This window comes from Ovis canadensis, chromosome 4, assembly GCF_042477335.2.
Source record: "Ovis canadensis isolate MfBH-ARS-UI-01 breed Bighorn chromosome 4, ARS-UI_OviCan_v2, whole genome shotgun sequence".
NCBI classification, from domain to species: domain Eukaryota; kingdom Metazoa; phylum Chordata; class Mammalia; order Artiodactyla; family Bovidae; genus Ovis; species Ovis canadensis.
Genome location: NC_091248.1, coordinates 32,661,162 through 32,733,250, shown reverse-complemented (window position 1 = coordinate 32,733,250; position 72,089 = coordinate 32,661,162).

Here is a 72,089-nt window from a genome sequence, read left to right as displayed (position 1 = left end):
ATCAGAATGCAGAGTTCCAAAGAATAGCAAGAAGAGATAAGAAAGCCTTCTTCAGCAATCAATGCAAAGAAATAGAGGAAACCAACAGAATGGGAAAGACTAGAGATCTCTTCAAGAAAATTAGAGATACCAAGGGAATATTTCATGCAAAGATGGGCTCGATAAAGGACAGAAATGGTATGGACCTAACAGAAGCAGAAGATATTAAGTAGAGTTGGCAAGAAAACACGGAAGAACTGTGCAAAAAAGATCTTCACGACCCAGATAATCGTGATGATGTGAACACTAATCTAGAGCCAGACATCTTGGAATGTGAAGTCAAGTGGGCGTTAGAAAGTGGGCGTTATGCCCACTATGTGCCACTATGAACAAAGCTAGCTGAGGTGATAGAATTCCAGTTCAGCTTTTCAAATTTTGGAGATGATGCTGTGAAAGTGCTGCCCTCAACATGCCAGCAAATTTGGAAAACTCAGCAGTGGCCGCAGGACTGGAAAAGGTCAGTTTTCATTCCAATCCCAAAGAAAAGCAATGCCAAAGAATGCTCAAACTACTGCACAATTGCACTCATCTCACATGCTAGTAAAGAAATGCTCAAAATTCTCCAAGCCAGGCTTCAGCAATACGTGAACCGTGAACATGTGTATTACCATATGGGAAATAGATCACCAGTCCAAGTTCAATTCATGAAACAGGGCACTCAGCACCAGTGCATTGGAATGACCCTGAAGAATGGGATGGGAAGAGTGGTGGGAGGGGGGTTCAAGATGGGGGACACATGTACACCCATGACTGATTCATGTCAGTGTATGGAAAAAAACCACCACAATACTATAAAGTAATTAGCCTCCAATTAAAATCAATGTTAATTTAAAAATAAATAAATAAAAACAGGGAGAGTAGTAAAATTGTTACTTACCTGAAACTAATTTTTAAGCAAATAAAAAAGCAAGTAGCAGAAAAAAAATGCTTAGTTATAAAAATAGAAAGTTAGGATAGAAATATGCTTCCCTCATATCTTCCTTCATAGCTCAATTGGTAAGGAATCCACCTGCAATTTTGGAGACACCAGCAAAGGGATAGGCTATCCACTACAGTATTCTTGGGCGTCCCTGTGGCTCAGCTGGTAAAGAATCCACCCACAATGTGGGAGATTGGGTTCTATCCCTAGGTTGGGAAGATCTCTTGGAGGAGGGAAAGGCTACCCGCTCCAGTAATCTGGCCTGGGTCACAAAGATTCAGACACAACTGAGTGACTTTCACTTTGAAGCATAGAAATACTTTGTTACAAAAAACATGGGTTCACTAAAGACTGAGTTTTGATAGAGAAATGAAGAGATATGAAGAGTAGTCTTGACGCTCTGCAATATTTGGAGAGAAAGAATTCAACGCAGCACACTAAAAAGTAGCACACTGTAAGATATAAGTAAAAGGGTATGGCGTTCCAGAGAGCAAGTGACATCAGTTTCCCAGATGAGACTGCAGCTGCAACAAATGGCAATGCTGAAAAGTCGTTATATTTTCCTATCTCAAACATTTTTAAAACATAATTCTTAATGTTAATAACAGTGTCTCATCATTTATCTGCACCACAATATATTTAACCAATTCCCTAAAGCTGAGATTCCATTTATTAACATGTCAATAGTCTACATGTTTCAGTAAATAAAATATAATGTAAAATTTGCTAGAAACACAAGCAATAGAGGGGAGATAAAAGATAGAAAAAGAATGATGATTAAAACAAAACAAAACAAAAGCAAAAAACTCTCTATTTCTCTCCAGCACATATCTAAGAGAAAAATTCTGTATATCAGGATAGATATAGGCTTAAATTTACATATAAGAAACTGGCAAAAATTTTCCCCCATGGTTGTACTGTTTTTCATACTCCCACAGGACTAACTTCCTGCTAAGCTTCTCCACATGCCTGCCAACACTTGATATTAATATTTTAAAATTCTAGTCATACTAGTGGCCCTGTAGTGACATTTAATTATTGTTTTAATTTGCCTCTAAAACCAGTAATCCTTAATAATTTCTCAAATGTCTGTTGGTCATTTTTAAGTCTTTTTAGGCAAATTGTTTTTTCTTATTCTTTGACCCAATTTCAATCAGAAATTTGTCTTTTTTCTTTTTCATTTTTTTTTGGCCTTGTCACATGGCATGTAGGATTCTAATTCCCTGAGCAGTTATTGAACCACACCCCCTTTGTTGGAACTGGGAAGTTTTAACCACTTGATCACCAGTAAATCCCAGAAATTTATCTTTTAATTGATGTATTTATATACTCTGGAAATAAGTTCTGTCAGACACAGGTATTGCAAATATATTTTCCCAAGCTTTATTTTGGTATTGATTCTATCATCAGTGTTTCTTGTTTGCATAAGTTTATTTTAATGAAGCATAATTTATCAGTTTTGATCTTCATAATTATATAACTGTTTGTATTCTAAGAAATATTTATCATCCATGGTCATAAAGACATTTTCCCTTCCTAGTTTTCTGAGAATTTTTAAAGTTTATTTTGAATGGATACCAGATTTTATAATTATTTACAAAATTTTCGTGGGAGATTTTAATTTAAAAATCTGTGTCCATTGAAATTATTATATCATTCCCCTTTATTTTGTTAATTTTAATTGCAATGATGTTTCTATGTACAATCTTGCATTTCTGGATTTGCTTTGTTAATATTTTCTTAAAGATTTTTGCTTTCCTGTAAATAACTATTCAGTTCAGTTCAGTTCAGTCACTCAGTCGTGTCCGACTCCTTGCAATCCCATGAATCGCAGCACGCCAGGCCTCCCTTTACACCACCAACTCCCAGAGTTCACTCAGACTCACGTTCTTCGAGTCCATGATGCCATCCAGCCATCTCATCCTCTGTCGTCCCCTTCTCCTCCTGCCCCCAATCCTTCCCAGCATCAGAGTCTTTTCCAATGAGTCAAGTCTTCACATGAGGTGGATGATGTGGAATTGTCTCCTGTTGTAGTGCTCTTGCCTGTGTTTAGATTTGAGATTTTGTTGACTTCATAACATGATTTGGGAAGTGTTTCTTCTACTTTCTGAAATAATTTGTCTAATATTAGTATAGTTTATTCCTTAATTATTTGAGATAATTTATGAGAGAGGCCATCTATGCATAAAGGTTTTGTTGTGAAAAGATGTTAACGGTTAATTCAATTTTTTGAACAGCTTTTTTCCTTTCTTCCTTATTTAAAAGTTTTCCTTTTAAATGTAGATTTAAATATTGCCGGTTTTAATTTGCTAATTTTCCTTTATCTATAAATAGGTCCATTTCATCTCAGGTTGTTGAATTTACTGACAAAAATAGTTTATGTGTCTAGAAACTATTGGGAAATCTTTTATTTGACATCTGTTTTTAGCAATGCTTTTTCTATTTAGTCAAGTCAGTAGTTGATCAACTATATTGATTATTTGAAAACACTAAATGCTTAATTTTGTTAATTTCTCTGATGCTGGTATGCTTTTACTTCAATTATTTCAACCATTATCATTGCTCTTTCCTTCTTCCTGCATACTTTTCTAATGATTTGGTCTTCTTTTGTAATTTCTCCAAGTGAAAGTTTAGATCATTGATTTAATTATTTTAACAAACATTCCCTGAAGAAGGAAATGGCAAGTCACTCCAGTATTCTTGCCTGGAAAATTCCATGGACAGAGGAGCCTGGCAGGCTACATACAGTTCATGGGGTCACAAAAGAGTCAGACATGACTTAGCAACTAAAAAACAACAATAAACATGCAAAGCTATTCTATTTCTCTAAGCACTTGTTTTAGATGCATCACACAAATTTTGGTAATGTGTTTTTAGTTTCATTGACTTTGAAATAATATATAATTTCCTGTGTAAAGTCTTAGACGTAAGGATTATATAGTAAATATTGGCTAATTTCTGAATATTTGGAGATTTTCCCACAAAATTTTAAATTCAGTTCTAATTTAGTTGTATTTATTGTTGTCCCAGAAAACTAATCTAGTCACATGGACCATAGCCTTGTCTAACTCAATGAAAAAGTGACTGTTGTCACAGCACCTACTCTGAATGATATGAATTATTTGAAATTTATTGAGACTTGTTTTATGCACATAAAATAATCTATATTTTGAAGTACTTGGGTGTAGTATTATTTACATGCTAATTGCTTATTTATTAAGTCAAATATATTTCACTATTTGACGAATTGCTCTTGTCTATTGTTCCATCAATTAAGAGGAAGAGTTATTAACATTTTCCATAATTATTGCTGAATTTTTATATGGCTTTGTTAGTTTTATTTCATCTTTTTTTTGAGTCTCCAAGGTTGCTAAGTGGTAAAGAGTCCCTCTGCCAATATAGGAGACATAGGAGATGTGGATTCCATGCTTGGGTCAGGAAGATCCCCTAAAAGAAGAAATGGCACCCACTTCAGTGGCTCAGAGGGTAAAGTGTCTGCCTACAATGCAGGAGACGCAGGTTCAATCCCTGGGTCGGGAAGATCCCCGGGAGAAGGGAATGGCAACCCACTCCAGTACTCTTGCCTGGAAAATCCCATGGACTGAGAAATCTGGTAGGCTACAGTCCATGGGGTCGCAGAGAGTCGGACACGACTGAGCAACTTCACTTCACTTCAGTATTCTTGACTGGAAAATACCATGGACAGAGGGTCTGGCAAGCTATACTCCATGGGGTTGCAAAGAGTCAAACATGACTTAGTGACTAAACAGCATTTGTCATTATGAAATATCCTTAGTAATACTACTTCTCTTTAAATATTTTTCTTTAAAATCACTTTAAACCATTATTTTTAATTTTCACTTTTTAAATATAGTAGAAAATTTCTGTCTTTCAATTGAAGTATTTGGTTTATTTACATTGAATGTAATTATTAACATGTTTGGACCTATTTTCCTATTTGTTATTTGTTTGCTCTTTGTCCCATTTTTCTCCCTTCCTGATTTTTGTGTTATGTGAAAGCTTTTGGTATTTATTTTCTGTAACAACTTTTTAGTTGAGTATGTTAATTAATTCATTTTTATTTTATTATTTTATCTAGAGATTACACTATATCATCATTACTTTCAATAATACATCATTATTTACTTTGAAATGAAATCAAACAAATATATATTATAATAAACTTACAAAAGTATAGTTTTATTTTACTTTCCATTCTTTTTCCTCTTTCGTTGTGTAGTTGACTGTTCATATATTATAAACTCCACAGTACATCATCATTATTCTTATATATTCAGTTATCCTTTAACGAGATTAATGTTAAAAAAAAGCCCAGATCATTAATAATCATGTATTAGCTCTTTCCAGTGATCTCTGTTTTTCTATAGATTCAAGTTTTCTATAAGGCATTTTGCTTGCTCAAGCCTAAAGAACTTCTTTTAAAATATCTCCTGTTGTAATGACTTACATGGGGAAAGAATCTAAAAAAGAGTAGATATATGTATATATGTATATATATATAACAGATACACTTTGTTGTACAGCTGAAACTAACACAACATTGTAGATCAACTATACCCCAGTAAAAATTAAAAAAATAAAATATCTCCTAGTATAGTTCTAATAATGACAAAAATTTTCTTAGCTTATGTTCCCAGAATAATTTCTAAGTAAGTAGTATCCTTATATTCTTTGAGATAAGAGTTCACAGGGGTCGCTTTTTGAGAATAGTGCCCTTGTATAAAAGCAGTTTAAACCATTCTCTTTTTTATAGTGGCACCAGGAAAGACAATGACTCTGCTAAGTTCTATTACAAATAATACTGTGTTTGTTAAAGATCATTATGTGTCCTCTTTCTCTTTCACTGAATAATAGTAATTTGAAAAGAAGCATATGAAGCATGGAAAGTGAAAAAATGGTTATATTTTATATGTAGGAAGTATTTTAGACATTTAAGAATTACAATTCTATTGACTTTTAATCTTTCATTACATATAACCTTTTTTCTAGTGTTTTTCATTGTTATCTCATAATTTATTAAATATTCATTTTGTAGGTTTTTGTTTTCCAGCTATGAATAGAGGGAAATATCATTCCTATTCTTTCAAGCTGTTGATAGTTCTAAAAATTAATTTTTATATACTATTCATTTTTACAAGAGTATTTTTATTTGAGGAAATAAAAGGATTAAAATTTCTTGCAGTTGCCATATGTTAAAAAAAATACTCTGCAAAAGTACATTTATTTAAAAAAATCTACATATCTGGTTCCTATAGTGTATTTTCTACTGCATTTACCACATATTTCTTAAACCTGTCAGACCAGGAATGCTATTCAAAGATATAGAATTAGCTGACTCACTAAAGCTAGTGGTTAAATTTCCTTAGCTCTTGTTAAGTCATTATGTTACAAAATGTAGAACCACAAAAAATAAACATTTATTTGTAGTCATAATAACTGCCGGCTCTACCGTGACTTCTAATCGAGTATATAATTAACTAAAATAACAAGCTCACAAATATGTATTTGCACTACAATTTTTGCTAGGTGCAAGCTGTTAAAGTGCAAATTTTCATGCTGTTGCAAATCGTGTTAATATTAAATATATCTGGCACTTTTCACCCCTATTAAGAAAAATAAGTAAACATTCAAAAATATTGAGGCATTCATAAAATTTTCCTTGTCAAGAGATTCCTGTATCTTCTACTGAAAGGCTAGACATTTATTCTCAATAATTCTTCCCCTTTTAATCCCAAGGAATTTCCTTTGTAAGTGATTAGATTGAAGTAATGTGTTTTGTCAGTTCATATATTTGTTCACTTACTTTAAAATTCCTATTTATGAAAACAGTTTATGAATTTAGTTAACCACAATAGTTACTGCCACTCTAGCAATGAGTGTTCTCCAAAATGAAGATTAAAAGCCTTTAATAAGTAATGTGGGAATAAAATTTTTTTCAAAGGATCTGAAGAATTAAGAGTATTGGCCATATCTTAGCCTTTGCCTGACACACAATTTTTGAAAAACAATGGCCACCAATTTTTCAAAATAATTATTATATTACTTTTTATTATAGTAGACAAGTTTTTGCAGTGGCTTCCCACTCTAATACTGAAAGTAAGATGATACCTCACTTATTATTTGTTGTCAGTACTTTATATGTGCAGTTAAATGCTGTAAGGATTTAGTTAATGCCAATCTTTTTGCTATTGTTTCACCTACAGCAAGTTTATAATGACTGTTAGCTTCCTTCTCCTTTCCTTTTCCTTTATCCACTCCCTCCTTCTCCTCTCATCTTATTATCTCACGTCTCATTTACAATACTTTGACTTTATTATTGTGTACTATCCAAGAATTAATATAGTAAGACTAACATCCATTATTTAATCAGATGATATTGTGCCTTTATATATCTGATAAATGATTTATATAATCCTTTGTATTAACATCTGTTCAGTGGATGAGGTTGGTGAGTAATTAATTAGCATACTTAGGGTCACATGGGAAATTAACAATGAGCATCAAATTTGAATCTGATTTTATTTGATATCAAAATTATACTATTGTATTAAATTTTCTTTTAAATAACAGATTTATACATACTCAATGTAGGAAGTGAAAAAATATTCTAAATAAATAAATGAAAAGATTAAAAATTTGCTACCCCCAGACAACAAAAAAGACACAGATGTATATAACAGACTTTTTTTTTTTCTTCTTCTTCTTCTTTTTTTTTTTAATCTTTAATTCTTACATGCGTTCCCAAACATGAACCCCCCTCCCACCTCCCTCCCCATAACATATCTCTGGGTCATCCCCATGCACCAGCCCCAAACATGCTGTATCCTGCATCAGACATAGACTGGCGGTGAACATTGGGGTACATGTGTCTCTTTCAATTCTGGTTTCCTCAGTGTGTATGCCCAGCTGTGGGATTGCTGGGTCATAAGGTAGTTCTATTTGCAATTTTTAAAGGAATCTCCACACTGTTCTCCATAGTGGCTGTACTAGTTTGCATTCCCACCAACAGTGTAGGAGGGTTCCCTTTTCTCCACACCCTCTCCAGCCTTTATTTGTTGCAGATTTTTGGATCACAGCCATTCTGACTGGTGTGAAGTGGTACCTCATTGTGGTTTTGATTTGCATTTCTCTAATAATGAGTGATGTTGAACATCTTCTCATGTGTTTGTTAGCCATCCGTATGTCTTCTTTGGAGAAATGTCTATTTAGTTCTTTGGCCCATTTTTTGATTGGGTCGTTTATTTCTCTGGAATTGAGCTGCAGAAGTTGCTTGTATATTTTTGAGATTAGTTGTTTGTCAGTTGCTTCATTTGCTATTATTTTCTCCCATTCAGAAGGCTGTCTTTTCACCTTGCTTATAGTTTCCTTTGTTGTGCAGAAGCTTTTAATTTTAATTAGATCCCATTTGTTTATTTTTGCTTTTATTTCCAGAATTCTGGGAGGTGGATCATAGAGGATCCTGCTGTGATTTATGTCTGAGAGTGTTTTGCCTATGTTCTCCTCTAGGAGTTTTATAGTTTCTGGTCTTAAAGATCTTTAATCCAATTTGAGTTTATTTTTGTGTGCGGTGTTAGAAAGTGATCTAGTTTCATTCTTTTACAAGTGGTTAACCAGTTTTCCCAGCATCACTTGTTAAAGAGATTGTCTTTACTCCATTGTGTTTTTTTGCCTCCTTTGTCGAAGATAAGGTGTCCATATGTGTGTGGATTTATCTCTGGGCTTTCTATTTTGTTCCATTGATCTATATGTCTGTCTTTGTGCCAGTACCATACTGTTTTGATGACTGTGGCTTTGTAGTAGAGCCTGAAGTCAGGCAAGTTGATTCCTCCAGTTGCATTCTTATTTCTCAAGATTGCTTTGGCAATTAGAATGTATTTCCATACAAATCTTGAAATTATTTGTTCTAGTTCTGTGAAAAATATGGCTGGTAGCTTGATAGGGATTGCATTGAATTTGTAAATTGCTTTGGGTAGTATACTATTTTCACTATATTGATTCTTCTGACCCATGAACATGGTATATTCCTCCATCTATTAGTGTCCTCTTTGATTTTTTCATCAGTGTTTTATAGTTTTCTATATATAGGTCTTTAGTTTCTTTAGGTAGATATATTCCTAAGTATTTTATTCTTTTCGTTGCAATGGTGAATGGAATTGTTTCCTTAATTTCTTTTTCTACTTTCTCATTATTCGTGTATAGGAATGCAAGGGATTTCTGTGTGTTGATTTTATATCCTGAAACTTTACTATATTCATTGATTGGCTCTAGTAATTTTCTGGTGGAGTCTTTAGGGTTTTCCATGTAGAGGATCATGTCATCTGCAAACAGTGAAAGTTTTACTTCTTCTTTTCCAATTTGGATTCCTTTTCTTTCTTTTTCTGCTCTGATTGCTGTGGCCAAAACTTCCAGAACTATGTTGAATAGTAGCGGTGAAAGTGGACACCCTTGTCTTGTTCCTGACTTTAGGGGAAATGCTTTTAATTTTTCACCATTGAGGATAATGTTTGCTGTGGGTTTGTCATATATAGCTTTTATTATGTTGAGGTATGTTCCTTCTATTCCTGCTTTCTGGAGAGTTTTTATCATAAATGGATGTTGAATTTTGTCAAAGGCCTTCTCTGCATCTATTGAGATAATCATATGGTTTTTATTTTTCAATTTGTTAATGTGGTGAATTACATTAATTGATTTGCAGATATTGAAGAATCCTTGCATCCCTGGTATAAAGCCCACTTGGTCATGGTGTATGATCTTTTTAATGTGTTGTTGGATTCTGATTGCTAGGATTTTGTTAAGGATTTTTGCATCTATGTTCATCAGTGATATTGGCCTGTAGTTTTCTTTTTTGTGTGACATTTGTGTCAGGTTTTGGTATTAGGGTGATGGTGGCCTCACAGAATGAGTTTGGAAGTTTACCTTCCTCTGCAATTTTCTGGAAGAGTTTGAGTAGGATAGGTGTTAGCTCTTCTCGAAATTTTTGGTAGAATTCAGCTGTGAAGCTGTCTGGACCTGGGCTTTTGTTTGCTGGAAGATTTCTGATTACAGTTTTAATTTCCATGCTTGTGATGGGTCTGTTAAGATTTTCTATTTCTTCCTGGTTCAGTTTTGGAAAATTGTACTTTTCTAAGAATTTGTCCATTTCTTCGACGTTGTCCATTTTTATGGCATACAACTGCTGATAGTCTCTTATGATCCTTTGTATTTCTATGTTGTCCATTGTGATCTCTCCATTTTCATTTCTAATTTTATTGATTTGATTTTTCTCCCTTTGTTTCTCGATGAGTCTGGCTAATGGTCTGTCAATTTTATTTATCCTTTCAAAGAACCAGCTTTTGGCTTTGTTGATTTTTGCTATGGTCTCTTTTGTTTCTTTTGCATTTATTTCTGCCCTAATTTTTAAGATTTCTTTCCTTCTACTAACTCTGGGCTTCTCCAATTCTTCCTTTTCTAGTTGCTTTAGATGTAGAGTTAGGTTATTTATTTGACTTTTTTCTTGTTTCTTGAGGTAAGCCTGTATTGCTATGAACTTTCCTCTTAGCACTGCTTTTATAATGTCCCACAGGTTTTGGGTTGTTGTGTTTTCATTTTCATTCGTTTCTATGCATATTTTGATTTCTTTTTTGATTTCTTCTGTGATTTGTTGGTTATTCAGAAGTGTGTTGTTCAACCTCCATATGTTGGAATTTTTAATAGTTTTTCTCCTGTAATTGAGATCTAATCTTAATGCATTATGGTCAGAAAAGATGCTTGGAATGATTTCGATTTTTTTGAATTTATCAAGTTTAGATTTATGGCCCAGGATGTGATCTATCCTGGAGAAGGTTCCATGAGCACTTGAGAAAAAGGTGAAATTCATTGTTTTGGGGTGAAATGTCCTATAGATATCAATTAGGTCTAACTGATCTAATATATCATTTAAAGTTTGCGTTCTTTGTTAATTTTCTGTTTAGTTGATCTGTCCATAGGTGTGAGTGGGGTATTATTGTGTTATTGTTGATTTCCCCTTTCATACTTGTTAGCATTTGTCTTACATATTGCGGTGCTCCTATATTGGGTGCATATAAATTTATAATTGTTATATCTTCGTCTTGGATTGACCCTTTGATCATTATGTAGTGGCCTTCTTTGTCTCTTTTAACAGCCTTTATAACGGACTTTTGGACTCAGAGGGAGAGGGAGAGGGTGGGATGATTTGGGAGAATGGCATTGTAACAGGTATACTATCATGTAAGAATCGAATCGCCAGTCTATGTCCAACGCAGGATACAGCATGCTTGGTGCTGGTGCACGGTGACGACCCAGAGAGATCTTATGGGGAGGGAGGTGGAGGGGGGGGTTCAAGTTTGGGAATGCATGTACACCTGTGGTGGATTCATGTCAATGTATGGCAAAACCAATACAGTATTGTAAAGTAAAATAAAGTAAAAATAAAAATTAAAAATATATATATATATATAAATAACAAAATAAAAATAAAAATTTGCTACCCCCTTTCTCACCCCTAGTTCATTTTTGGCCTTTTACCTTTCCTGATGTTTATGTTAACTATTTCAGTATTTTTAATAATTGTTGTTCTTTGTGACATATTTGCCTAAATCATACCATATTTAGATATTACTCTACAAGTTACTTTGCTCATGTTAAACCAGAGTGAAAGTGAACATCGTGACTAACTCTTTGCGACCCCATGGACTATACAGTCCATGGAATTCTCCAGGCCAGAATACTGGAGTGGGTAAACTTTTCCTTCTCCAGGGGATCTTCCCAAACTAGTCATCAATCCCAGTTCTTCCTCATTGCAGGCTGATTCTTCACCAACTGAGCCACAAGGGAAGCCCAGCGTATTGGAGTGGGTAGTCTATCCCTTCTCCAGAGGATCTTCCTGATCCAGGAATTGAACCAGGGTCTCCTGCATCACAGGCAGATTCTTTACCAATTGAGCTATCAGGGAAGCCCTTGTTGAACCAAAGTATGTTCTAAACCTCCTTCTAGCTCAGCAGACAGGCCAGTCCCATTTGTTAGACTGATATATCATTGTTAATAGCTGTATAATTTTCCTCACTAAGATTACATATATATATATATATCTCACATTTTTAGTGCATTGTTTTCTTTATGGATATTTTTGTTATTTTTGGTTTTGTCACCATAAGCAATGCCTCAGTGTATTTATCTAGACATACATTTATATTTGCAACTTTACTCACATATTTCTAGACATTAGATTTCTAAAGGGGTATCATTTTATCAAACAATGTCTGTATTTTAATTTTTGGTTGGTATTTTCAAATTACTTTCCAAAAGGGCTAATGCTATCACACTTTGACTAACAATGTTCTGGTTCTGCATTCTTACTGTTATTCAAAATAATCACCATTTAATATTTTGTCAGTGTTATTGGAGAAGGAAATGGCAACCCACTCCAGTATTCTTGCCTGGAGAATCCCAGGGACGGGGCAGCCTGGTGGGCTGCCATCTATGGGGTCGCACAGAGTCAGACACGACTGAAGCGACTTAGCAGCAGCAGCAGCAGTATGGGAGAAACAGCATCTCATTATTGCTTCAATTTAAGGGTGAAAAAAACATTCAAGTACTTCATTGTTTTTTAGAATTTCTTGATCATATAATGCTATTTATATCTTTCACCTGGTTTTCTACTGGATTGTTTGTGTTTTCTTATCAATACATAGATAACTATCCAGAATAGATATTTTAACTTTGTTTATATTTTAATCTAGTAAATTTTTAATTTAAAAATGCCAGTTATATTTTTCTTTGTGATTTTTATGTTTCTAGTCCTCTTTTGAAGTCTATCTGTCCTAATTTAGATAAATATTCTCTAATTTTACTTTCTGAAATTGATATTCATTTCTTTATTCCCTTAATGTATTTAATTTATTCAAAAATATTTATTGATCATAAAATGTGTGTAAGGCCAAATCATGGGTTGTTGGGAACCTTGAGTGTTAAAACAAAACAATAAAAAAGTTGATAGAATTGTGATATGTGCCATAGAAAAATACAAGATGGAGAAGATGATGGGAATTAAAGTCTACAGATGTAGGTATCAGTGTCTGGGTATATTTATGAACGGAATGTTCAGGCAGTCCTCACTGAAAATAAAATTTTAACCAAGATCTGAAGTGTGTGATGTGAGATGAGCATATATTTGACAGAAGATGCTCCCAAGAAAAGCAAAGAGTTAATGCAAAACCCCTTAATCTTTTTTAAAATGTTATTGGGGTATAGTTGATTTACAATTTTGTATTAGTTTCAGGTGTACGACATATACAGTGAATCAGTTATATATACATACATATATCCACTCTTTTTTAAAGATTCTGTTCCCATATAGGCTGTTGCAGAGTATTAAATAGAGTTCCCTGTGCTATACAGTAGGTCCTTATTAGCTATTGTAGTTGTATATATGTCAGTTCAAATATTCCAGTTTATTCCCCTCCTCTGCTTACCCCTGGTAACCTTAAGTTTGTTTTCTATATCTGTAACTCTATTTTTGTTTTGTAGATAAGTTCATTTGTAACCTTTGCTTTTTAGATTCAACATACAAGCAATATCATATGATATTTGCCTTGTCTTTAAACAGGATGCTTGCTTTTTAAGGGAAAGTGGAAGGCCAGTATAGCTGAGATAGAATGAGAGAAAAATAGGAGATAAAATTAGAAAAGAGATGGGAGTTGGTGATAGCAACACTGAGGATAGAAGAGTAGGAGAAATTAAATCAATATGTACATGCCATCCTTAGAAGTTTGGCTTTAACTGTGAATGAAATGGGAAGCTATAGCACGAATTTGTGAAAAAGAAATAATTTTATTTGAGCTATAATTTTAGAGGATCATTCTCTGTGTTCTTCATGAGAATACATTTTAGAGGGACAAGAGTGAAGATAGGAAGACTGTTTAGGGGCTAGTATAATCTAAGTGAGAGATAATAGTGGCTTCTGGTAGCTCAGTTGGTAAAGAATCTGCCTGCAATGCAGGAGACCCAGGTTTGATTCCTGGGTTGGGAAGATCCCCTGGAGAAGGAAATGGCACCTCACTCCAGTATTCTTGCCTGGAGAATCCCATGGACAGAGGAGCCTGGCGGGCTACAGTCCATGGGGTCGCAAGAGTCGGGCACGACTTAGCGACTAAACCAACCAACCAACCAACAAAAAAGTAACAATGGGTGTGGCAAAAGTGGTCCTACTATGGATACATTTTAAAGATAGAACCAATAAAATTTCCTTATATTAGATTATGTGTGGCCAGGAAAACTTCTCAGCCAATACTGTAAAACCAAACCTGTTGATGAAATCTTAATAGAGACTAAAATTAGGAATGTTAAGAGTTAAAAGAGGTCTCATTTCATCGGCTACACTGATGACAGTATTCTTGATGTCCTTTGCCTATGGATTCTTCATCAATTCCTCTTTGCTCTTTGATTTTTAAGACTCCTTCAACTTGTTAACCTTTGGGCTAATTTGCTGGAGGTCAATATTAATGAAGTCTTCAACACTGTCAACTTGGTATGAATCCTTCTTTTCAAAGGCATAAACTTATCTATGATCTCAAAACCCAGATGAGCAGTTGGTCAGCAGTGGCAGGGAAGGGAAGTTAAGCACAATGCCAGGAACCCCCATCTTCTCAGAATCTGGCAAAAGAAATCCTCAATGCTACATAATGCATATATGCCATTATATTTGCATATAGCAATAGCATGTGTGTATATATATATATTTTCTGTAGCTTTTTCGTATTTTTTCTAACTCAACTGCATTGTGATCAGAGGATTATACTATATATCAATTCAAATTCTGAAATTTCGTATGTGGTTGCAAATTAAAAGGTTATTCTGCAGTTCTTGCTTAGAATGACGTAACAGCGAACACACACACACACACACACACACACAATACATTTAATATTAAGTCAAGTTTCCTAAACAGGCTGTTTAGGTCTTCTAATGACTTATTACTGATTTCATGGCTTCTGTTCTGTAGTTAAAAGAATTCTATTCAAGTTTTTTGATAGAATTATAGACTTGTCCAATTCAATATTTAATTCTTTAGACTTTTGCTTCATATGTGGTAAGCCTATGTTTGTATGTTGCAAACAAAATTAGAATTATTATGTGCCTGGCCAGTTGGTGTCTCTTTGCCACCCCATGGACTGTAGCCCAGCAGGTTCTTCTGTCTATGGGAGTATCTTGGCAGGATTATATTGGCAGCTCACTGGAGTGAATTTTCATTCCCTCCTCCAGGGGATCCTCCTACTCCAGGGTTCAAACCTGTGTCTCCTGGGGCTCCTGCATTGGCAAATGAATTCTTTACCACTGAGCCACCTGGGAATCCCAGAATTGTTATACATTCTACTAAATTGACTCTTTTATCACTGTGAAATACTCTTTTTCTCTAGAAATGCTTTTTGTCCTAATGTCTCATATTAATATTATATATGTTTTATTTTAATTGTCTTCATATGTCATCAGTTCAGTTCAGTTCAGTCGCTCAGTCATGTTTGACTCTTTGCGACCCCATGAATCTCAGAACGCCAGGCCTCCCTGTCCATCACCATCTCCCGGAGTTCACTCAGACTCATGTCCATCGAGTCCGTGATGCCATCCAGCCATCTCATCCTCGGTCGTCCCCTTCTCCTCCTGCCCCCAATCCCTCCCAGCATCAGAGTCTTTTCCAGTGAGTTAACTCATTGGCCAAAGCACTGGAGTTTCAGCTTTAGCATCATTCCTTCCAAAGAAATCCCAGGGCTGATCTCCTTCAGAATGGACTGGTTGGATCTCCGTGCAGTCCAAGGGACACTCAAGAGTCTTCTCCAACACCACAGTTCAAAAGCATCAATTCTTTTGCGCTCAGCCTTCTTCACAGTCCACCTCTTACATCCATACATGACCACAGGAAAAACCATAGCCTTGACTAGGTGGACCTTAGCTGGCAAAGTAATGTCTCTGCTTTTGAATATGCTATCTAGGTTGGTCATAACTTTTCTTCCAAGGAGTAAGCATCTTTTAATTTCATGGCTGCAGTCAGCATCTGCACTGATTTTGGAGCCCCCAAAATAAAGTCTGACACTGTTTCTACTGTTTCCCCATCTATTTCCCATGAAGTGATGGGACCAGATGCCATGATCTTTGTTGTCTGAATGTTGAGCTTTAAGCCAACTTTTTTGCTCTCCTCTTTTATTTTCATCAAGGGGCTTTTTAGCTCCTTTTCACTTTCTGCCATAAGAATGGTGTCATCTGCATATCTGAAGTGATTGATATTTCTCCCGACAATCTTGATTCCAGCTTGTGTTTCTTCCAGTCCAGCGTTTCTCATGATGTACTCTGCATAGAAGTTAAATAAGCAGGGTGACAATATACAGCCTTGATGTACTCCTTTTCCTATTTGGAACCAGTCTGTTGTTCCATGTTCAGTTCTAACTGTTGCTTCCTGACCTGCATACAGATTTCTCAAGAGGCAGGTCAGGTGCTCTGGTATTCCCATCTCTTTCAGAATTTTCCACAGTTTATTGTGATCCACACAGTCAAAGGCTTTGGCATAGTCAATAAAGCAGAAATAGATATTTTTCGGGAACTCTCTTGCTTTTTCGATGATCCAGCAGATGTTGGCAATTTGATCTCTGGTTCCTCTGACTTTTCTAAAACCAGCTTGAACTCAGGGAGTTCACGTTTCACAGCTTTCTGCATTCTTTAATTCCATCTTTTATGTATCTTACTGTTTTATAAAAAATAAACAGAACTCTGATTTTTAAAATCAAGTAAAGCAACCTTTGCATTTAGAGTTTTATCCATTTATCTGTAATGTAATCATAAATATTGAATTTTAATTTTAGTGAGGACTTTCTACTTTTATGCTTGTTATAGACTTTTTTGTTCACATATTTTCTACTTAAAATTTTTTTTTGTGTTTAACCTAGAAATTGCCACATGAATCTTGATTTATCAAAGTCTAATGACAATTAGACACTTTGCTTCTTTTAAGCACTTTTGATTACTATTTATTGCCTCTTTAGTTATATACTAGTTATGTTCGTTAATATATTTATTTGTAAGTACCGGCAATTGATTGTATATTTTCCCTTTTCTTGCTGTTTACATTTTCCTGCAAAATGCTATTTGTGTGTGTGTGTTTTTCTTCTTCTTACTGTGGAATTCCTGTATATTTTTCTTTATTGCAGATTTTCTGGAGACATTTTTTCACCTTTTTTTGTCTGGAAATTTATTTATTTCACTTTTATACTTAATGAATACTTTGTACTGGACATAGAATTCTAATTTAATAGCTGTCTTCCTTCAGCACTATAAAGGTATCATTTCGTTATCTCCTATTCTCTATTGAATTGGTTGATAAGCTCACAATGTTATTGTTTTCCTTTTGAAGGCAATCAGCTTCCGATTGTATAGCTGCCTGCAAGCTATCACTCTGCTTTAGCTTTTGGTTTTCAGAGGAATTACTATAATGTGATTTGAACTATATTTCTTGTTTCTTTTTAAAACTTGACATTTCAGCACTTCTTGAATTTGTGGCTGATATTAGTCGCTACTTCTGTATATTCTTAGCCACCATCTCTTCAATACTGAGCACGTTTCATCCTCTCTTGCCTTTCATCTGGGGGATTCAACATGTGCATTATATATTTTCACATTTTACCTTATATCAAATACTTCCTTTTTATTTTCCATTTTATTTTCATTTTATTTTCCATTGTCTTTTCTGTCCACATTTCAGTCTGCATATTTTATTTTTTGAGTTGTGTGTCAGATTACACTGAGTTCTTAATTTTAGTTATTGCTACCCTTCATTCTGGATTTTCTATTTGCTTTTCTCCAGCTATCCCACGTTTCTTCCAAAATTTCCAAAGAAATATTTTTTACCCTGAAAAGTTAAGCTTGCAAGTGTGCTAAATCGCTTTAGTCATGTCCAACTCTTTGTGATTCTATGGACTGTAGCCTACCAGTCTCCTCTGTCCAAGGGATTCTCCAGGTAAGAATACTGGAGTGGGGTGCCATGCCCTTCTCCAGGGGATCTTCCGATCCAGGGATCAAAACCACGTCTTATACATCTCCTTCATTGGAGACAGATTCTTTACCACTAGTGCCACCTGGGAGGCCTGAAAATTTAAGCTTAGTTATTTTGTATTGTTAGCCTGTGGCTTCATTTAATTTAGCATGTGGAGAACCTGTGGATCTCTCTCTTTTGTTTATTATTCTCATCTATGTAATTTTGTCTCTCCATTATTACTTCTTATTTATAATTTTGTGATATACATTACACGTTTAACATATGAAATAATTTATATCTTAGAATGTCAGTCATCTTCATATCTCAAAGTTTTATGCTTATTTCTCTCAGGTGTCTGTAGCACTCACAATCTGCACACATCCTCATCCAGTTTCAAGGATTCAAGCAGTTTGGAGTTAGGTCCTTGGAAGGGCCAGTTTACTTCTAGTTTGATTTAGCGTTTTGTTTTGTTTTTCAAAAGGTATTGTCCTCTTGGCTCCAAGCAAATTCAAGTACTTTTCAGGCCCTCCCACAATTAGGTGGCCATGTTTTCCCATATTGTTCTTTTAGCATAAAGTGAAACTGAAAGTGAAGGTCATTCAGTTCAGTTCAGTCGCTCAGTCATGTCCGATTTTTTGTGACCCCATGAATCGCAGCACGCCAGGCCTCCCTGTCCATCGTCAACTCCTGGAGTTTACTCAGACTCATGTCCATTGAGTTGGTGATGCCATCCAGCCATCTCACCTTCCGTCATCCCCTTCTCCTCCTGCCCCCAGTCCCTCCCAGCATCAGTCTTTTCCAATGAGTCAACTCTTCGCATGAGGTGGCCAAAGTACTGGAGTTTCAGCTTTAGCATCGTTCCTTCCAAAGAACATCCAGGGCTGATCCCCTTCAGAATGGACTGGTTGGATCTCCTTGCAGTCCAAGGGACTCTCAAGAGTCTTCTCCAACACTACAGTTCAAAAGCATCAAATCTTTGGCACTCAGCCTTCTTCACAGCCCAGCTCTCGCATCCGTGTCACTCAGTTATGTCCAATTTTTTGGAACCCCACATACTATGCGGTCTGTGGAATTCTCCAGGCCGGAATACTGAAGTGGGTAGCTTTTCCCTTCTCCAGGGGATCTTCCCAACCCAGGGATCGAACCCAGGTCTCCTGCATTGCAGGCAGATTCTTTACTAACTGAGCAACTATAAGGAGGCTATCAATTAATACACTCAAAATCTCTTAGAACCAGCAAATATCCAAAGATTGAAAAGTCCAGATATTGAGTTCTTATATCTGAATTTCTGTCTGCTCCTGAATTTGGTCTGGTAATTATTTATTTCTTAGCTGTTCTGTGCCTTCAAGCAAAATTTTCCCTCCAGTTTTCTGAATTTTTTCAGAAGGAAAGTCTATTATTTAACCTGCACTTACTAAAATCATAAATTTTTATGGATTTTTAATTAGCAAAGGAAATATTTACATAAAAAAGAAATAACATTTTCTAAACAATCTTAACATTTTGAGATTATTTTGAGCTAATCTGGGGTGCAAATGTATTAAGCCTTAACAATAACACTATTTTAAATTCATTCCACCATTAAGGGTCCAACATGGTCTCTCACTTTAAATAGACACAGATTGTCAGTACTTTTTGCTTTCCTTTCTTGATCATCAGCTAAATTAGCAATTTAATACATTCTATGTTTCAAATGTTCATGTCAATTATTACTTATGTTTCAATTGCACTCTCAGTTCTGATACCAAACTCTTAATGTAAATTTTCCATGTGCTAAATTTTGAAAAGAATTTAGACTTTATTATAAAAGGTAAGATGGTCTTTGTTGCTAAATCATGTCCGATTCTTTGCGACCCCAGGGACATTAGCTCACCAGGCTCCTCTGTCCATGGAGTTTTCCATGCAAGAATACTGGAATGGGTTGTCAGTTCCTTCTCCAGGGGAGTCTTCCCAATCCAGGGATTGAACCCAGGTCTCCTGCATTGCAGGTGTCTCTTCACTGAGTGAGCCACCAGATGAGATATGTGATATTAAATAAAATTCCATTAAATTCATTTGAATAAGCTAGGTTTAGGTTTTTTATTTGTATATATTCTTACTATTTCAATTCAGCTTAGTGGCAACTGATAGATAGTAGCATTTATTTATCATAATATACATAATATATATATATATCATTATATTACAGAGATTTTCTGTGTATTTTTCTTATTTTTCCTCTTAAAGTTAAGCCTTGTTACTAATTTGATTATGAAATCCTTTTAAAACATACATAGATTTAGCAGTTTAAAATCTTTTTAGTACTATCTATTTCAGAAATCTATTTCTCAGAGAAGTTTTAGTAGTTGCTCATCTAATTATCTTAATAACTTTCACCACAATATTTAATTATGGATCCTTAGGGAAAGGAGATGTCAATATCATTTATTAACTATCATACATGTTTTTTATTTATTTAATTTACAACCTCTAAGTTGCATAAATTGCTCTTCAGTTAAATTTCATCATTTTAATTTTATCAACACCAATAACATATGCTTTTAGCAGTCTGTTGCCTTAGAACTTGAAAATTATTCTTAGAATTTATGACTAGATTTTTTTCAGTTAACTGCACTTGAAATAAATATTGCTAAAATTTAGCTTAGATGTTAGGAGAAAATGTCTATATCTGTTTCTTTTTAGAATGTAAAAATCCTATGTCTCTAATGTGATTTTCGGTTCATTGATTAAATTTCCCTTTAAAGTAACAAGTGTGGATATAAAAGAAACATAACGAGTTTTATTTCCTAGGAATAACAAGTTTTTTACTCTTTATTTTTTATCTTAAAGCTAAGATTTTAACCTCATAGATACATTAATTTTCACTAGAAGATGATAGCAGCATTTTGGTAGCTATGTTTAGAGGTCGTTAATACTAAATGTGCTCTTTGTGTGAGGCATGATGCAGTTAACTGAGGGTAAGTGATCAATGTCACAGACTTCTCCCTCAAGGACATTTTCTCCAGGGAGATAGAGAAGTAAATAGTAATGATGAAATATAATAACTTCTATTCTGGAACTTTGTAAGATGACATCATAAGATAAGAGTAGAAGCAAGGATTGGTTTTTATTCCAGAAATATTATAATCGTAACTGAGTAAGAGATATTTGAGCTAAATTTTAGAGTTAATAAGAAGAAACTCATTTAATGCCTATTTATACTAGAGAGTTTTAAAAATTTTACATGTGTACACATATAGATATGATTTATTTTACTGCAAATATTATAGTAGACATTATAATTGTCTCACTTGTTTTAGCAATTTCTTGGAGAAATTAAGTAACTTGACACCAATCAAATATAATGTTGAACCTAGCACAGTCTAACTCAAGAGCTTGTGTATTTAACAGCTATGATAGACTCTTTCCTATTATGAACATTTTTAAATAATAGGAAGATGATTAAGTTGGTAAATGAATTTCTCAACACAAATTGTACTCTTGGGAAGGAGAAGATAAGATACAGTGTGAAAAATATTTTGGCAAACATACTGGCACCTTATGGTGATTATTGAGACGATGAGAGGAAGAGAAAGAAAGTATAGTTTTAGTTGGAAAAGCTGCTACTGTTGAAGAAAATGCCACTGACTTATAGAGGATAATGGCTTATCATCCCAGAGATATTCATATCGAGTTTTAGGATTATGTCTATTGGTTTGTTTCAATAAATAATTCTTTATAACATTAATTTATAAAAATTACCAAGATAATATCAAACTTGTTTTAAATATTAAATATTATAAGATTATAGCATGATTTTAAATATGATTTACTCTTAGGGCTTCCGAGGTGGCTGAGTGGTAAAGAATCTGCCTGCCAACGCAGAAGATGTAGGAGACACAGGTTAAATCCCTGAGTTGGGAAGATTCCCTGCAGTAGGAAATGGTAACCTACTCCAGTATTCTTGCCTGGAAAATTCCATGGATAGAGGAGACTGGTGGGTTGTAGACTATGGAGTTGCAAAGAGCTGGGGATGGCTGAGCAGCTGAGCACACACACACACACACACACATGTTATAAGCAATGAGCTTGGGTATATAGTTGGGGCACACTAGTACTTGTGTGCAGAGAAAACTGGATGAAAGAAGATAGGAGATGACTTGGGGTGACGTGGAGAAAAGTAAGTCCAGCACCAGATGGCTGCCTGTAATGACCTGAATGTCCTCACTCTTCATCAACCTATAATAGCAATCAAATCAGATTGCCAGATCTCATTTCTCATTGACTTTATCTGCCTATGTACCACTTTGTATGCTTAGTTGCTCAATTGTGTCCGACTCTTTGTGACCCCATGGACTATATTAAACCTCCACAAATATCCAGATCATTCACCTAACAATTTTCAAGGAGCACACCAAAGGTGCTCAGGAATAAGCCTATTTATACTCTTCAGTTTTAGTCTTCAGATTAGAAGATATCTTTGAGATAGCTATCTTTCAAATCATTAAAATTGCATTTGGAAGCCCATCTCTATATATGTGAAATTATTTTAAATATGGAATCTTAAATCCTTAATTTTCCTTCTATATTCTGAGATTCTATGTTACTATGATTCTATGTCATCAATAAAATTACATGGAAACTATTAGTCTCAAATCTACAAGTACAATTAATAACAGAGGCTGAAGAGTAAGACAGTTCTATATATATCCAAATCTTTAATTCCTTTAAATAATTCTACTAAGTAGTCTTCAGTTGCCTTCATAAATCTCAAAGTGTAAATGACCTATATCTTCTCTATGACTTTGATTAGTGTCTTGAATGACAATGTTATAAAATAAGATGCCTGTGTTCTCGAGTTGAATTTAATGTTCCAGTCAATTGGTTTTCAATCTGGTTGATGTTATTTAAGCAGGAGATGGATGAAAAATGTCCTGACCCAGAGAAAGATGTAACTCTGTTTCTAAGAAGAGGTAGCTAATTGAATTCTTCATTAATCTGCATTGCCCCTGAAACTTGCTCTTTTTTTTTCCCAAGAAAATATGTTAACCACAATATGACCTATGACTTCAGATTGTCTTTGACTGATTAGATGTCTAAAGCCTATGATAACTATGAGATATGACCTTGGTGTGTGTGCATGTGTGCTAAGTCGCTTCGTTTGTGTCTGACTCTGCAACCCCATGGACAGTAGCCTGCCAAGCTCCCTGTCCATGGGATTCTACAGACAAAACACTGGAGTGGATTGCCATGCCTTCCTCCAGGGGATCTTTGAGGGTTCTCCAGGATTGCAGTGCAGGCTGATTCTTTACCACTGAGCCAGGGGTAAACCTTGACCTCACTGTACCAATTGTCAAAGATCATCTATGTGCCTGATCAGAAGAAAAAAGAGAAAATACACCAAATGCCTGAATCTAAAATGAAAACAAATAACGTATGCATTTATTCTGTATTTCCAAGAGAATAATTAAATACTCAACGTTAATGTGATGGGATCCTGTAATATCATTGGAATCTTGTCTGTCTACACACATACCAAACACAGGTGCCAAGCAACTTTAAACAGAGAAACATAAGCAAGAAAGATAAATATGTAAGATTTAAAACAATTATAGCATAATTATAAACAATACAGTGTGTTGTCCGAGTAAGCGATAGTAGCACAGGGCCAATATGGTATAAGGACATCAGAGTTAGTAGAAAGAAAACTCCTAAGAAGATTAAATAAATCTGTATATCTCTTCTAAAGTGGAAATAGCTGTCCAATCTATGCAAACGTGTTACTTTTCTTTAGATATTCCAAGAGGATGCAGCTTCACTGCTCACTCATTGTCTAATAATTTTGGGGAGTAAAGTTAGAAATAACATTTCACCCATTCAATTCTGCCCTAGTTCCTTTAAACAAACACTATGAAGTAAAATATGACGTTTATGTGAACATGTAAAGTTTATACATATTTCTATAAAATATGTATTGGCAATGATACATTGAAATAAATGGAGAAGACAATGTTTAAGCAATGATGGATGCCTAAATAGAAAAGCAAGAGAGTTTCAGAAAAACACCTATTTCTGCTTTATTGACTATGCCAAATCCTTTGACTGTGTGGATTACAATAAGCTGTGGAAAATTCTGAAAGAGATGGGGATACCAGGCCCCCTAACTTGCCTCTTGAGAAATCTGTATGCAGGTCAGGAAGCAACAGTTAGAACTGGACATGGAAAAACAGACTGGTTCCAAGTAGGAAAAGGAGTACATCAAGGCTGTATATTGTCACCCTGCTTATTTAACTTCTATGCAGAGTACATCATGAGAAACGCTGGACTAGAAGAAACACAAGCCGGAATCAAGATTGCTGGGAGAAATATCAACAACCTCAGATATGCAGACGATACCACCCTTATGGCAGAAAGTGAAGGGGAGCTAAAAAGCCTCTTGATGAAAATAAAAGAGGAGAGCAAAAAAGTTGGCTTAAAGCTCAATATTCAGAAAAAGAAGATCATGGCATCTGGTCCCATCATTTCATGGGAAATAGATGGGGAAACAGTAGAAACAGTGTCAGACTTTATTTTTGGGGCTCCAAAATCACTGCAGATGGTGACTGCAGCCATGAAATTAAAAGACGCTTACTCCTTGGAAGAAAAGTTATGACCAACCTAGATAGCATATTCAAAAGCAGAGACATTACTTTGCTGACTAAGGTCTGGCTAGTCAAGGCTATGGTTTTTCCTGTGGTCACGTATGGATGTGAGAGTTGCACTGTGAAGAAGGCTGAGTGCTGAAGAATTGATGCTTTTGAACTGTGGTGTTGGAGAAGACTCTTGAGTGTCCCTTGGACTGCAAGGAGATCCAACCAGTCCATTCTGAAGGATATCAGCCCTGGGGTTTCTTTGGAAAGAATGATGCTAAAGCTGAAACTCCAGTCCTTTGGCCAATGAGTTGACTCATTGGAAAAGACTCTGATGCTGGGAGGGATTGGAGGCAGGAGGAGAAGGGGATGACAGAGGATGAGATGGCTGGATGGCATCACGGACTCGATGGACATGAGCCTGAGTGAACTCTGGGAGTTGGTGATGGACAGGGAGGCCTGGCGTGCTGTGATTCATGGGGTCACAGAGTCAGACACAACTGAGCGACTGAACTGAACTGAACTGATGCCTAAATAGATGCTTTCTGAAGGAAAGTCTTTTGAAAAGATGTAGCAGCTTTAAGAATAGGACTCAACTGAACACATACTGTATAAAACAATTTTATCTATACAGTATATTCAATTAAAGTGTTATATAATAACCTTATACCATATTGTGTTTATTTCTTCATGTCACAATGTCTGTGTATTTCTTTACTAAAGCTAACATCTTCCATGTGAAAGCATTAGTTGCTCAGTCATGTCCTACTCTTTGCCACCCTGTGGATTTTAGCTCCCCAGGCTCCTCTGTCCATGGAATTCTCCAGGCAAGAATACTAGACTGGGTAGCCATTTCCTTCTCCAGGGGATCTTCGCAACCCAGGGGTTAACCCTTGTCTCCTGCATTCCATGAAGACTCTACCACCTGAGCCACCAGAGAAGCCCCATACTACCAAATATAATACCGCAAGTTTGATTATTCTAGACAAGAAGATCTGTGTGTTAGCTGAAGATAGTAAAGCAAATCCATCATTATAATGATTCAATAGGCTGTGGCATTTAAGATTCACCAGCTCTACAGTTGTTGAATGGCCCTTTTGTGTAAACTTCTTTTCTTTTCTTTAAACATTCTGAGCAACAATTCATCTTTAACATACCCTGTCAGACAAACTACAGATATGTCTTTATATGTAATGTTATAGAAAAGTTACTATAAAAACCACGTTATAGTTAATTTTAATCTTATGATAAAATCTAACAACAGCTTTTAGCTCTAAAATTGAAATAAGGATTATTCTCAAATCATGATTTGATGAGTAGAATAAAAACAGTGTTGTACAAATGACAGCAACCATGCATACATAATGTGGGGTTCTATGATTTGATCAAGTTTTATCACTATGCAAGAAGGGTCTAATATCCTGGATATTTTACAAGATTGTTTCCTTTTTTATTTTAGCATTATTTCACCATGAATTCATATAAAACACAAAATACATGTTTCTAAATTGAGTTTCCTGTGAAAGTGCTGCACTCAATATGCCAACAAATTTTGAAAACTCAGCAGTGACCACAGGACTGGAAAAGGTCAGTTTTCATTCCCATACCAAAGAAAGGCAATGCCAAAGAATACTCAAACTACCGCACAATTGCACTCATCTCATGCGAGTAAAGTAATGCTCAAAATTCTCCAAGCCAGGCTTCAGCAATACGTGAACCATGAACTTCCAGATGTTCAAGCTGGCTTTAGAAAAGGCAGAGGAATCACAGATCAAATTACCAACATCTGTTGGATCATCAAAAAAGCAAGAGAGTTCCAGAAAAACATCTAATTCTGCTTTATTGGCTATGCCAAAGCCTTGAATGTGTGGATCACAATAAACTGTGGAAAATTCTCAAAGAGATGGGAATACCAGACCACCTGACCTGCCTCTTGAGAAACCTATGTGCAGGTCAGGAAGCAACAGTTAGAACTGGACATGGAACAACAGACTGGTTCCAAATAGGAAAAGGAGTATGTCAAGGCTGTATATTGTCACCCTGCTCATTTAACTTATATGCAGAGTACATCATGAGAAACACTGGGCTGGAAGAAGCACACACTGGAATCAAGATTGCTGGAAGAAATATTAATAACCTCAGATATGCAGATGATACCACTGTTATGGCAGAAAGTGAAGAGGAACTAAAGACCTTCTTGATGAAAGTGAAAGAGGAGAGTGAAAAAGTTGGCTTAAAGCTGAACATTCAGAAAACTAAGATCATGGCATCTGGTCCCATCACTTCATGGCAAATAAATGGGGAAACAGTGGAAACAGTGTCAGACTTTATTTTTGGGGGCTCCAAAATCGCTGCTGATGGTGAGTGCAGCCATGAAATTAAAAGATGCTTACTCCTTGGAAGGAAAGTTGTGACCAACCTAGATAGCATATTAAAAAGCATAGGCATTACTTTGCCAACACAGGTCCATTTAGTCAAGGCTATGGTTTTTCCAGGAGCCATGTATGAATGTGAGAATTGGACTGTGAAGAAAGCTGGGTGCCGAAGAATTAATGCTTTTGAATTGTGGTGTTGGAGAAGACTCTTGAAAGTCCCTTGGACTGCAAGGTTATCCAACCAGTCCATTCTAAAGGAGATCAGTCCTTAGTGTACATTGGAAGGACTGATGCTAGAGCTGAAACTCCAATATGTTGGCCACATTATGCAAAGAGTTGACTCGTTGGAAAAGACCGTGATACTGGGAGGGATTGGGGGCAGGAGAAGAAGGGGACGACGGAGGATGAGATGGCTGGATGGCATCACTGACTCGATGCACATGAGTTTGGTTAAACTCCAGGAGCTGGTGATGGACAGGGAGGCCTGGCATGCTGCAATTCATCGAGTTCCAAAGAGTCAGATACGACTGAGTGACTGAACTGAACTGAACTGAAGTGGAAATGCTTTTGACATTTTCACTGTTGGTATTATTTGTTTAACTTTTCAGGATCAGTTCAGTTCAGTTCAGTTCAGTTGCTCAGTCGTGTTCGACTCTTTGCAACCCCATGAACCGCAGCATGCTAGGCCTCCCTGTCCATCACCAACTCCTGGAGCCTACCCAAACTCATGTCCATTGAGTCAGTGATGCCATCCAATCATCTCATCCTCTATCATCCCCTTCTCTTCCTGCCCTCAATCTTTCCCAGCATCAGGATCTTTTCAAATGAGTCAGTTCTTTGCATCAGCTGGACAAAGTATTCGAGTTTCAACTTCAACATCAGTCCTTCCAATGAACACCCAGGACTGATCTCCTTTAGGATCAACTGGTTGGATCTCCTTGCAGGCCAGGACTCTCAAAAGTCTTCTCCAAAACCACACTTCAAAAGCATCCATTCTTTGGTGCTCTGCTTTCTTTATAGTCCAACTCTCACATTCATACATGACTACTGGAAAAACCATAGCCTTGACTAGACAGACCTTTGTTGGCAAAGTAATGCTTCTGCTTTTTAATATGCTCTCTAGGTTGGTCATAACTTTCTTTCCAAGGAGTAAGCATCTTTTAATTTCATGGCTGCATCAACCATCTGAAGTGATTTTGGAGCCCCCTAAAATAAAATCTACCACTGTTTCCACTGTTTCTCCATCTATTTGCCATGGAGTGATGGGACCAGATGCCATGATCTTCGTTTTCTGAATGTTCAGCTTTAAGCCAACTTTTTCACTCTCCTCTTTCACTTTCATCAAGAATGTCTTTAGTTCCTCTTCACTTTCTGCCATAACAGTGGTGTCATCTGCATATCTGAGGTTATTGATATTTCTTCCAGCAATCTTGATTCCAGCTTGTGCTTCATCCAGCCCAATGTTTTTCATGATGTACTCTGAAAGAAGTTAAATGAGCAGGGTGACAATGTACAGCCTTGATGTACTCCTTTCCTTATTTGGAACCAGTCTGTTGTTCCATGTCCAGTTCTAACTGTTGCTTCCTGACCTGCACATAGGTTTCTCAAGAGGCAGGTTAGGTGGTCTGGTATTCCCATCTCTTTGAGAATTTTCCACAGTTTATTGTGATCCACACATTCAAGGCTTTGGCATAGCCAATAAAGCAGAATTAGATGTTTTTCTGGAACTCTCTTGCTTTTTGATGATCCAACAGATGTTGGCAATTTGATCTGTGTTTCCTCTGCCTTTTCTAAAACCAGCTTGAACATCTGGATGTTCACAGTTCACGTATTGCTGAGCCTGACTTGGAAATTTTTGAGCATTACTTTATAGCGAGTGAAGTAAGTGCAATTATACTTAAATCTATAAGTCATAATACAATTTTGTGTAATAGTAGCACTGAAAACAATAAAATCACTCTTTCCTACCTGTTCCCCTCCCCACCTTCCTGCAGCATTACTGTCCCCTGTGTAATGAGAGGCAACCTTATGTGATATGGCCTATATGCCACATCGAACACTTCATATGATGATTTAGGTCTGATGGTGAAAACCAGGATTTTTTTCTATGAAAACTTAACCCTGGTAGAATTTCTTAAAAGGGATGCTTTGTATACTATTGATGGGAATGTAAGGTGTTATAGTTATTATGCAAATAGTAGGAGATTCTCAAAATATTAAAATAGAATAACCATATGATCCAGTAAGGCTTCCCTTGTGGCTCAGATGGTAAAGAATCTGCCGCAGTGCAGAGACCTGAGCTTTATCCCTGGGTTGGGAAGATTTCCCTGCAGGAGGGCATAGCAACCCACTCCAGTATTCCTGCCTAGAGAATCCCCATGGATAGAGGAGCCTGGTGGGTTACAACCCACGGGGTTTCAAAGAATCAGACATGACTGAGCAACTAATCACAGCACAGTGCATGATCCAGTAATCCTACTTCCGGAAATATATACAAAGGAAAAAATTTCATTATCCTGAATACATATGTACTTCCATCTTCATGGCAGTGTTATTCAAAATAATAAAAGTATGGAAACAACTTAAGTATCTGTCAACAAATTAATGGACAAAGAAAACATGATATATATATTATAACAGAATGTTATTCAGCATTATAAAAAAGGAGCTCGTCATTTGTGATGACATTGGTGAACCTGTAGAATATTATGCTGAGTGTAATAAGCTAGACAAATAAAGTATTGTATATTATCATTTATATATGCAATCTAAAATAAGTAGAGGGCTTCCTTGGTGGCTCAGCTGGTAAAGAATCCAGCTGCAATGCAGGAGACCTGGGTTTGATCACTGGGTTGGGAAGAACCCCTGGAGAAAAAAAAAGTAGAAATAATTAAAAACAGATAATGTAAAAAGAATTGCCATGGTCTGAATGAGGGTGATGTAAAATAAGGAATGGTTGGTAAAATGTTACAAACCTTCAGTTAAAAGATGAGTGAGGTCTGAGGTAACTACAGTTGGTAGTACTGTATTGCATAGTTGAAATATTGAATTTACTAAGAGAGTATAACTTAAATGGTCTCACCAAGAAAAAATAAAGATAAATACATAAGGTGATGGATGTGTTAATTAGCTAGATAGAATCCTTTCACAATGTATATGTATATCAAATCATCACATTATTTATTTAAAATATATTATAATTTTATTTGCCAATTATACTTCATTAAAGCTGAAAAAATAAAGTTTTAAAAAGGTGGGGCTGAATGTTTTATTCAATAACTGAATCCATGTCTAAAAGTAGTAGTTTATTCCTCTGTAGAACCCATTTTCCAAAACTAGATATTCTTTTATGGTTCAGATTCGGAATAAATTCAGATTCAGAAAAATGATTGAGAATAAATTCAAGAAAATTATTTGGGGGGGGGAGATAAAGATATCCATATGCACTAAAGTGAAATTAGTTTTCTATAAACATGATTTTATTTATATGTAAAAGAAAACATAGTTCAGAAACTGAAATAAGTGATTAAAGTGATGATACTCATGTGTATTACTGATCAATAAATTATTTAAAATCTAAATAAGTGCTTTTTATAATGTACATTTTTCATTCAGCTCGAACACATGCTATGGACAACAGTCAACATACATGATTGGGAATAAAACTGAGAGGTGTGGTTTTTGTCTCCATGCACTTGCAATCTTGTGAGAGATGTTTTTTCCAAAAGCATTCAAGCAGTAATTAACTCAATGCAATTTTTGTAAATGCCAGGAAATAAAATTATAGGATACTGTAATGTCTGTAACAGGGATTCTGATCTATTGCTTGAAGTTTTAAAGCAAAATATTTTATATTTTCTAATACTTTTCCTGCACTCAGTACACAGGCTGCACTCAATATGCTGGCAAATTTGGAAAACTCAGCAGTGACCACAGGACTGGAAAAGGTCAGTTTTTATTCCAATCCCAAAGAAAGGCAATGCCAAAGAATCCTCAAACTACTACACAATTGCACTCATCTCACATGCTAGCAAAGTAATGCTCAAAAATTCTCCAAGCCAGGTTTCAACAGTATGTGGACCATGAAATTCTAGATGTTCAAGCTGGATTTAGAAAAGGCAGAGGAACCAGAGATCAAACTGCCAACGTCTGCTGGATCATTGAAAAAGCAACAGAGTTCCATAAAAACTTCTACTTCTTCCTTATTGATGATGCCAAAGCCTTTGACTGTGCGGATCACAATGAACTGTGGAAAATTCTGAAAGAGATGGGAATACCAGACAGCCTGACCTGCCTCCTGAGAAATCTATATGCAGGCCAGGAAGGAACAGTTAGAACTGGACATGGAACAACAGACTGGTTCCAAATAGGAAAAGGAGTACGTCAAGGCTATATATTGTCACCCTGCTTATTTAACTTATATGCAGAGTATATCATGGGAAATACTGGACTGGATGAAGCACAAACTGGAATCAAGATTGCTGGGAGAAATATCAATAACCTCAGATATGAAAATAACACCACCCTCATGGCAGAAAGTGAAGAAGAACTAAAGAGCCTCTTGATGAAAGTTAAAGAGGAGTGAAAATTTGGCTTAAAACTCAACATTTAGAAAACTAAGATCATGGCATCTGTTCCCATCATTTCATGGCAAATAGATGGAGAAACAGTGGAAACAGTAACCTACTTTATTTTGGGGGGGGGGGGTCCAAAATCACTTCAGACAGTGACTGCAACCAGGAAATTAAAAGATGCTTGCTCCTTGGAAGGAAAGGTATGACTAACCTAGACAGCTTGTTAAAAACTAGAGACATTAATTTGCCAACAAAGGTCCATCTAGTCAAGGCTATGGTTTTTCCAATAGTCATTTTTGAATGTGAGAGTTGTTCTATAAAGAAAGCTGAGCACCGAAGAGTTTGTACTTTTGAACTGTGGTGTTGCAGAATTCTCTTGAGAATCCCCTGGACTGCAAAGAGATCAAAGCAGTCCATCCTAAAGGGAATCCGTCATGAATATTCATTGGAAGGACTTATGCTGAAGCTGAAACTCCAATACTTTGGCCATGTGATGCAAAGAACTGACTTTATGGAAAGACCCTGATGCTGGGAAAGATTGAAGGCAGGAGGAGAAGGGGATGGCAGAGGATGAGATAGTTGGATGGTATCGCCAACTCTATGGACATGAGCTTGAGTAAACTCTGGGAGTTGGTGATGGACAGGGAAGCCTGATGTGCTGCAGTCCATGGGGTCACAGAGTTGGACACAACTGAGCAAGGGAACTGAACTGAATACTTTTTCAGCTGCCTGTGAGTACTTTATATTTCTAAAAATTTCCGAATGTCTCAATGTTGCTTTTATTGTCCATCTACTTTTGCCAAGGGCCTTTCTGTCACACAGATTGATTGATGCATTTGCTACTTAATAACATGGACAACAGTGATTAGTCTTTAAAAATATTCTCAAGTTATTTTATTTTAAACACAAATGATTTTTTAAGATATAATTTTGGGAGGTTTACAGCTTTGCTATACACTTATCCAAAAGGGAATTTATAAGTAAAATGCTGACACAATCAATACTATAAAAGCATGAACAGCCTTTGGCTATAAAAATGCTTATGATTGCTTTCGCTTCCTTTGCAGAGTGTGTGTTCCACAGAACTGCTACATTAGAAACAGTTGTGATGGCAAATAATAGTGCCTTACATAGGATTCTTATCTGCTCATCATATGCTATTTTTATGTTATTGCTGAAACTTCTCCTATACTTAAAATGGCATTCACTTTATTTCCACTCAGGGAAGATAGTGTGTAATAAGCAATCTCAATTAAGCTGAACTTAAACATGTCCAACTTTTCAAGAGTAATAAATTGGATTTGACAGCAATTGACTTTGACATGTGCTGTCACACCTTATCAAACCAAAGGCATTTTGCCACATGTATAATCCATTTGGAATCTGAATGGAAAACTTACCAAGAGATTTTAAGGAAATTCAATAACCTGTCTGAAATAACGCAGTTAGGTAAATTTTCTACCGAAAAACATTCTACCGTCTTTGTTACATGATGAGAAAGTAACAAGAATGAGTTTAAGAGGCCTGGAGGGAAACAGATGGCTCCCTTATGGGCTTCCCTGATAGCTCAGTTGGTAAAGAATCCACCTGCAATGCAGGAGACCGCGGTTCAATTCTTGGGTCGAGAAGAGCCACTGGAGAAGTGATAGGCTACCCATTCCTATATTCTTGGGCTTCCCTCTGGCTCAGCTGGTAAAGAATCCACCTGCAATTCAGGAGACCTGGGTTTGACCCCTGGGTTAGGAAGATCCCCTGGAGAAGGGAAAGGCTACCTACTCCTGTATTCTGGCCTAGAGATTCCAAGGACTGTATAGTGCATGGGGTTGCAAGGAGTCGGACACGACTGAGTGGCTTTCACTTTCCTGTGAAAAGATAATGAAGACTAGCACCTGATGGTCCAGATTGCATTGATAAAAAGTAGCCTGGATTTCTAGAAGTCAAACAGTTTGCATCTACCAACAATCTTAGCAATACACAACTTGCTAACTAGGTCATTCAGTTGTAAAGTTTATCTTTAGAGATGGCAGTGCTTACTGATAAGATAAATTTTGTTTGTTTGTTTGTTTTTTTTTTTTGATACAAACTTCAGCCAATGTTTGGAGTTTTAGGATGCTTCCCTCCTCCCCCACCCCATGAAGAATGTATTGCCATTGTCACTAAGTTCCCTGCAAATCAAATCTGAGAATGATGTATACGTATGGAAGTAACATCGGGAAGATCACCTGGAGAAGGAAATGGCACCCCACTCCAGTGTTCTTGCCTGGAGAATCCCATGGATGGAGGAGCCTGGTGGGCTACAGTCCATGGGGTCGCAAAGAGTCGGACACGACTGAGCGACTTCACTTTCACTTTCAACATGATGTTATATATTCACTCTAAGGTATTTAGATTCAAAGACAGCTTGTATGACAGGGACACAGGAGACCAGAAAGTCTGAAAACAAGGGTGTTAATTGAAATTTTATGAATGGCAACTGTATATACATCAGCCATTTACACCAGGCAAGATACCAGAGAATTCTTTTAGAAAGAAGTGGAGAGGGAGGGCTCCTTATAAGAGATAGAATGGTTAGTTTTAACGCTACACTTTGAAGTAAAGTCTTCTAATTCTGCTCTTTAGAGGCCTCCAGCATCTCATCCAAACATGGAGCTGTCCATCCATTGACCTATAGCTCTCTATCAGTATTCCTGTCCTCTAAGTCCAAACTATGACTGGAAGGACAAATCACCAGATATTTGAAATGGATGAAAGAAAAATGTAACTTAGCCTGCCATACAGGAAAATGGATCTAGCCAAAACTGAAATAGTTTAGCAAAGAAAATTGTTTCATTTGTGAATACATATGTGCATGCACAGATCTGCTCACAGACCCGTGTGCTCTGGGATTGTCTGAGATATTTGATAACCTGGTGATACATATGATACAAAACTAGGTAAAATATTTGGAATTTAAAGCCAAAATAGCATCTTAGAATGCAAACAGAGTCATAAAGCTCAAGGAAAAATGATAATTTAGAGGGTATTGTTTTATGATACTGGCTTTCAGGCTAATTTGATAAATATCTACAAGGAGCTTTTAGTGAAAACAATCACACCTACTTCTTAACAGTCAACAGAGCAATAAAGGAGGAGCAAAAGCAATGCTTTTTCTTCATGCACATTTTCTTATTTATCAGTGAAGTCTCACACAGATATAGCTACATGAATGTTGATAAACTATTTATAAAAAACACTGCTAAAATGTATTTTTATCATTATATGCTCAGAAAGTTAGGCAAAGACTTTTTAAACTTTATTCATTAAGATAACATGAATAGGTTTCTTATCTTCCACTTAATAAGAGTTGGACACAACTGAAGCGACTTAGCACCCACGCACTTCTAAATGCTAAGTGAGAAAATGACATTCACAAACGAAATCCAGCCATTACCTGTTTTTGTAAACAAAGTTTTATTAGAACACTGCATCTCCATTCATTTATTTTATTGTCATTTGCTGCTTTTGGAATAGGAAATGGCCACTAATTCCAGTATTTCTTTCCTGGAAAATCCCACGGACAGAGGAGCCTGGTGGATGAGTTCATAGGGTCGCAAAGAGTTGGACATGACTGAATTTTGCTGCTTTTGTGCTACAGTGGCAGAGTTTAGTAGCAGTAACATATACCATATAGTTTGCCAAGCTGAAAATATTTATTATCTGGTCCTTTACAAAAAAAAAAAAATTGCTAACCCTTGAAACACAACTGTGGTTCTCAAAATGTGGTCCCTAGACCAACAACATTAGCATTACCTGGAAATTTCTTAGAGAGAAAATCTTGGGCCCTAGCCAAAACAACTGAATCAGGAATTTTGAAGATAAAGCCTAGCAGTCTGTTATAACTAGTTTTGTGAGTGATTCTAATGCACATGCAAGGTGAAGAATCACTGTTTAGAACAGGGGCTAGTGAACTATGACCTTTGGGTTAAATATGGCCCTCCTCCCTTTTTTTTTTTTATATGCTTCAAGCTAAGAATGGTTTTTACATTATCTTAATGATCAAAAAAAAAATCAAGAGTAGTATTTTATGACTCTTGCAATGAAAGTTTCAGTATATACAAATAAAGTTATATTAGAACACAGTCATATTCGATTTGCTTACATATTGTCTATGTGCTTTTGCATTACAATGACAGATGTGAGTAGCTGTAGCAGAGACCATATAACTTACAAAGACTAGTATATTTGCTATCTGGCACTTTATTCATAAATCTGCAAACTTCTGGCTTAAGCACTCATCAAAAAGCAATTTGTAGTATCATAATAGTAGGAAAATAAGGAACCTCAGGGATTAAAATTTTACCTGTTGAGGTGAACTCCCTCTGTCAAGACACTCTCAAGCACCAGTGTGAAATCAGAGGTGTGGAAACATCTGGAAAGCGCTGAGATGTCAGAAGCCAAGGTTCTCTATCCTTGTGGGCTTCTAGGCTCCTGAGAAGAACTGGGAAGAAACAAATCAGGTAGAGAAAAACAACAACTAAGCAAATAAGAAGTAAGAAAAAAAAAAGAGGGAAAAATAGCAATACCGGCATGAATTAAGATTTGTCACTTTTGATGCGTGATTCTGAAGAGTGGAGGTACCCTAGGTGTAAATTCTTGATTTTCATTCTCTTTTCCAAACTTTATTGCTTCCACCAAAAAGCCTGTTATGAGGCCAGTGGGACACATCTCAAAACTATCTGATCCTGTTTTGACTCTTAATGAGGATTATGCATTAAAAATTAATCATTTTTAAAGTATATGAAACTAAAAAAGAAACTAATGAACAAGTGACGTGAATTAATCCTACCCTGCCAGATCCAAACTAACAAAAACTTCTTGATAATAAATTTACAGCATTTGAACTTAAATTCCTAAGAATTTCACATGCATCCATTGCTTGTCTTGTACTTGCATATAATGGTTGCTATGGGTGACCTAGAAATGAAACCAATCACAGCACTGTAATTTAAAACTAAAACAGCTGGCAAAAATCTTTCCTCTCAGAGCATGTTGTCAGAGAAGTAAATGAAAAGGTCGGGAGACTTTTCATTTGCTTCTGTGATAACACAGACTACTTGAACTAAGGAACATATTAATGTTTCCTCTGAAGCTTTCTATTATGTGTCAGGGGCCCTATTCCAGAATATCACAGTGGAGGTGATAGAAAAAGACAGATGATAGAATGAAACAGTTGGTTCTAACACAAAATAATCAGGCATCTTTATATTTCCACTTTACATTATAACAGGAAAGCTGATTAGATTCTGTGGTTTTACCTAAAAATAAACCTAGCTCAGAGGGAAGGTTTTTGTCTATGTACACCGATTTTTACTATAAAAGAATTTCTTTTAAAGGCACAGGCACATCTTCACATAATATGGTTAGTGCTGCTTATATTAAAAGCCAAGGAGCTCCCAAAGAGAGCTCCCATATGTTACTTCATATGTTTCAACTATTATAGTAATGAAGTTTGTCTTAAAAGAAATCTGCATTTGAGGTTTTTGAATGTTGACCTATTACAAAACAAAAATGAAACCCATACAACTATGGAAAAATACGCTTACTATTAAAAAAATTATAAAACTGCATTTAAATCTAGAGTACTGATTCTACTAAACAGACTCTTCTCATAGAATTAAAAATTAATGTAATAAATATAAAGCAGTTTTAGACTATACCTTCCAGTGTCCACTCAAGCCATAGTCTTTTGGTTAATAGTATGTTTGCATGTATTGCAAGCACAGTCACTCAGTTGTGTCGAATTCTTTGCAACCCCGTGGACTGTAGCTCACCAGGCTCCTCTGTCCTTGGGATTCTCCAGGCAAGAATACTGGAGTGGGTTGTCATTTCCTTCTCCAGGGGATCTTCCCGACCCAGGGATCGAATGCACATCTCCTGAACTGGCAGGCAGATTCTTTATCACTGACCCAAATTGTATGTTTCTGGTAGTTAAAAGGAAAAAAGCAATAAAAGAATGTTGTAATTTTAAAATCACTATAAAGAAGTCTACATAAACATGGTTTATACATTGAATATTAGATAAATTTCAGGTATGATAAATATACATGAAAGATAAATCTGTAAATGCACTATACAAAAATATAGATGAACTCCTGGGAAAAGATAGAATAGGAATTATTTCTAATTATGACTCAATTCTCTAAATTTCCTTGTTTGTTCATACTACCGTAATACACATCAGTCATTGCATACTGTTGATATATCTTTTAAGTGCCTCTCAAATCCAGCCTCTCTTCCTCATATCTCTACTGACTCTATAGTTCAGGTTTTTTTTAATTTTTATTTTTACTTTATTTTACTTTACAATACTGTATTGGTTTTGCCATACATTGACATGAATCCACCACAGGTGTATATGCGTTCCCAAACATGAACCCCCCTCCCACCTCCCTCCTCATAACATCCCTCTGGGTCATCCCCGTGCACCAGCCATAAGCATGCTGTATCCTGCATCGGACATAGACTGGCGATTCGATTCTTACATGATAGTATATATGTTTCAATGCCATTCTCCCAAATCATCCCACCCTCTCTCTCTCCCTCTCCCTCTGAGTCCAAAAGCCCGCTATACACATCTGTGTCTTTTTTGCTGTCTTGCATACAGGGTCATCATTGCCATCTTTCTAAATTCCATATATATGTGTTAGTATACTGTATTAGTGTTTTTCTTTCTGGCTTACTTCACTCTGTATAATCGGCTACAGTTTCAAAAAAAATTATGACTCAAAATTCAGAAGTAATAAAAATAAAGATTGATAAGTGTAGCTTCAAAAACAATAAAAATCTATATCATCAAAGCACCATAACAAAAGACAAATAATAAATTCTCTATTAAAACATTTTATATTGCAAAGAAATAATCTCTCTAACATATAATGGTCATCTAGAAATTTAAACTGATAAAGTAAAAAGAGATGATCAAATATAAAGTATAAGGAAGAAAAACAGACAATTCAGAGAAAAGGCAAAAAATATACAACAGGATGCTCATCTTTTCATGATAAGATAAATATAAGTTGAAATGATACTGAGATTCCATTCCCATCCTCATCAATGTGTTGAAAATTCTGAAGCTTGATGTCACACCCTGTTGGTAAAGCAAACAGTCTTACCCAACTGGTAATTCTGTAAATGATATAACTGCCTAGAACAGTGGCTCTTAATAGGAGTGATTTTATTCTCTCATTTGGGCTTCCCAGGCGGCACAGTGTAAAGAATTTGCCTGCCAATGCAGGAGACATGGGTTCAATTCCTGGTTCAGGAAGATCCCCTAGAGAAGGAAATGGCAGCCCACTCCACTATTCTTGACTAGAAAATTCTATGGACAGAGGAGCCTGGCAGGCTACAGTTCATGGGATCACAAAAGTCAAATATGACTGACTGCATACACACACACATACACACAGGGAACATTTGGCAATATCAGGAAATATTTTTGGTATCACGAACGTAACCGAGCAAAGTAGTGGAGAGGGGGAAGTGGTTATTGTGGGGAGGAGGGGAGGTGCTACCAACATCTAATGTGGCCACGGATCATGTAAGAATGTACAGGACAGTCTTCCACAACAAAGAACGATCTAACCCAAACGATCAATAGAATTGGTGTTGAGAAACCTTGTCACAGATTGCAATGTCATAATATTGTTCAAATATTATATAGTATAGCCTTCATATATAGAAATTTATCCTCCAGTTTCAGACAAATGTAATAAAAGAATAAACACAGAGTTATTCAGTAAAGTGTGGCATGGAATAGAAAAAAAAAGTTAACAATCATGACATTCATCATTCAGAACCAGTTAAATACATGACTATAAGTGAATGGAGATGCTGTCTATGTTTCCCTAAAAAATTGTCTCCAAGATACCTTACAAAGCAAAAAAAAAAAAAAAACACACACACAAAATACTGATCCATGGTTTATAATATGCTAACCTGGATATTGGAAAAAAAAGAGAGAAGCATATATATTCATATCATTTCTGTTTTTATGACATGATCATTTAGATCAAGGCAAGCAGGATATTTGTTTCAGTTTAATCAAATGTTTTAGAAGTGAAAATCAATGATATGTCTTTATGAATGAGAGTGATGATCAGTTATTTGATGAAATTTGTCCCTTTAGTGGGAGAAGGCAATGGCACCCCACTCCAGTACACTTGCCTGGAAAATCCCATGGACGGAGGAGCCTGGTGGGCTGCAGTCCATGGGATTGCGAAGAGTCGGACACGACTGAGTAACTTCACTTTCACTTTTCACTTTCGTGCATTGGAGAAGGAAATGGCAACCCACTCCGGTGTTCTTGCCTGGAGAATCCCAGGAACGGGGGAGCCTGGTGGGCTGCCGTCTATCGGGCCGCAGAGTCGGACTCGACTGAAGAGACTTAGCAGCAGCAGTTCCTTTAGTGCAAAATATGGAAAAGAAAAATATTTCTAAAGAATTATTAATAATTAGAACAAAATGGTGCTTTAGTCATGTCTGACACTTTGCAGCTATAGCCTGCTGGGCTCCTCTGTCCATGAGATTCTCTGGGCAAAAATACTGGAGTGGGTTGCCATGCCCTTCTCCTGGGGATCTTCTTGATCCAGGGATTGAAATCGCATCTCTTACGTCTCTTGCATTGGCAGGTGTGATCTTTACCACAGGCATCACTTCAGAAGCCTAGAACTAAACAGTAAACAGGAATAAATAATAACTGAAGGAACATATCAGGTTTTTGGCTATGTTATCCACCCAAGCAAACCATAATTAGGTTTTGTTTTACATACACTGGGCCAGTGCCCAGTGGTTGTTCCATGCATCTTAATAGGGAACTGATTTTTTCTGGACAGCTGAGTGGGAAAACTTGAAACACTGCTCTAAGCAATTGTAAAGTATCCAAATAAAAGGGAGGAAAAGAGGCAACTATGAATAATTCTAGATAATATGGAATGGAATTTTAAATCTGTGAAAATCATCAATTAAAATACAGGCAAATCTTCTAATAGTAATTATTTTTAATATTAGCCACAATCAGTGAAAAAATAATAGAGTGACTTTTCTTCACAGTTCCAACTTCCAAGATCCACTGCTGTGTAGTATGTCTTCCAAGCCTTAATAAGAAATATGATGATAAATGGCCCCTGCTAATGTTTTTAAGGCAGCCAAGATCAGAAGATAGAGTTCTTGTTAATAGCTATATATTATATGGAAGAAATCTGAGCATGCAGCGAATGACAAAAGAGCTGCTATCACTTTTGGAAGATACTGTCCAAGCTGCACTTATTTTTTCTAAAACTTTGACTTCAATGTTGTTCCAAAATAGAAAAGTTAATCTCCTCCCTCTTGTTTCCAGTTCCCCAAGGTAAGCTGCCACATACCTGTATTTTTAGTTGCCTGCTTCATCAAAGGATTTAGTACTATTTTTTAGATTTCAGTTATTGAGGCAAATGCATTTATTGTAATAATTAAAATTCAGGGACAATAAAATTAAAATGATGGCACATGTTAATTATCCTGGCTTCAGTGTTGGAGAAGGCAATGGTACCCCACTCCAGTACTCTTGCCTGGAAAATCCCATGGACAGAGGAGCCTGGTGGGTTGCAGTCCATGGGGTTGCTAAGAGTCGGACACGACTGAGTAACTTCACTTTCACTTTTCACTTTCATGCATTGGAGAAGGAAATGGCAACCCACTCCAGTGTTCTGGCTTGGAGAATCCCAGGGACAGGGGAACCTGGTGGGCTGCCGTTTATGGGGTCTCACAGAGTCGGACACGACTGAAGTGACTTAGCAGCAGGAGCAGCAGTGATAGTGTGGAAAATTTTTCTTATTTCATCACATTATGTTGATGTCTAGCAGACAATTACATGTGATCACACGACAAGACTAAATATAAATTCACTTGCTATACTTTTTAAAGGAAAGACACTTTAGGATTTGATAAATCTAAAACAGCATGTAAAATAATGATTGTTTAAAATGGTACCAACATCTTCTTACTAATCTGTAACTACAATCTACTATTGTCTTTGTCTAATAACTGAAACAGTCTGAAAACAAATACTTTAATATCTTAGATTTACCTGTAATTAATACTGCCTAGATATTGTTCAGCTTGATTCTGGGGACACATTTATCACAGAGGCTGTCTTTGAAACCAGAGAGAAGAAGATGGTATCTTCAAAGCGGACAGCCTACAGCACATGCAAAGAGCTACTCAAACCAACAAATCCCCATTATGTCTTTAACAAATTATAATAATAGCTACTCTAAATTACCATATTAGTAGAAACAGGAAAGAAAGGATGCTAAAATATTTTAAAAATCGGGAAGATTTTCTCAGCAGGAATTATGTTGCAATTCATTTACTGCATGAAGTGTGTTATTTATTTCTTTTTGATATATTTACTGATAGCAAAGCTATCCTACTGCCAGAAGCTTCTACAGTAGAAGGCATCCTCTGTTACTTAGGCATGACGCCTGAGCTAGAAGTATCTTTTTAAACATTGTTAGACAGCCTTGGTTTCCTCTGTGAAGTCTATAGACTAACACCAAGGAGCTGACATTTAGCTAACAAATTTTCTTTGAGATGAATGATTTGAGTCAAGTGGCATAAAATGACTTCAAAGTGTTCAGAAATTGAATCCAAGAATCTAACTGCTGAACAGCAACCTTCTGGGCCTGTTTTATATCCATGTCAAAAGTTCAACTTTTCTTTAACTGGAAGATTTGAGACTAATGCTCTGCATGGTAATTCCTGTAGTCTTAATTATTCTATCAAGTCCAATTATAAATTGAAGTTTTCAAGGACCAGAAAGATCTGATATTAAAAGAACAGATTAGGAGAACAACTAAATGTATAAATTATTTATATTCTAGGATCTTTGCTGTACAGAATCTTATATCAGTCACCCATAATATCTGGATTGCCTGATGATAGTAAAATTACAAAGTTAACAAACTGATTATACAATCTCTCTTGTTTTATTTATTTTCTTTATTTTCATTCTGTTTGCTTTTCAAATTAAAATTTTAGTTGAGGTAATTGTACATCCACATGAAGTTAAGAGATATAGAGGAATCATGTTTTGTTCACCCTGTTCTCTCCAATGATAAAATCCCTCAAAACTGTAGTACAGAATATTGACGTTGACTCAATTCTTTGATCTTGTTCAGATATTACTAGTTAACATGCATTCATTTGTGTAATCACCATCACAGTGATGACAAAAAGCAGTTTTCTTGTCACAAGGATCTCTTGTGCTGCCCCTTTGTAACTATATCTACCTCCTTTGACAACCCTCACCCCTAACCCCTAGTAATCACTAATCTGTGCTTCGTCTGTATAATTTTGTCATTTTAGAAATGTTATATAAATAGAATCACATAATAGGTAGTCTTTGGGGATTGGCTTTTCTCACTCTGCATAAATTTCTGAAGATACATGCAAGTTGTTCCAAGTGTCAGTGGCTTGTTCCTTTTCGTTGCTGAGTAGTATTCCATGATATGGATGAGCTCATCTGTTTAACAGTTTACCTACTGAAGGACATTTGACCTGTTTCTAGTTTGGGGCTACTACAAGTAAAGTTTCTGTGAATATTAACATACAGGTTCCTATGTATACATAAGTTTCATTTGCCTTTAGATAAACGCCCAAGAATGCAACTGCTGGATCGCATGGTAATTCACATTTAGTTTTATCAGAATTTGACAAACTATTTTCCAGAGTGTTTGTATCATTTTTAAATTCTTTTAGCAAAGTATGATCCAGTTCTCCACATTTTGTCCAGCATTTGGTGCTGTCATTTTTAAAAATTTTAGTCATTTCAATAGGTATGCAGTGATAGCTTATTGAAATTTACATTTGCATTTCTATAATATGTAATGATGCCAAACATCTGTTTGTGCACTTATTAACCACCTAAATATATTATTCTATGGAATGTCAGTTCATGCCTTTTTTTTTCCACTTTCTAATTGGATTGTCTACTTTTTCATTGTTAAATTTTAGAATTGTGGATACTGGTTGTAGAAACTAGTCTTTTATCAGCTATGTGGTTTGCAAATATTTTATCCCAATATGTAGCCTATGTTTTCATCTTTTGAACAGAGGAAATGATTCCATTACATTTCACAGAAGAAAAGTCTTTAACTTTGACGAGATCCAATGGAAATAGATAGGGAAACAGTGGAAACAGTGTCAGACTATATTTTTGGGGGCTCCAAAATCACTGCAGATGGTGACTGCAGCCATGAAATTAAAAGACACTTACTCCTTGGAAGAAAAGTTATGACCAACCTAGATAGCATATTCAAAAGCAGAGACATGACTTTGCCGACAAAGGTCCGTCTAGTCAAGGCTATGGTTTTTCCTGTGGTCATGTATGGATGTGAGAGTTGGACTGTGAAGAAGGCTGAGTGCCGAAGAATTGATGCTTTTGAACTGTGGTGTTGGAGAAGACTCTTGAGAGTCCCTTGGACTGCAAGGAGATCCAACTAGTCCATTCTGAAGGAGATCAACCCTGGGATTTCTTTGGAAGGAATGATGCTGAAGCTGAAACTCCAGTACTTTGGCCACCTCATGCAAAGACTTGACTCATTGGAAAAGACTCTGATGCTGGGAGGGATTTGGGGCAGGAGGAGAAGGGGACGACAGAGGATGAGATGGCTGGATGGCATCACTGACTCGATGGATGTGAGTCTGAGTGAACTCCGGGAGTTGGTGATGGACAGGAAGGCCAGGCGTGCTGCGATTCATGGGATTGCAAAGAGTCGGACACGACTGAGTGACTGAACTGAACTGAACTGAATGCGTCAATTTATGGATTACACTTCTGGTTGTCAAGTCTAAAAATTATCTGCCTCGTCCAAGATAATATTTTCTCTTTTTGTCCCCTAAAAGTTTGATGGTTTTACGTTTAAGTCTAGGAGACTTTTGAGTTAAGTTTTTTATTAACTGTGAGGTTTAAGTGAAATATTACTTTGTATCTGTGGATGACTAAATGTTCTAGCATCATTTATTTAAAGGGCTTATATTTCTTCTATTAAGGGCATTGTAACATTGTCAAAAATTAATAGAGTATATTTATGTGGGTTTATTTCTAGCTTCTTTTTTCTCTTAATTTGTGTGTCTACCACTCCACCAGTGTGACACATTATGATGCCTCTATATACAGGCAAGCCTTAGTAAGGGGTAGACTGATTCCTCCCACTTTATTTACCCTTTTCAAGATGGTTTTACCTTTTCTAGAGCCTGTTCCTTTACATATAAAATTTAGGATAAGCTCTTCCATGTCTACAAGAAACTCCCCCCCCCAAAAAAAGATATAATAAATATCAGAAATAAAAAATCTCAATGAATAAAAAAACAAACGATGTCAGAGAATACATAGTGTCTTAGTCTGCTCAAACTATCGTACAAAATACCATAGACTGGGTGCTTTAGACTACAGAAATTTATTTTCTCAGTTTTGGAGATTGGAAGTTCAAGGTCAAGGTGCCAGCAAGATTGATGTCTTGTGAGAACTCTCCTGTTGGGTTGCAAATGGCTGCCATCTCACTGTGTGTTCACGTGGTCTTTCCTTGTTAGTGCAGGGAGGGCAAAAGCACTCTTTCGTGTCTCTTTTTATAAGGACATGTATCCCATGGGATCAAAGCCCCGCCCACTGTTAGGACATCTTTTCATTACTTCCTTGGAGGTATTATTTCCAAATATAGCCACCTTGAGAGGTAGGGATTCAATGCTGAAGGGACACAGACATTCAGTCTATAACAGATAGAATGAGCAAAAATCTCTGGAAGGTCTGTAATGATTGCTGTCACTTTTGTGATATATGCGGGAGACTTTCCTAAATGCTTTATAAGCAATAACTCATCTAATATTTTTGATTCCCCTAGGAAATTTGAGTAATATTATTACTTCCATTTATAAGTAAGGAAAATGAGGTCTGGGGAGTCTAAGTAACTTGCTTAAGATCCACTCAGGTGAAAGGAGTTGTAAGTTTTAAACTCTATATCAGAGTGCCTCTCTGTAGTGATTTATTGGAAAAGAAAAGAAAAATTTTGGCTGCATATTTATTTCAAATAATTTATAAAGCAGCATTGATTACTTTAAATGAAAATACAAAATAGGAAATATGGCGGGATAATTTTTTTTTTTTTTGACCCATAACCTTCCTACACTTAGTATCATCAGTAAGGACACGAAATGACAAGGAAATCTGGAGACTTTCTGGGAGGCGGTTTCTATAGGAGATCAACAAAGCAGACTCATTTTTCTTTTGCACAGCCCCAAATAAACCAATAAGAGTTAAACACAATAAACTGAGTTGAACAAGAAATGAAAGCTTGCCAAGGGCAACAAATAGATTTTTAATTTTTGTGTGTGTACAGCTTTCTACTCCTTAGTGTCTCTCTGTGATGAATGAGGTAAACAACAGACCTTCTGTAAATTACAGGCTCTGGGTAAATTATGAGCAGAGTAACAATGCATAAACCACAACATTCTTCTTCAGCAACAACAGTGTTGGTTTTATCCTAGGGAGCCTCCTGCCCGGAAAGGAAATCTAGGTCATTAAGAAGCTCATAAATGCACTGTAAATTGTAGCCCTCATGTATTGGTAAGAAATTGAGTTTAGAAGTTATTTACATGTGTGAAATCTTGTTACTTTTCCTTCTCCAACTCTTTCAATTTTACCTCTGAAAGAATAACAGACTGAAAGTTTCTTGTGAATTTTTTAAAGAGTGATTTTCATTTAATAAAGCCACATGTGTTTGAATAACATAAAGTTTATATTTATGTTGAATCTACATGTTTGGTTACTTTCTTCAGTTCAGTTCAGTTCAGTTGCTCAGTCGTGTCCGACTCTTTGTGACCTCATGAATCACAGCATGCCAGGCCTCCCTGTCCATCACCAACTCCCAGAGTTCACTCAAACTCATGCCCATCAAGTCAGTGATGCCATCCAGCCATCTCATCCCTGTTATCCCCTTCTCCTCCTGCCCCCAATCCCTCCCAGCATCAGAGTCTTTTCCAATGAGTCAACTCATTGGCCAAAATACTGGAGTTTCATCTTTAGCATCATTCCTTCCAAAGAACACCCAGAACCAATCTCCTTTAGAATGGACTAGTTGAATCTCCTTGCAGTCTAAGGGACTCTCAATAGTCTTCTCCAACACCACATTTCAAAAGCATCAATTCTTCAGTGCTCAGCCTTCTTCACAGTCCAACTCTCACATCCATACATGACCACTGGAAAAACCATAGCCTTGACCAGACGGACCTTTGTTGGCAAAGTAATGACTCTGCTTTTGAATATGCTATCTAGGTTGGTCATAACTTTCCTTCCAAGGAGTAAGCATATTTTAATTTACTTTTTATTAATTATTTAAACTTTCTAATAACTAGAACATTAAAATTAAATAATGGTATAAAAAATTTCAAATAATTTTTATATAATACCACAATTTTTAATTTTGTAAATCAATTTATTTGTTTTAATTGGAGGCTAATTACTTTACAATATTGTAGTGGTTTTTGCCATATATTCACATGAATTAGCCATGGGTGTACATGTGTCCCCCATTCTGAACCCCCCCTCCCACCTCCCTCCCCTATCCCATTCCTCAGGGTTGTCCCAGTGCACTGGCCCTTAGCACCCTGTCTCATGCATCAAACCTGGACTGGCGAGCTATTTCACATATGATAATATACATGTTTCACTGCTATTCTCTCAAATCCTTTCACCCGCACTTTCTCCCGCAGAGTCCAAAAGTCTGTTCTTTACATCCCTGTCTCTTTTGTTGTCTTGCATATAGAGTCATCATTACCATCTTTCTAAATTGCATATATGCATTAATATACTGTATTAGTATTTTTCTTTCTGACTTACTTCTCTCTGTATAATAGGCTCCAGTTTCATCCACCTCATTAGCATTGTTTTTAATAGCTAAATAATATTCCATTGTGTATATGAACCACAGATTTCTTCCATTCATCTGCCAATGGACATCTAGGTTGACTCCAGGTCCTGGCTATTGTCAACAGTGCTGTGAGGAACATTAGGGTATATGTGTCTCTTTCAATTCTGGTTTCTTCAGTGTGTATGCCTAGTAGTGGGATTGCTGGGTCATATGGCAGTTCTATTTCCACTTTTTAAAGGAATATCCACACTGTTCGCCATAGGGGCTGAACTAGTTGGCATTTCCACAACAGTGTAAGAGGGTTCCCTTTTCTCTGCACACTCTCCAGCATTTATTGTTTGTTGACTATTTGATAACAGCCATTCTGAACAGCGTGAGATGGTACCTCATTGCACTTTTGATTTGCATTTCTCTGATAATGAGTGATGTTGAGTATCTTCTCATGTGTTTGTTAGCCATCTATATGTATTCTTTGGAGAAATGTCTGCTTAGTTCTTTGGCCCATTTTTTGATTGGGTCATTTTGTTTTCCTCTAGGAGTTTTAGAGTTTCTGGTCTTACATTTAGATCTTTAATCCATTTTGAGTTTATTTTTGTGTATAGTGTTAAAAGGCATTTGAGTTTCATTCTTTTACAAGTGATTGACCAGTTTTCCCAACACCACTTGTTAAAGAGATTGTCTTTTCTCTATTGTATATTCTTGCCTCCTTTGTCAAAGATAAGGTAGTTATAGGTGTGCAGATTTATCTCTGGGCTTTCTGTTTTGTTCCATTCACCTATGTTTTTGTCTTTGTTCCAGTACAATACAGTCTTGATGACTGTAGCTTTGTAGTATAGTCTGAAGTCAGGCAGGTTGATTCCTCCAGTTTCATTCTTCTTTCTCAAGATTGCTTTGGCTATTCGAGTACCATTATATATATATATATTTCCATACAAACTGTGAACTTATTTATTCTAGTTCTGTGAAAAATACCGTTGGTAGCTTGATAGGGATTGCATTAAATCTATAGATTGCTTTGGGTAGTATACTCATTTTCACTATATTGATTCTTCTGATCCATGAACAGGATATATTTGTCCATCTATTTGTGTCATCTTTGATTTCTTTCATCAATGTTTTATAGTTTTCTATATATAGGTTTTTTGTTTCTTTCAGTTCAGCTCATTTCAGTCGCTCAGTCATGTCCGACTCTTTGCGACCCCATGAACCACAGCATGCAAGCCTCCCTGTCCATCACCAACCCCCTGAGTTTACCCAAACTCATGTCCATTGAGTCAGTGATGCCATCTAACCGTCTCATCTTCTGTCATCCCCTTCTCCTGCCCTCAATCTTTCCCAGCACCAGGGTCTTTTCAAACGAGTCAGGTCTTCGCATCAGGTGACCAAAATATTAGAGTTTCAGCTTCAGCATCAGTCCTTCCAATGAATATTCAGGACTGATTTCCTTTAGGAAATACTGGTTCGATCTCCTTGCACTCCAAGGGATTCTCAAGAATCTTCTTAGGTAGATTTATTCCTAAGTATTTTATTCTTTTTGTTGTAATGGTGAATGGAAGTGTTTCCTTAATTTCTCTGTTTTCTCATTGTTAGTGCATAGGAATGCAAGGGATTTCTGTGTGTTAATTTTATATTCTGCAACTTTACTATGTTCATTTATTAGTTCTAGTAATTTTCTGGTGGTGTCTTTAGCATTTTCTATGTAGAGGATCATGTCATTTGCAAACAGTGGTAGTTTTACTTCTGCTTTTCCAATCTGGATTCCTTTTATTCCTTTTTCTTCTTTGATTGCTGTGGCTAAAACTTCCAAAATTATGTTGAATAGTAGTGGTGAGAGTGGGCGCCCTTGTCTTGTTCCTGACTTTAGGGGAAATGCTTTCAATTTTTCACCATTGAGGATAATGTTTGCTGTGGGTTTAACATATATACCTTTTATTATGTTGAGGTATGTTCCTTCTATGTCTGCTTTCTGGAGAGTTTTTATCATAAATAGATGTTGAATTTTGTCAAAGGCTTTCTCTGCATCTATTGAGATAATCATATTTTTTTTTATCTTTCAATTTGTTAATGTGGTGTATCACATTGATTAATTTGCAAATATTGAAGAATCCTTGCATCCCTGGGATAAAACTCACTTGGTCATAATGTATGATCTTTTTAATATGCTGTTGGATTCTGTTTGCTAGAATTTTGTTGTGGATTTTTGCATCTGTGTTCATCAGTGAGATTAGCCTGTAGTTTTCTTTTTTTGTGGCATCTTTGTCTAGTTTTGGTACTAGGTTGATGGTTGCCTCATAGAATGAGTTTGGCTGTTTACCTTCCTCTGCAATTTTCTGGAAGAGTTTGAGTAGGATAGGTGTTAGCTCTTCTCTACATTTTTGGTAGCATTCACCTGTGAAGCCATCTGGTCCTGGGCTTTTGTTTGTTGGAAGATTTTTGATTACAGTTTCGATTTCCGTCTGATGATGCATCTGTTATGATTTTCTATTTCTTCCTGGTTCAGTTTTGGGAGGTTATACTTTTCTAAGAATTTGTCCATTTATTCCAAGTTGTCCATTTTATTGACATATAGTTGTTGATAGTAGTCTCTTATCATCCTGTGTATTTCTGTGTCTGTTGTGATTTCTCCATTGTCATTTCTAATTATGCTGATTTGATTATTCCCCCTTTTTTTCCTCATGAGTCTGGCTAATGGTTTGTCTATTTTATTTATCTTCTCAAAGAACCAGATTTTAGTTTTGTTGATTTTTGCTATAGTCTCCTTTGTTTCTCTTTCATTTATTTCTGCCTTAGTTTTAATGATTTCTTTGCTTTTACTAACCCTGTTGTTGTTCTTCTTTATCTAGTTACTTTATATGTAAAGTTAGGTTACTTATTTGATTTATCTCTTGTTTCTTGAGGTAAGCTTGTGTCGCTATGAACATTCCCCTTAACACTGCTTTTCCTGAATCCTATAGGTTTTGGATTGTGGTATTTTCATTCATTTCTATGCATATTTTGATTTCTTTTTTGATTTCTTCTGTGATTTGTTGATTGTCAAAAGTGTATTGTTTAACCTCTATATGTTTGTATTTTTAATAGCTTTTCCCCATTAGTTGGCATCTAATCTTACTGTATTGTGATCAGAAAAGATGCTTGGAATGATTTCAATTTTTCGTATTTACTAAAGCTAGATTTATGGCCCAGGATGTGATCTATCCTGGAGACTGTTCCATGTGCACTTGAGAAAAAGGTGAAATTCATTGTTTTGGGGTGAAATGTCCTATAGATATCAACTAGGTTTAACTGGTCCATTGCATCATTTAAAGTTTCATTTCCTTGCTAATTTTATGTTTAGCTGATCTATCCATACGTATGAGTGTGTATTAAAGTCTCCCATTATTATTATGCTACTGTTCGCTTTACATATTGCAGTGCTCCTATGTTGGGTGCATATATATTTATAATTGTTATATCTTCTTCTTGGATTGATCCTTTGATCATTATGTAGTGTCCTTCTTTGTCTCTTTTCACAGCCTTTATTTCAAAACCTATTTTATCTGATATGAGTATTGCTACTGATGTTTTCTTTTGGTCTTCATTTGCATGAAATATCTTTTCCCAGCCCTTCAATTTCAGTCTGTATATGTCTCTTGTTTTGAGGTAGGTCTCTTGTAGACAGCATATGTCAGGGACTTGTTTTTGTATCCATTCAGCCAGTCTTTGTCTTCTGATTGGGGCATTCAACCCATTTACATTTATGTCCATCAGCAGATGAATGGATAAGAAAGCTGTGGTACATATACACAATGGAGTATTACTCAGCCATTAAAAAGAATTCATTTGAATCAGTTCTGATGAGATGGATGAAACTGGAGCCAATTATACAGAGTGAAGTAAGCCAGAAAGAAAAACACCAATACAGTATACTAACACATATATATGGAATTTAGGAAGATGGCAATGACGACCCTGTATGCAAGACAGGGAAAGAGACACAGATGTGTATAACGGACTTTTGGACTCAGAGGGAGAGGGAGAGGGTGGGATGATTTGGGAGAATGACATTCTAACATGTATACTATCATGTAAGAATTGAATCACCAATCTATGTCTGACGTAGGATGCAGCATGCTTGGGGCTGGTGCATGGGGATGACCCAGAGAGATGTTATGGGGAGGGAGGTGGGAGGGGGTGTCATGTTTGGGAACGCATGTAAGAATTAAAGATTTTAAAATTTAAAAAATAAAAAACAACAAAAATAAAATAAAATAAAATAAAAAATAAAATACGCACTTAAAAAAAATAAAGTAATTATTGATAAGCATGATCCCATTGCCATTTACTTTGTTGTTTTTGATTCAAGTTTATAAACTTTTTCTGTGTTTCCTGTCTAGAAAAGACCCGTTAGCATTTGTTGAAGGGCTGGTTTGGTGGTGTTGAATTCTCTCAGCTTTTGCTTGTATGTAAAGCTTTTGATTTCTCCTCCATATTTGAATGAGATCTTTACTGGGTACAGTAATCTGGATTGTAGGTTTTTCTCTTTCATCATTTTAAGTATGTCCTGCCATTCCCTGCTGGCCTGAAGAGTTTCGGTTGAAAGATCAGCTGTTATCCTTATGGGAATCCCCTTGCATGTTATTTGTTGCTTTTCTCTTGCTGTTTTTAATATTTCCTCTTTGTGTTTGATCTTCATTAATTTGATTAATATGTGTCTTGGGATGTTTTGCCTTGGGTTATCTTGTTTGGGACTCTCTGGGCTTCTTGGACTTGGGTGGCTATTTCCTTCCCCATTTTAGGGAAGTTTTCAACTATTATCCCCTCAGGTATTTTCTCATGGCCTTTCTTTTGGTCTTCTTCTTCTGGGACCCCTATGATTTGAATGTTAGTGCATTTAACATTGTCCCAGAGGTCTCTGAGGGTGTCCTCATTTCTTTTAATTATTTTTTCCTCTCTGCTTCATTTATTTCCACCATTCTATCTGCCACCTCACTTATCCTATCTTCTGCCTCAGTTATTCTACTGTTGGTTCCCTCCAGAGGGATTTTGATCTCAGATATTGCATTATTCATTATTGATTGGCTCTTTTTAAATTTCTTCTAGGTCCTTGCTAAACATTTCTTGCATCCTCTCAATCCTTGTCTCTATCCTGTTTATCTATAACTCCATCTTGTTTTCAAGATTTTCGATCATTTTACTATCATTCTGAATTCCTTTTCAGGTAGACTCCCTATCCCCTCCTCTTTTGTTTGGTTTGGTGAGCATTTATCTTGATCCTCTACCTGCTGACTATTTCTCTGCTTTTTCATTTTGTTTAAATTGCTGTGTTTGGAATGGCCTTTCTGTATGCTTGAAGTTTGCGGTCCCTCTTTATTGTGGAGTTTGCTTTCTTTGGGTGGGGATGGATTAGTGGTTTGTCAAGGTTTCCTGGTTAAGGAAGCTTGCATCAGTGTTCTGGTAGGTGGAGCTGGATATTTTCTCTCTGGAGTGCTATGAAGTGTCCAGTAGTGAGTTCTGAGGTGTCTATGGAATTGCTGTGACTTTGGGAAGCTTTTATTTTAATGCTCAGAGTTATATTCCTGTGTTGTGGAGAATTAGTGTGTGTGTCTTGCTCTGGACTTGTTGGCTCTTGGGTGGAGCTTGGTTTCAGTGTAGGTATGGAGGCTTTTGGTTGAGCTCTTGTCAATTAATGTTCCCTGGAGTCAGGAGTTTTCTGCTGTTCTCAAGTCTTTGATTTAAGCCTCCTTCTTCTGGCTTTCAGTCTTATACTTATAGTAGCCTCAAGACTTCTCCATCCATATAGCACAGATGATAATACATCTAGGTTTATTATGAAAAGATTGTCCACAGTGAGGGATACCCAGAGAGATTCACAGAGTTAAGTAGAGAAGAGAAGAGTGAGGGAGCAGATAGAGGTTACCTGGGGGAAAAAAGGGAGAGTCAAAAGAGGAGAGAGCAATCAAGCCAGTAATCACACCCCTAAGCAAAAATGGGTATTGAAGGTTCTTAAAGGTACAAAATTGATAACAAATACCAAAAAGCAGAGATTAAAAAACTAGAGTAGAGGTTAAACTCTGAAAAATACAGTATTAGAAATACAAAACAAAATCAATCACAAAAATTATAAAAAATATATATATATGAAATTTGCTTTTAAAATGGGGTCTTTTTTTTGCAAGGTAAGAATAGGTTATAAAAATGAAAATTAAAGGAGTAATAAAAAACTTTAAAATTAAAAATATTTAAAAAATGATAATAGTAAAAATATATCTAGGAATTTCTCTGGAGCTGTTGAGGGCAGCGTGGGGTCAGTTCAGTTCCCAATAGTTCTTTGTTCCAGCTTATACTTCTTCTAAAGGTCTATAGGTCCCTTCCAATGCTTAGTCAATGCTAACTACAGGGTTTTAATCTGCTTCACCTGTCACTTCCTGAGTGGTTCCCTCTTCTTTGTTTTTTGTTTTTGCTTCCTCTTTTTGCAAGATTCTTCAGTGTCTAATTTCCACTCTGACACAAGGGGATGAAGGTGGTCACTTATTTATGCTCACTTGTTCATTTGTGCTATGGGGAGGGAGGAACACTGCAAATAATATCACTGGCATGTGTGGGGAGTGCTCACAGTGTATGGACCAAACTGAGTTTGCCCCACTGACAGCCTCTGTGCTTTCTCAATCTACGATGCTCAGGCTCCAGGTTGCTCTGCAGGGGGAACTGTCCAAAGCAGGCCCTGAGTTTTGTGCACTTCCCAGGTTTAAGCTGCTCAGGTTCAGGTTCTCCACAAAGGCACAGAGTTGGTTGGACATGCGTTTGGTGCCCTTCCCAGGTCCAAGCAGTTTAGGCAATAAGGTGCTTAGCGAGGCACTGTTCCAGGTTGTCTGTGCATCTTAAGCACCTCCCTGGTCCCAGCTTCTTGGTTTCCCAGGTATGCAGTGAGAGTGCCTTCTCAGGTGTGCTGTGTGTCTCCTCTAGAGGGCTGATCTTTGGCTACGACCCTTCTGGCAGATGTCAACCATTCAGGATCCCAAGAAGACTTGGTTAACAATGGGGAGCCTGCTCACAATTTGATGGGGAATGCCATCTCTGGAGCCGAGATTGCCCCTTGCCTTCTGGCTCTGGCTGTCGGCCAACCTGCTTCTCTCCCTCTGGTGGGGGGATGGGCCAGTCCATAGCCGGCTATCTCTCCTTTGGTATTTGGTCAGTCCTTTGTTCTGTGAGCCAGCCAGGCTGTGCCTCAGGTTAGAGCTTTTCGCAGGAAAGTTCTCTCTCTCTCTCTCTCTCTCTCTCTCTCTCTCTCTCTCTCTCTCTCTCTCTCTCTCTCTTCTTTTCTCTCTCTAGCTATCCCAAAGTTTTGGTTGCTATGTCATGTTAGCTCCCTCAGATTTGCCTCAGGGCATTCAGGCCCAGTTTTTGCCCTAAGCGTGCAACCCGCACCCCCCTGTTCAGCCCTTGCTTGCTGGTGGCAGATGCGAGCATCTGGGCTACTTCTCCACTGGGAGTTGCAGTCAGGTGAGTATTACGTGTGGTTTTTGTTTTGTTTTTTTTTTCCCCCTCCTGGTTATGTCTCCCTCTGAGATTCCGAAACCCCCCACAAACCCACTAGTGAGAGAATTTGCTGGTGTTTGGAAACTTCTCATCCTTCATGACTACCTCCCTGGCACAGTCCTCTCAGTTCCTAACTCTTTTATCTCTCTTTTTATCTTTTATATTTTGCTCTATCTCCTTTTGAAGAGAATGGGCTGCCTTTCTTGGTGCCTAGTGTCCTCTGCCAGTGTTCAGAAGTTGTTTTGTCAAAGTTGCTCAGCATCAAATGATCTTTTGATGAATTTGTGGTGGAGAAAGTGCTTCCCCCATCCTATTCCTCTGCCATCTTAGGACTGCATCCATGACACCACATTTTATAGGCATGTTCTTCTGGTTTCTTTCTTCAGTTCAGTTCAGTTGCTCAGTCATGTCTGACTCTTTGTGACCCCATGAACTGCAGCACGCCAGGCCTTTCTGTCCATCACTAACTCCCAGAACCCAAACCCATGTCCATTGAATCAGTGATGCCATCCAACCATCTCATCCTCTGTTGTCCCCTTCTCCTCCTGCCCTCAATCTTTCCCAGCATCAGGGTCTTTTCCAATGAGTCAGCTCTTTGCATCAGGTGACCAAAGTATTGGAGTTTCAGCTTCAACATCAGTCCTTCCAATGAACATCCAGGACTGATCTCCTTGGTGTGGACTGGTTGGATCTCCTTGCAGTCCAAGGGACTCTCAAGAGTCTTCCCCAACACCACAGTTCAAAAGCATCAATTCTTCAGCGCTCAGCTTTCTTCACAGTCTAACTCTCATATCCATACATGACCATTGGACAAACCATAGCCTTGACTAGATGGACCTGTGTTGGCAAAGTAGTGTCTCTGCTTTTGAATATGCTATCTAGGTTGGCCATAACTTTCCTTCCAAGGAGTAAGCGTCTTTTGATTTCATGGCTGCAATCACCATCTGCTATACATTTAAAAAACTGGTAAGGTACAAGACCTCTCTCTACCCTTGGTAAAGCATAGAAATGCACTTATAAAATCTCAAAAATTTAGAACCAAAGAGAACTATATAGACTATGCTGTCCAAATTTCTATGTGTTTAAAAAAAAAAAAGTGGAAATCTTTTCACAGATCACCGACTAGAGGCACACTATATACTGATACACAGTGCTTTATCCCTGCCATGAAATTATCCTGGGGAAAAATAAAAAGAAATCTGTACTGAATTAGAAAGTTGTCCTTAACATTTTCATAAATGACAACCGCTGTAAGTTACAGGAAAAAAAAATAGCAGAATGCCATTACTGCAAAATTTAAAATGAAAATAACTCTAAGTAATAGTATTTACAATTGTCACATACTTAAATGTTGGTATTTAAAATCAACATCAGTGCACAGAGCAAACTGTTACCAGGGTTTATTCCTTGGGACAGAGAAGGAAAAGAAGAAGATAAAATGTAACTCCTTATTCTAAAATGTCCTGTGTTTTCTACAAGTGAAAATAATTAAAGAACAAAAATGAGGTAAACGGAGAAAAGGAGCAGGGAAAGGAATCAAGTTTGGGTCAGTTGACGAGGCTTGAACTCAGGAGAAGCTGGAAATGGGTGTGTCCTGCTTCCCTTGAATGAAAGACAGGTGCATGACCCACCGGTACCACTCGGGTGGTAACCGTGGGGAGCTGTTGGGTAAATTTAACTAGAGCTAGTATTCTGCTGGAGAAGGAAATGGCAACCCACTCCAGTATTCTTGCCTGGAGAATCCCATGGATAAGGAGCCTGGTGTGCTGCTGTCTATGTGTCTCACAGAGTCAGACAAGATTGAAGTGACTTGCAGCAGCAGGAGCAGCAGCGGCGGCAGCAGTGTTCCACCCCTAGAAACTGCCAGTTTTATTTCCCACAGAAAACAGTGAAGTTGTCAAGTGAAAGTGTACTTCTTTGCCCTTTCACAAAATAAGCAGGAAAGTAAATGTCACCAGTTTGCCTTTGCTTAACATTTTCCTAGGTAATTGGGTACCCCTCATAGCACTTCAAAGTCTTTGTCCTGTGCCCCTAAATTAGGCTGATTCTTAAAGTCCTGCAGTTGAGCAGACTTCTGCCTATGACCTTTTCTGCTTCTCTTATAAATACATTAGCATTAAGGTCTATGTGGAGGTCAGATGAAATGTTGGTTTGCCCATAACTACAATGATCACCGTCTTCTTCCTTTGGTAGATTTAAAAAAAAACCCTCATAGATATTAGTTTCTGCAAATCTTTGAAGGTAATTGTAAAGGAATGTAAATTCAAAATTAAGCTACAGAAATTATAGAGTAGATGAATGCTACCAATGCTTTTTTTTTTTCCCCTAGATTCAATTAGGGTAGGAGACTGATAATATTGAGTTAAATTTTTAGTGAACTCTAATGTTTATTTCGAGGCTTGTTAAACTCTGGCCCACAGAGTAAATCTGGCCAGTGTATGACCTGGGAGCTGAACTGTTTTTAAAAAATAAAAAGAATGGTGTTTTGTGGCGCATAGAACATATAGAATGTTCAGATATCAGAATCCATAAATAAAGTTTTATTGCTACACAGACATGCTCATTCTTGTACATAGTACATATGTTTATGGTTGCTTTCACACCATCACCAACAGCAGAGTTGACTAAGAGTTGGAACTATATGGCCCATCAATTCTGAAGTAATTACTGTCTGGCACTTTGCAAAAAAAGTATGTGGCCCCAGATTTATTTTATAACAGACTGTTTACCCCAATAATACTTGAAACTTATTACTCAAAAGTTGTTTATTCCTCCTTACACTGCTTCAAATGAGCAGATGGGTATTATCTTTTGTTCTTGTGAAGAATACATAGGTTTGTCTAGGGATGAAATATTACAAAAGTTGATTTAACGATGACATCTCAGCCATGTTCTCCCATCACACTTAAGCTTAGTAAAACTGATGTATCCATCAGTCTGTCCCTAGTATCTCATTTTCTGTTTGACTCAACCTTGAAAAGAGAAAAAAATGAACATCAGTTATTAGTTTGCCAACCTCCAGCAGAAGTGAATATTTGACTTAACATCTTAAAATATTCTAACACTCAGAAATCCACACTCAAACATCATTTTCCATAGAAATTCTGAATTGCAAATAAATTCACTCCAAAGTATCAGAGACAGACAAGTTAAGATTTTCTAATGCACTGAGAATCTTCTCCTCCTATTTCCTCTGTCTCTGAAGAGGATTAAACTTCAAGAAAAGTCAATTCAACAAATACTCATTGAGGATTCATTAGATGCAAGGCATCATGCTAGGGGCTGCAGTAAATTAAAAGCAAAATAAACATTGTCATAAAGTACTTGCAATCTAATTGAAAAAGAAAGTGGTTAAAAATTGCATTTATGCTATTATATGAGATAATATAATTAGTGCCACTGGAAAGAATAAAACAATTCTATAGCATTTCAAAGGAAAATGGGACCACATAGAATTAGCTGAATCAGGAAGGGTATTATGGATGGGAAAATCCCATGGACGGAGGAGCCTGATAGGCTACAGTCCATGGGGTCGCAAAGAGTCGGACACGACTGAGCGACTTCACTGTCACTTTCACTCATAAATAAATAAATAAATACACACACATATATATAATTAAATATTTTTATGGGAATAAAATGAAGGCTGGGAAATTTTGAAATTGAAGAGCTGAATTATGGAAAGAAAAACATGTGAAAATATCTCCCTATATTCTTTTCTAATTGACAATCACAAACATTTTATCTATGAACTCTAGTCTTTTTGACAGAGTAACACTCTCCTTTCTCATTCTGTTCTACTCTACTGTGCAGCTGTCTATGCAGTGGAAAGTGATGTAGGCTCACTTCTCTGCTGATGGCCCTTCATTGCCAAAGTTGGCCTTTATTAACTGACTGTGGCCGTGTCTGTTTCCAGTAATAGGACATGATTGTGGTCATAGAGACAAGGTTACATTTGGGGAAAAAATTGAGCTCTTAAACAGGATAATTATAAAAGCTGATGATACATTATCCTATAAAGTTCAGGATGTTGTTAAGGATGCTTCTCCTTATTAAAATGGAGAACAGACTGAAATGAAGTCTTTCTTGGTAGCTCAGCTGATAAAGACTCCACCTGTAATGCAGGAGACCCTGGTTTTGTTCCTGGGTCTGGAAGATTCCTTGGAGAAGGGATAGGCTACCCACTCCAGTGTTCATGAGCTTCTCTGGTCGCTCAGATGGTAAAGAATCTGTCTGCAATGCAGGAGACCTGAGTTCAATCCCTGGGTAGGGAAGATCCCATAGAGGAAGGCATGGCGACCCACTCCAGTATTCTTGCCTGGAGAATCCCTATGGACAGAGGAGCCTGGAGAGACTACAGTCCATAGAGTCAGACATGACTGAAGAGACAGCTTGCACGCACAGTCAGCTTGAGATGTAACTGAAAGCTATGGTGTGCTCCCCTGGGGATGAAGGGAAATGGACTTCCCTGGTTCCTGTCTTGTGTTAAGTTGCACTTTTCCACATCACCAGGAGGGCCAGACCTGTTTTCTGAAGTGAGAGGGAGCTCAGTTAATCTTCCTTATGGTGCACTCTGGGAGAGGCTGAGCACTTTTTTAACACACACTTGATACTACATAACTGACAGCCTTTCAATATTCCTTTGGGGCTCCCACTGTTCAGAAGAACAGCCCACTAAATGCAAGCAAGTGTCAGATATTAACGCTGAATTAAAACTGCAGGTAAAATCGGGGACACTGGCATATTCCTGTCCGTGGGCTTGACAGGAAATTTATTTTGCTGTAGCTGAAAAGTAATTAACCTCCACTGTGAGAGAATTCTATTACTAGCAGCTACTCTGCCATGCAAAGTGCACTACATGGAAATGTTACAGGCTATCAAGCAGAAACGGCAGATTTGTCTGCATTTTAAACTGAATTTCCATTACCCTATTCTCTTCTCTGTATCTCTGCTTCCCCATTGCCTTCTCTCTTGCTTTCACTGAAGCTGGAAATTGAGACACACATGGAACTTGAGAGAAAGTTACAAAGCAAGAATGCTTATAAGGATTTGTAAGACCCATTTTTTCCCTGTTACTTGATTTTATTTTAAAACAAATATTGTTCATTAGTATGGTGAAAAATATGCAACACTATGCAAAATACTCAAACAAGGATAACTTTACTATAGATATGTATGAGAAAATTCTACTCATTTTCTGTTCTTCAATGTTATAGGTACATACATGCACATACAGGTATATGCATAATCTCAATAAAGAATAGATTTGAGAGTAAATACTGCTGGAATGTATATACAGTCATTTCTGTTATAACACTTACTTTGGAAGTACAAATTCATTCTGAAGTGTTTGATATATTGAGTATAATGCGGTTTTCATCTTTGCTTATGTCTGATTTTGTCAGCAAGAAATGCTAAGTAAAGGCAGAAGACTACCTTCAGGTGAATGAAAATCCCCAGGAATATATTGCCAGACACACACAGGCATACACCTCAACCATCTACAACCACCTCAGTCCATCCCACATGCTATAAACCACACCCAAACACACCTGCTAGTGGACAACTCTCCTGACTCCAGGACCCACTGCTTCCTGGACTCCGCACTACCTCACAGGCTACAGTCCTTCAAAATGCAACGTCATGTCATTTTTAAGGTGAAGTGTCATATTTATTTTAGTATTGTGTGTGCATCAGTAGCTCAGTCATGTCCAACTCTTTGTGACCCCATGGACTGTAACCTGCCAGGCTCCTCTGTCCACGGGATTTTCTAGGCGAGAATACTGGAGTTGGCTGCCATGCCTTTCACAAACTTCTTAATCATTTAACATGCTACTGTTTATATTAGATCACTACTTGTCTTTTCTTGTGTCACTGATGAAGTTTTTGAGCGTTGTCACCTCATTTTCCCAGAAGCCCCATAGTGGTGGTGATGGTGTTGTTGTTGTTTTAGATGCATGATTTTGCATAGCGCAGTTTAGGAGTTTAGGGGCACATGCTGCATTAAAGCAGAACTGACTAAGCTCTGTTTCTTTTAGTATAATGATGAATGTGTAGGCCTCTTGTTTTGTTAATAATGAATGTTTCAGAGTTTGCTGTGTATTTATCACTTAAGTACTGCTATACAGAGATCAGTTGTACTTTAAGCTGTTACATCAGAATGAGAGAAAATGTCTTCTCCTAGAAAACAATTGTTAGAGTAGAAAGCAAAGCAAATGGTTTTAACTGCTATTACTGATTTTCAGATATAATAATAGTCATCATTCATGGAGGACTTCCCAGCTACTTGGCAAATGGCTGCACCCTTCTGCATAGATCCCCATGCCAACATGGCTTGAGGAACCAGAGGTAGCCCCTGTGTTTGACGAATGAGACCAAGGCTTTATGATCCCAAGGAGCTTGTAGTGGTTCTGAACTATTCAGCATAGAGCAGAGGATTTTGAAGAAGAAAGTCTTGAAATGGAAGTTCTGCCATCTCCAGTGTCTTTCTCTGCAGATTTAGATGTGTTATAGGCAATTAGAAATACCACTTAGAGATTATAAGATCCAACTTTCTCATTTTAAAAATGAGAAAATTTAGGTTTGGGGATTTGTGTAACTTAGGTTATCATAGGTTGTCCCTTGTCAAAGCTAGAATTTAGAGTTCAGGCTAACTGATTGAGAGAGTTCATTTCTCCAGGCTATTAGGGCTGTGTTTTGAAATGTCAGGATGAAGGAAGGATTAATTCCTAAGAAACAATTCAGTCTCATAACTGCTATATTATCATCAGGCCAGTGCTTTGTTTTCTTCCACTTCTTGAGTAAATAGCATGCACAGTTATGAACTCTGTATGATAAATAATAGAGTGAGGAGCAACTATATCACATTTGTATATTTCCAGAAATGAGATGGGAAAGAAATCAACCCCCAAATACCAGGTCTTTCTTCTTCAAACAAGATCTGAATGGGGTATTTTATGGTAATTGCCACTTATAACCTACTCTCTTGGGAATTGAACTTTACAAACACAAAAGCCAACTTGTAAATTTTTTTTCCTGACAGAGCGTACACTAGGCTCGGGAGAGCAGAGAGTGTCATACATTCTTCCTGGGATCTGTCACTGTTCATGGTCATTAAAGAAGGCAGGTGGGGTAAACAAATTTCTGTTATTTGACTGTCACAAGAAAGTCAAGATGGAAAACAAAATCACCTCTTTTTTTTTAGTCTTGAAATAGCTAACTGTTCTATCTACCTTCACTCTAGGAAAATGCCATGAACTGGTGGCAGTAGTTGTGGTTCTGTCTAATTTAGATGCCAAAAAAGCAAAGCATTCACTGAAAATTACAGGGGATGTAAATTTTAAGAATTACAGACTAATAGTTCCCTCTTCACCTTCCCTGCCTAACAGGCCTGTGTGGGTGACAGCCAAGCATTAACAGCATGCCACCCCCCTTCTCAGGAAGAGGTGACTGATGGCATGTTTCAGATATGAAGTGACTTTGGTTTAATGCTGGGCTATATGGAGTTGGAGATTTCTTTTTCTTTTTTCTTAAAAGCAAATTGGCATTTCAAATTGACAGGAAATTTTAGGATTCCAGCTTACTATTATTAATGAAAAATGTTTAAATACCTTTGCAATAGAGATTTTGAATTATAATCTATTTGGGAAAGATTTCTGCTTCCCTTTCTCTTAATAAAAAGTTCTTGAGAAGAAATAATTGAAGTTTACAATCTACTAATGCAGAATTATTCAGAAGCCTTTTATTCTCCTCTTACTAATCCTCTGTGCTGAGAGAAAGAGAGAGAGAGAGAGGGGAGAGAGAAACTGATCTGTGTATTGGACCATATTGATCACTTTAATAGTCTCTGATTCAACACTCAAGCTTCTCCCTCACCTAGCTTGCACTCTGTAAATTCTTTGTCAAGAGTTTGCCTCAAAAGCCTATGAAACAAGTTAGATTCAAAGAAATTTTATCAAAATGAAAATTTGTGTCTATGGGATAGACTAGTGACAATGTGCTTGAAATAAATGAATTCTCAACAATTTTTTTAAAATTGAATTTAAAGTCAAGTTCTGAAAAAACGGAGGAGTGTTGTAGATACATTTCATCTTACTCTACACAACTTTGCAGAGAACATCAGCAACAGGAAGGTAAAGCCAAAGATCCAGTGGTTTTTGGATCTCTGGATCCAAAAACATCGATTTTACTCTTGAAGAAGTAGGAGAGAAACTTTTCATTTTCTTTCAGACATTACAGTGTCTCTCCTCAGCGAAAGAGTTTCAGCAATAGGAAACCTTAAGAGCATTTTTAATTGATTAAACTTGTAGACAGAACTTGCATCATCTCTGACAAATGATAGAAAATAAGCATGTAACATTCAAATCTTGAACAACAAGATTTAAATCAACAGAAAGAAGTTGAAAAGAGATATAGGGAGCTAATTCCTTTTAATTCATGACCACTGGCTTAGGTCTGGATGAAAATTGGAATAAAATCAATATATATTTGGAGAGACTACATAGACCAGTGCTGTGTAAAAAGTTCTCTAATCACAAAATATTAAAATGAAAATATACTAATTTACAGAAGAAATTTTATATAGGAGTAGATTAAAAAATCAGCAAGTAAGTTTCTTTTCAATGAAGGTATAATATATATCAGGCGGAATAGGTAGGGACAAATTACACAGGAAGATATCTAAGAAACATATTTTTTTAAAGAATGATTTAGAATGAGTCTTTCTCCCACCCTTCTCCCCAGCCCCCCATAGAGGGGCATGGATAAAGAGAAATAGCAAGGAAGTCTTTTGTGAAAAATATGTCAGAAGAAAGATGGGAACTCAAATAAGAACATCTGTTCTGCAAAACCATTTGAAAAACAACCAAGTATTAACGTGAAAGAAAATGTGCTCAGCATGAAACTAACCATAAGTAATGTGGTGGCAGGGAGGCGAGAAGAGTGACATAAGGAACTTGCACCCCACTGAGAGATAACTTCTGAGTGTCCGAAGCCAAGTCACCCGCTCAGCTAATGTGAGGGGAAGTGCTCAGGCAACATCCAGGCAATTGCCCATGAAGTGGCAAAAGTTGCAACTGAATCAAGATCTCGAGATGCAGAAGCCGAATGAAAACAAGAGATTGAAAATAAAATTTTAGGTTTTTTTTTTTTTTCTTACTTTAGACACCAGGTATATTTATAACATTGAGAAATATTTTGTAATAGATACTCTTTTTAAAGATAGAGGTAGATTTTCTAATTATGAATATTTAGTGGTGAATGTATAGTTTTAAATCATGATTTATTTTTAGATATCCTCTTTTATTTCAATTTCACATACTTCAGAGGTAATTTTGAATAACTGGAGAGTATAATTGAATGCTTTAAATTTCCCTGTAAAGTTGCACATTTAGAATAGGGGTACCAGGAGATTCCATGGTGCTTGCCTTCCTGCTTAAATGTACCCTGTGTGCAAAAGGCCTCTCAAGAATTTGTGGTGTTTGCTCCTAAAAATGCTAGATTTTTGTTTCTGGGATAATATCATCAAATTTGCCTCTGTTGCCAAAAGACACATAGTCAGGAAGCACCTTTCACCATCTCTTTTAATTCAGGACAGTTTCAAATATTTTTAGTGTACAATTTAGTTTAAATGTTCATGGAAATAGTGGAAGGACAAAAATGTTAACTTAGTTGTTTTCACAAATATAATCTCTTTTAAAACTGAAAAAAAAAATTATGTAAATTTGACATGCCTGGGGATTGTTATCTCTGGTACTCCATCTCCCCCCAAAGGACAGAAAATTCCTCAAAGAACATTGCTTCCTCTTTAGAGTTGCACATTTAGAACTGTGGTACCAGGACATTTCTGTCCTTTATCGAACCCATCTTTGCATGAAATGTCCCCTTGGTATCTCTAATTTTCTTGAAGAGATCTCTAGTCTTTCCCATTCTGTTCTTTTCCTCTATTTCTTTGCGTTGATCGCTGAAGAAGGCTTTCTTATCTCTTCTTGCTATTCTTTGGAACTCTGCATTCTGATGCTTATATCTTTCCCTTTCTCCTCTGCTTTTCTTCTTTTCACAGCTACTTGTAAGGCCTCCCCAGACAGCCATTTTGCTATTTTGCATTTCTTTTCCATGGGGATGGTCTTGATCCCCGTCTCCTGTACATTGTCATGAACCTCTGTCCATAGTTTATCAGGCACTCTATCTATCAGATCTAGGCCCTTAAATTTATTTCTCACTTCCACTGTATAATCATAAGGGATTTGATTTAGGTCATACCTGAATAGTCTAGCGGTTTTCCCTACTTTCCTCAATTTCAGTCTGAATTTGGTAATAAGGAGTTCATGATCTGAGCTACAGTCAGCTCCTGGTCTTGTTTTTGTTGACTGTATAGAGCTTCTCCATCTTTGGCTGCAAAGAATATAATCAATCTGATTTTGGTGTTGACCATCTGGTGATGTCCATGTGTAGAGTCTTCTCTTGTGTTGTTGGAAGAGGGTGTTTGCTGTGACCAGTGCATTTTCTTGGCAAAACTCTATTAACTCTGCCCTGCTTCATTCTGCATTCCAAAGTCAAATTTGCCTGTTACTTCAGGTGTTTCTTGACTTCCTAGTTTTGCATTCCAGTCCCCTAGAATGAAAAGGACATCTTTTTTGGGTGTTAGTTCTAAAAGGTCTTATAGGTCTTCACAGAATTGTTCAACTTCAGCTTCTTCAGTGTTACTGGTTGGGGCATAGACTTGGATTACCGTGATATTGAATGGTTTGCCTTGGAGACAAACAGAAATCATTCTGTCTTTTTTGAGACTGCATCCAAGTACTGCATTTCGGACTCTTTTGTTGACCATGATGGCTACTCCATTTCTTCTGAGGGATTCCTGCCTGCAGCAGTAGATATCATGGTCATCTGAGTTAAATTCACCCATTCCAGTCCATTTTAGTTCGCTGATTCCTAGAATGATGACGTTCACTCTTACCATCTCTTGTTTGACCATTTCCAATTTGCCTTGATTCATGGACCTGACATTCCAGGTTCCTATGCAATATTGCTCTTTACAGCATCAGACCTTGCTTCTATCACCAGTCACATTCACAGCTAGGTATTGTTTTTGCTTTGGCTCCATCCCTTCATTCTGTCTTGAGTTATTTCTCCACTGATCTCCAGTAGCATATTGGGCACCTAATGACCTGGGGAGTTCCTCTTTCAGTGTCCTATCATTTTGCCTTTTCATACTGTTCATGGGGTTCTCAAGGCAAGAATACTGAAGTGGTTTGCCATTCCCCTCTCCAGTGGACCACATTCTGTCAGACCTGTCCACCATGACCCGCCCATCTTGGGTTGCCCCGTGGGCATGGCATAGATTCATTGAGTTAGACAAGGCTGTAGTCCTAGTGTGATTAGATTGACTAGTTTTTTGTGAGTATGGTTTCAGTGTGTCAGCCCTCTGATGCCCTCTTGGAACACCTACCATCTTACTTGGGTTTTTCTTACCTTGGGCTTGGGGTATCTCTTCATGGCTGCTCCAGCAAAGCACAGCCGTTGCTCCTTACCTTGGATGAGAGTTATCTCCTCATTGCCATGCTTCCTGACTTTCAATGTGGGATGGTTCCTCTAGGCCTTCCTGCGCCTGTGCAGCCACCGCTCCTTGGATGTGGGGTTGCTCCTCCCGGCCTCCGCCCCTGGCCTCGGACACAGGATGGCTCCTTTCGGCATTTCCTGCGCCGTCACAGCCTGGCACTCTTGGGCGCTGCCCCTGACCTCGGACGTGGGGTAACTCTTCATGGCCACCACCCTTCGGGCATGGGGTCCTCCCAGCTTCTGCTCCTGACCTTGGACGTGGGGTAGCTCCTTGCGGTGATGCTTAGCTTGCCGGTAGCAGCCGCCTGCACTTAAGCTGCCGGTCAGAGCCACCTGTACTTTATAGATACCAAGGTAATATTTCATGCAAAGATGATCTCGATAAAGGGCAGAAATGGTATGGACCTAACAGAAGCAGAAGATATTAAGAAGAGATGGCAAGAATACACAGAAGAACTGTATAAAAAAGATCTTCACGACCTGGATAATCACGATGGTGTGATCACTCATCTAGAGCCAGACATCCTGGAATGTGAAGTCAAGTGGGCCTTAGAAAGCATCACTACGAACAAAGCTAGTGGAGGTGATGGAATTCCAGTAGAGCTATTTCAAATCCTGAAAGACGATGCTGTGAAAGTGCTGCACTTAATATGTCAGCAAATTTGGAAAACTCAGCAGTAGCCACAGGACTGGAAAAGGTCAGTTTTCATTCCAATCCCAAAGAAAGGCAATGCCAAAGAATACTCAAACTACTGCACAATTGCACTCATCTCACATGCTAGTAAAGTAATGCTCAAAATTCTCCATCCAAGCCAGGCTTCAGCAATATGTGAACCGTGAACTTCCTAATAGTCAAGCTGCTTTTAGAAAAGGCAGAGGAACCAGAAATCAAATTGCCAACATCCACTGGATCATGGAAAAAGCAAGAGAGTTCCAGAAAAACATCTACTTCTGCTTCATTGACTATGCCAAAGCCTTTGACTATGTGGATCACAATAAACTGTGGAAAATTCTGAAAGAGATGGGAATACCAGACCACCTGACCTGCCTCTTGAGAAATCTGTATGCAGGTCAGGAAGCAACAGTTAGAACTGAACATGGAACAACAGACTGGTTCCAAATAGGAAAAGGAGTATATCAAGGCTGTATATTGTCACCCTGCTTATTTAACTCATATGCAGAATACATCATGAGAAACGCTGGACGCGAAGAAACACAGGCTGAATCAAGACTGCTGGGAGAAATATCAATAACCTAATATATGCAGATGACACCACCCTTATGGCAGAAAGTAAAGAGGAGCTAAAAAGCCTCTTGATGAAAGTGAAAGAGGAGAGTGAAAAAGTTGGCTTAAAGCTCAACATTCAGAAAACGAAGAACATGGCATCTGGTCCCATCACTTCATGGGAAATAGAGGGGGAAACAGTGGAAATGGTGTCAGACTTTATTTTTGGGGGGCTCCAAAATCACTGCAGATGGTGACTGCAGCCATGAAATTAAAAGACGCTTACTCCTTGAAAGAAAAGTTATGACCAACCTAGATAGCATATTCAAAAGCAGAGACATTACTTTGCCAACTAAGGTCCGTCTAGTCAAGGCTATGGTTTTTCCAGTAGTCATGTATGGATACGAGAGTTGGACTATGAAGAAGGCTGAGTGATGAAGAATTGATGCGTTTGAACTGTGGTGTTGGATAAGACTTTTGAGAGTCCCTTGGACTGCAAGGAGATCCAACCAGTCCATTCTGAAGGATATCAGCCCTGATATTTCTTTGGAAGGAATGATGCTAAAGCTGAAACTCCAGTACTTTGGCCAATGAGTTGACTCATTGGAAAAGACTCTGATGCTGGGAGGGATTGGAGGCAGGAGAAGAAGGGGACGACAGAGGATGAGATGGCTGGATGGCATCACTGACTCGATGGACGTGAGCCTGAGTGAACTCTGGGAGTTGGTTATGGACAGGGAGGCCTGGCATGCTGTGACTCAGGGGGTCACAAAGGGTCAGACATGACTGAGCAACTGAAATCAACTGAACTGAACCGACCAGGACATTTCATGATTTTTGCCTCCCTGCTTAAATGTGCTGTCTGAGCAATAGTCCTCTCATCATTTGTAGTGTTTATTTCTTGAGCTGAGTGATGTGTTAACGTGTTTGCTTTTTTCATACTTTACATTGTGCATATATGTTCTATCAGCACTATTGACATATGATTCATGTACATGTAACCTGTTTTATGGAGAAGGCAATGGCACCCCACTCTAGTACTCTTGCCTGGAAAATCCCCTGGATGGAGGAGTCTGGTAGGCTGCAGTCCATGGCATCGCTAAGTCAGACAGGAGGACTAAGCGACTTCACTTTCACTTTTCGCTTTCATGCATTGGAGAAGGGAATGGCAACCCACTGCAATGTTCTTGTCTGGAGGATCCCAGGGATGGGGGAGCCTGGTGGGCTGCCGTTTGTGGGGTCACTCAGAGTCAGATATGATTGAAGTGCCTTAGCAAAGCTATTTTACAGTGATGCCTATTCTCAATCTTTAACATTAACTTCTAAGTATTGTTCCTTCTTCTTTCTTCTCTGTACCCCCTGTCTCCTACGTTCATTAAGAAAGACCTTTAAAGAAAAATAATTTATGATGGGAAAGCCACACCACTACACAATCCTCATCCATGCTAACTTACATTCAGACAAATCTCTTCTTAATGTGCTTGTATTGATTGCATCTAAAGACAATAAAAATAAAACTTACACAGTAGTTTGTTTTATAAGGTAACAGCGGCAACCCAGTCTACTGGATTTTTGTTAAGTCAAATGAATCTTACACATGACAAAGCAAAGTTGTGGATTTCCCTGTAATGAAAGAAAGAAATTTTAAATAACCACAGGGTTTCCCTGGTGGCACAGATGTTAAAGAATCTGACTGCAAGACCTGGGTTCAATCTCTGGGTCAGGAAGATACCCTGGAGAACAAAATGGTTACCCACTCCAGTATTCTTGCCTGGAAAATTCCATGGACAGAGGAGCCTGGCTTGCTACAGACCATGGGGTCACAAAGAGTCCAACACTACTAAGCAGCTAACATTTTCACTTTTTTCAAGGCTTTATTGATGGAACTTTAAAAACAGGAATACTTATTGTTAAGGGTTTTTTAATTGACTGCTGGAATTCTGGTGGTCCTCATTGCACCATGTTAGCAGATTCTACCGACAAAGCCACCACTGAAGCTTGGGTTCCCTGGAAAACAGAGCCTGAAGCAAAGCACACGCGGTGACCTCATTGCTGGAGAGGGAGGTGGAGTGGAGCAAAGTGGGAGAGGAGCAAGGCTAAATCATTGATGAAGTATTGAGCTGGACATTACCACATGCCACATTTTCTCATAGCCATCTTCCCAGTAAGTTTCATAGTCAAAAATAAACACAGGCATTTTGATTCTAGAGCCCAGAGACAAGTAAGAGCTTAACAAATACTGGCAGTTTCCATCTTTTCCCTCTCCAGTCTCCTCTTCCTCCTTCCCCTGCTCCTCACTGTTATTTTACTTAAAATTGAAAAAAGTAGTGTGCTACAAGTTTATGTAATATATGTTACTAAATACACTTCTTCTAGATTAGAAAATGTATTAGATGGTGTAAGTTTAAAAGAAAAGAGCCTGGGTTTTAAAGTCAGTTGCTGGGTCATAGCTCTTCTCGAAATTTTTGGTAGAATTCAGCTGTGAAGCCGTCTGGACCTGGGCTTTTGTTTGCTGGAAGATTTCTGATTACCGTTTCAATTTCTGTGCTTGTGATGGGTCTGTTAAGACTTTCTATTTCTTCCTGGTTCAGTTTTGGAAAATTGTACTTTTCTAAGAATTTGTCCATTTCTTCCACGTTGTCCATTTTATTGGCATACAACTGCTGATAGTAGTCTCTTATGATCCTTTGTATTTCTGTGTTGTCTGTTGTGATCTCTCCATTTTCATTTCTAATTTTATTGATTTGATTTTTCTCTCTTTGCTTCTTGATGAGTCTGGCTAATGGTTTGTCAATTTTATTTATCCTTTCAAAGAACCAGCTTTTGGCTTTGTTGATTTTTGCTATGGTTTCTTTTGTTTCTTTTGCATTTATTTCTGCCCTAATTTTTAAGATTTCTTTCCTTCTACTAACTCTGGGGTTCTCCAACTCTTCCTTTTCTAGTTGCTTTAGTTGCAGAGTTAGGTTATTTATTTGACTTTTTTCTTGTTTCTTGAGGTATGCCTGTATTGCTATGAACTTTCCTCTTAGCACTGCTTTTATAGTGTCCCACAGGTTTTGGGTTGTTGTGTTTTCATTTTCATTAGTTTCTATGCATATTTTGATTTCTTTTTTGATTTCTTCTGTGATTTGTTGGTTATTCAGAAGTGTGTTGTTCAACCTCCATATGTTGGAATTTTTAATAGTTTTTCTCCTGTAATTGAGATCTAACCTTAATGCATTATGGTCAGAAAAGATGCTTGGAATGATTTCGATTTTTTTGAATTTATCAAGTTTAGATTTATGGCCCAGGATGCAATCCCACTGCTGGGCATACACACCGAGGAAACCAGAATTGAAAGAGACACATGTACCCCAATGTTCATCGCAGCACTGTTTATAATAGCCAGGACATGGAAACAACCTAGATGTCCATCAGCAGATGAATGGATAAGAAAGCTGTGGTACATATACACAATGGAGTATTACTCAGCCGTTAAAAAGAATTCATTTGAATCAGTTCTGATGAGATGGATGAAACTGGAGCCAATTATACAGAGTGAAGTAAGCCAGAAAGAAAAACACCAATACAGTATACTAACACATATATATGGAATTTAGGAAGATGGCAATGATGACCCTGTATGCAAGACAGGAAAAAAGACACAGATGGGTATAACGGACTTTTGGACTCAGAGGGAGAGGGAGAGGGTGGGATGATTTGGGAGAATGGGAATTCTAACATGTATACTATCATGTAAGAATTGAATCGCCAGTCCATGTCTGACGTAGGGTGCAGCATGTTTGGGGCTGGTGCATGGGGATGACCCAGAGAGATGTTGCGGGGAAGGAGGTGGGGGGGGGGGGTCATGTTTGGGAACGCATGTAAGAATTAAAGATTTTGAAATTTAAAAAATAAAAAAAAATAAATTAAAAAAAAATAAAGTCAGTTGCTCATGCTTTGTAACATTCTAACCACCTGAACTTAAAAAATCTAACATTCACCCAATAATTACAACTTTTTGAACCTCAGTTTCCTTACTTGAGAATAATATTTATTTTAGATCACTTGTGTGGGTTCATGCCTACCAGAGGTCTTATGCTCAGTAGATGTTAATTTTCCTCTCTGTCCTCCCCTAAGCCATTTAGGAATAATCAAGAATTGGATACAGATGGTTTGACCAGTGTGATTCAATATAATAAGATCTTTGGTTGGGTGGTATTTGACCAGTGTCTGCTAAAATAGATGATCTGTTAAAATTATTCCCATCAATATATTGAGAGACACCAGAGCTAAAACAATTGTGTACTAGTTCTG